At 32.9% G+C, this 72089-nt stretch overlaps 2 protein-coding genes across 2 annotated transcripts in view; one reads left to right on the forward strand and one right to left on the reverse strand.

Moving 5' to 3' along the window:
• Window positions 1–18637: 18637 nt before the first annotated feature.
• On the reverse strand, window positions 18638–20318 carry LOC108482607 (uncharacterized). The gene is made up of 2 exons (XM_017785734.2): window positions 19861–20318; window positions 18638–18831 (listed from the first exon to the last, which is right to left on the reverse strand). The coding sequence occupies exons 1-2, from the start codon at window positions 20184–20186 to the stop codon at window positions 18774–18776; spliced, it is 384 nt and encodes a 127-aa protein (XP_017641223.1). The 5' UTR covers window positions 20187–20318; the 3' UTR covers window positions 18638–18773.
• Window positions 20319–70270: 49952 nt separating this feature from the next.
• Window positions 70271–72089, forward strand: part of LOC108482375 (mRNA cap guanine-N7 methyltransferase 1-like) — a 3896-nt gene continuing 2077 nt past the window's right edge. The window contains exons 1-5 of the mRNA XM_017785506.2: window positions 70271–70413; window positions 70959–71098; window positions 71186–71254; window positions 71352–71423; window positions 71921–72022. Of these exons, the coding sequence (XP_017640995.1) occupies window positions 70338–70413; window positions 70959–71098; window positions 71186–71254; window positions 71352–71423; window positions 71921–72022 (459 nt within the window). The 5' untranslated portion in view covers window positions 70271–70337. The remainder of the gene's footprint in view (window positions 70414–70958; window positions 71099–71185; window positions 71255–71351; window positions 71424–71920; window positions 72023–72089) is intronic.

Genomic DNA, 72089 nt, shown 5'->3' on the forward strand with positions numbered 1-72089 from the left:
TCCTTATGCAATTTAGCCCTTTAAACTAAATTCAAGCTACTTCACTTAATTATACACTAAATAACCATTCAACTATAATTCATAAATATTTCTAATAAATATTCATGAATAAATTTCACGGAAACAGTACTCAAGACTCAATTTCCGATACCGTAACTTTCGGTTCATTACAGAGAAGGCTAAGTACGGATTCTAAGCCTCATGAACCTTTTTGGGGAATTTTGACAACCTTCGGCTAGATTAGATTTAGTGGCTCATGCTTTTTGGGGAAAAACAAGAGATAATGGAAAGGGAATTTTTATTGAAAGAAAATATGGAAAGAACAAAAAAAACTAAATTTATGGGGAAGTGACTGTTTACAGCAAAAGATGACTCCAATTTGTGTCACTTCATCCCCTATTTATAGTACTAAGAAACCTAGCCTATTTCTAATTAAATTCTAAAAAATAAATACAAATAAAATAAGATAATTAAAGATAAATAAAAATAAATCCTGTAATACCCCTACCCGTATTCATTGCTTAATAGGTACGAGGCATCTACCGGAGTTTCACTTAATTAATTTTTTTTTCAATTCAACATATTTTCATGATAGATTCATGCATTTATATAAGATAACGTCATCACATATCTATAACCAGGTTTGTTAACCATACTAATGGCTAACTTTACATTCATTTCACGTTAACATTTACTTTGTTAGCTTATACATGCCATTGATTTCCAAAATAAAGTTTCTTTATATACCGAAATCCTGAGGTTGACAGTGTGATGTGTCTCCGACTAAATCCGACCTACGAGCTCTTAACACTGCAAAACAGGGAAAAAGGAAACGGGGTAAGCACTTTGTGCTTAGTAAGCTCATGTAACAAGAATTATACTTACCTAATATTTTCAATACAATATAATAAACATTCATATATCCATTCAATGCATTATTACCCTAACATGCACAAACTCAACATTCAAGTTAGTACAATAATTTCCATGTATCAATAATATATATATATATACCATGATTGATGTACTCATCAATACCATGATTTTCATTCCCTTATTATTTTCATATTTATCCGTTGAATTTATCGAATTTCGATGGATTTTCGAGGTACACTTTTAGTGTACAATTCGGTCCGTCAATTCATATTCATGTGCGCACATTTCCATTTCGAGAGCACACTCCTGAACCTCAACCTTGCAATGGATTACCATCGAGCTAAATCCTCGCAATATAAACTCATAGAGTATTGTCGGGTTTACCACCAAAGCTAAATCCTCGCAACGACAATTACTCTAATGAGCTTGGATTTGAATTACCAGTCCAGCTAAATTCAGACCCTAATTCGGATTACCCGTCTGGCTAAATCTATTTTACACATATTCTTCGGAGGGCTATATCAGATAGGATCACCCGTCCGGCTAGATCCTTTTACCGTCAATTTCTTTTCGAGATCCATCAATTTTCCTTTCATTCAAACGAGATTTCTTCCCATTTTATCAAATATATCAATGTTTCATTAATTCTCATACAATGAACATTCAAATCATATTTACATCAATAACATACAATCTCAAGCAATTTAAGAATATAATTCAAGTTACGAACTTACCTTGATACTTGTTTGTAAATAGTAAAATCTATTAATCCGAACTTTTTCCTTTCCTCGATCTAGCTTCGTATTTGAATCTTCGGATTTGGTGCAAAATTATGAAATACCAGCTTAGAGAACCCTCCTATGGCGTTTTAGCTACTGGAATTGAAGAGAAATGAAGAGAAATCTAGATATTTCCTATTTAGTCCTAGTTTTATTTAGTTAATTTTGCAATATTCCAATTTTACCCTTAATTTATCAATTTTTCTCACGATTTCATACCCTTACCGTCCAGCCCAAATAACTTTTGGGTCTAATTGCCTTTTATATCCTTTCTCATTAGACTAATAAGCTATTTAATCACTCTAGCAACTTTTACACCTATTACAATTCAGTCCTTTTCATTTAATTGACTACTCAAACATTAAAATTTCCTAACGAAATTTTAATACCACATTAATAACATTTCATAAATATTTATAAAATTATTTTTGACTCGGTTTTACGAGATAGAGGTCCCGATACCTTATTTTACCCAATTTCTTCAATAATTTCTTTTTCTAACTAATCACTAAATTGATAAAATTTTCCTATCAATATTTTCATACGATTTTCCTATCATATAAATTTTCAAGCAAAAATATTGAAATAAATTTCTCTTTAAATCGGATTTGTGGTTACGAAACTACTGTTCCGATGACATTGAATTTACGCCATTACAACTCTCCCCCCTTTTAAGGATTTTCGTCCTCGAAAATCTTACCAGTAAAGAGGTTTGGGTATTGTTTCCTCATTGCCTCCTCCGGTTCCCATGTTGCTTCCTCAATCCCGTGCTTTTGCCACAATACTTTCACCAAATTTATCTTTTTATTTCTAAGCTCTTTTGTCTCCCGTACAATATCTTGACCGGTTCTTCACCGTAAGTCATATCCGTTGAATCTCTACTTCTTGAGAAATAACATGTGAAGGATCGATCGATATCGTCGTAACATAGATACATGAAAAACATTATGGATTCTATCAAGTTCGGTGGTAATGCCAATCGATAAGCGGCGGTTCAATTCTTTCTATGATTTCATAGGGCCGATAAATCTTGGACTCAATTTACCTTTTGACCGAATCGAAGAACTTTCTTCCAAGGAGACACTTTCGAAATACCTTGTCACCGACTTGAAATTTAATCTCTTTTCGCTTAAGGTCGGCATATGATTTTTGACGATCGGAAGTCGCTTTTAGACTATCTCGAATAACCTTTACTTTTCTTCTGCTTCCGGATCAAATCAACCCCATGTATCTTCCTTTCATCGAGCTCATCCAATATAACGGTGTTCTACATTTTCTACCATACAAAGCTTCATACGAGCCATTTTAATACTAGACTGATAATTGTTATTGTAAGCAAATTCAATCAAAGGTAGATACCTCTCCCAATTACCTTCAAACTCTAGTATACAACATCGAGCATATCTTCCAATACTTGAATTACACGCCGATTAACCATCCATCGAGGATGAAATGCAAGTCTTTGAAATACAACCGAGTACCCAAGGCTTCTTGTAATTTGTCCCGAAACGAGACGTAAATCGGGATCTCTATCTCGATATAATGGAGACAGCACTCCATGTAACCCGACAATCTCGGATATGTACAGTTCAAACTAGTTTATCTAAAGAATAATCCATACGTACGAATAAAGTGAGTGACTTTGTCAATCGGTCTACAATCACCCAAATAGCATCTTTTTCCTCTGAGACAAAGGTAGCCCGATACAAAATCCATAGTGATTCTTTCCCATTTCCATTCGGTATAGTAATTGGTGAAGTAACCCAAGGTACCGATGTTCACTTTAACTTGTTGACATATTAAACACCTTGATACAAACTCGGAGATATCACGTTTCATTCCCGACCACCAGTACATCTTTTTCAGATCATTATACATTTTATTACTCCCCGGATGTACAGACATAGTACTACTGTGGGCCTCACGTAGAATCTTCTGTATGAGCTCTGAATTCTAAGGTACACATACCCTACCTCTGAATAATAAACAATCATCGAACCAATCAAATTCGAATCATTACCGACTCACATGCGTGCCCGTTTAACTCAGAACTTCTCATCATTCTTCCGAGCTTCACATATTTGCTGTAAAATGTCGGTTTAGCTCTCAATTCAGCTAGGATTGAACCATCATCACCAATGATAACCGGTATTCATAGCTCGTAAAGCAAACAGAGATTTCGCTCAAAGCATCACCTACAACATTAGCCTTACCGGATGGTAATCAATAATCAAATCATAGTCCTTTATCGGTTCAAGCCACCTGCTGCTCAAATTCAAATCTTTCGTGTCATCAAATATTTCAAGCTTTTATGATCAAGATAAATATGACATTTCTCACCGTACAAGTAATGCCGCCATATCTTCAGATCAAATACAATAGCAGCTAATTCAAGATCATGTACTGGGTAATTTCTTTCATGTGGTTTAAGTTGTCTTGAAGCATAGGCTATTACTTTACCTTCTTGCATCAAAACACAACCTAAACCATTTAATGAGGCATCATCAGAATAACAAATTCCTTACCCGGTTCAGGCTGCACTAATACAGGTGCTTTCGTTAATAGGTCTTTCAATCGGTTGAAACTTTGTTGACATTCATCAGTCCACTCGAACTTTACATCTTTCTGTAATAATCGAGTCATTGGAGAAGCTATCATAGAGAATCCTGATAAATCTCCGATAATAACCAAATAAACCCAAGAAACTTCTAACTTCGGATACATTCTTCGGTGGACTCAATTGACAATAGTGAGATTTTACTTGGATCTACCACGATGCCTTCGGCAGATACAATGTGTCCAAGAAAACTCACTTCTCGAAGCCAAAATTCACATTTACTGAATTTAGCATACAACTGCTTCTCTCATAGAATTTGCAACACAATTCTCAAATGTTCTGCATGTTCTTCTTCATCCCGAGAATAAACCAAAATATCATCAATGAATACTACTACAAATCTGTCTAAGTACGGTCTAAATATCCGGTTCATCAAATCCATGAATATCGCAGTGCATTAGTTAGCCCAAACGGCATAACTAGAAAATCATAATGCCCGTACACGGTTCTAAAGGCTGTTTTTGGCACATCCGACTCCTTTACCGTGAATCGATAATAACTTGATCAAGATCAATCTTTGAAAACATAGTAGCACCTTTCAATGATCAAATAAATCATCAATCCGGTAACGGTACTTATTCTTTATGGTTACTTTATTAAGTCGCCAGTAGTCGATACACAATCTCAAAGACCCATCTTTCTTTTCACAAATAGAACCGGAGCACCCCAAGGTGAATGACTCGGTCGAACAAAACCCCATCAACAAGCTCTTGCAATTGTGTCTTTAACTCTTTTAATTCTATAGAGCTATCCAGTACGGAGCTATGGAGATCAGAGTAGTTCCCGGAATCAAATCTATAGAAAATTCCACTTCTCTTTCTGGTGGCAATCCTGGTAATTCTTCTGGAAACACATCGGAAAATTCACATACCACTGGAACTACCTGTATCTTTGACTCAGATACCTTGGTGTCGAGTACATAAGCCAAGTAAGCATCATACCCCTTTTTGACATACCTCTGTGCTGCCATTACTGAAATCATATCAGATAACCCTCTCGTCGATCGATTTAACCCGGAGCAACTCACTATTCTGACATTTTAACACAATATATGTTTGTTTACAATTTACTACCGCATCATGCTGGGTTAACCAATCCATACCCAATATCACGTCAAATTCATCAAATGGCAGTAACATCAAATCAGCAGGGAAACAATAACCTCTTACCATCAGTGGACAATTTTTACAAATTTTATCCACTAACACAGACTGGCCCAGGGGGTTCGAGACTTTAACCACAAATTCAGTAGGTTCAACAGATAAATTTTAACAATTGCAAGTTTAACACATATATATGAATGCGTAGAACCGGGATCAATCAATGCAGAATATCAAGATCAAGTAAAGAAAATGTACCAAGAATAACATCGGTGTCAAGCATCTTCTCCGCACGAATGGCATATGTCCTAGCAGTGCTCGTAGCTCGAGCCTACCTATAGTATCTTTTGTAGCTCCTCGACTACCACCGACATTACCGGATGGTCGAGGTGGTCCCTCGAAACTAGATTACTCGGCTTCGATATATGTTCAACTTCTTTTCAACCCTTTCGGACAATCTCGAGGAAATGGTCAAAAGAACCACATCGGTAACAAGCCCCACTCTTAAATCGGCATTCACCAAAATGAGCTTTATTACAAGATCGGCATCTCGGTTTAGGAGTGCCAACACCGCCAACACCGGTCATCGATAGAGTAGAAGGCCTTGGATTAGTGCGTTGAGAACCTCGTTCTTTGCCCGAATACCCAATGGTCAAGTAAACGATCTCGATATTTCTTCAATTTCTTTGAAGCGTAAAACGAGATTTTCCCATCGGTCTTTTACTAAAAATTCGAGCTTCCTCTCACTGCTTTCTTTTCTTTGCTCAATTCTTCGCTTTATAAGCTCTCTCGCCAATGTAGCAAACTCTCGAATTTCAAGAATTCCAATCAAGAACTTAATGTCTTCATTCAACCCTTCTTGAATCATTTGCACATTTCAACTTCGATTGTACCCATTCTCGAGCATATTTACTCAATCGAACAAATTCTCTTTCATATTCGAGATCTTGATCTATTGCCTGTTTTAGCTCAAGAAATTCTTTTCTTTTACGGTCAAGGAACCTCTAGTGATATATTTTTTTCGAACTCGATCGAAAGAATTCCCATGTAATTTCTTCTTTCTAACAACTGAAGCTTTAGTATTCCACAAATGGTAAGTCGTATCTTTTAGCGATGAGACGGCACATTTTACATTCTTCGGTGTACAAGATAATTCTTCCGAACTCGAGTAGTATTTTCTAACCGAATTCAGCCGTTCGAATCATCATCAACTCGCTGCTCAAATTCTTCCCCCATATTTTCAATTTTATCTACTGGAGCTTTCCTTTTCCGACAGATTCAAGACACAGCACTTTGTGGGATCTCGGAACCGTGAAGGAGCAGGAGGGGAGCTTGAACTTGTCGCACTACTGTGGTTAGTTCTTAAGTATTGATTAAACCATTCATTCATCATTTGAAAGAAGGTTGTTTTGCCTCCTCCCCTCGACCTCTGTCTCGGTCCTTCTCTCGCTAGTTTCCTCTCTTTGTATTTGAAGTCAAGCATGACTCCCGGCTTCCTCAGATTGAGCTCGGTCGGATGACATTACTATAAGAAAAACATATTTTAAATGGTCGAGATATCACACTATCAATAATAATTTAAATGGCATGTATAGCTAATCCCAGATTTGCTACATCGGTCCTAGAACCGACTAAACTGTAGCTCTGATACCAATAAATGTAATACCCCTACCGTATTCATTGCCTAATAGGTACGAGGCATTACCGAGTTTACTTAATTAATTTTTTTCAATTCAACATATTTTCATGATAGATTCATGCATTTATATAAGATAACGTCATCACATATCTATAACTGTGTTTGTTAACCATACTAATGGCTAACTTTACATTCATTTCACGTTAACATTTACTTTGTTAGCTTATACATGCCATTGATTTCCAAAATAAAGTTTCTTTATATACCGAAATCCTGAGGTTGACAGTGTGATGTGTCTCCGACTAAATCCGACCTCCGAGCTCTTAACACTGCAAAACAGGGAAAAAGGAAACGGGGTAAGCACTTTATGCTTAGTAAGCTCATGTAACAAGAATTATACTTACCCAATATTTTCAATACAATATAATAAACATTCATATATCCATTCAATGCATTATTACCCTAACATGCACAAACTCAACATTCAAGTTAGTACAATAATTTCCATGTATCAATAATATATATATATACCATGATTGATGTACTCATCAATACCATGATTTTCATTCCTTATTATTTTTCATATTTATCCCGTTGAATTTATCGAATTTTGATGGATTTTCAGAGGTACACTTTTAGTGTACAATTCCGGTCCGTCAATTCATATTCATGTGCACATTTCCATTTCAGAGAGCACACTCGCGAACCTCAACCTTGCAATGGGATTACCATCGAGCTAAATCCTCAATATAAACTCATAGAGTATTGTCGGGATTACCACCCGAGCTAAATCCTCAAACGACAATTACTCTAATGAGCTTGGATCCAATTACCACCCAAAGCTAAATTCAGACCTAATTCGGATTACCCATCCGGCTAAATCCATTTTACACATATTCTTGGAGGGTTATATCAGATAGGATCACCCGTCCGGCTAGATCCTTTTACCGTCAATTCCTTTTCAGGGATCCATCGAATTTTCCTTTCATTCAAACGGGATTTCTTCCCATTTTATCAAATATATCAATGTTTCATTAATTCTCATACAATGAACATTCAAATCATATTTACATCAATAACATACAATCTCAAGCAATTTAAGAATATAATTCAAGTTACACGAACTCACCTTGATACTTGTTTGTAAACAGTAAAAATCTATTAATCCCGAACTTTTTCCTTTCCTCGATCTAGCTTCGTATTTGAATCTTCTGGATTTGGTGCAAAAATTATGAAATACCAGCTTAGAGAACCCTCCTATGGCGTTTTTAGCTGCTGGAATTGAAGAGAAATGAAGAGAAATCTAGATATTTCCTATTTAGTCCTAGTTTTATTTAGTTAATTTTGCAATATTCCAATTTTACCCTTAATTTATCAATTTTTCTGCTAATTTCATACCCTTACCGTCCAGCCCAAATAACTTTTGGGTCTAATTGCCTTTTATATCCTTTCTCATTAGACTAATAAGCTATTTAATCACTCTAGCAACTTTTACACCTATTACAATTCAGTCCTTTTCATTTAATTGACTACTCAAACATTAAAATTTCCTAACGAAATTTTAATACCACATTAATAACATTTCATAAATATTTATAAAATTATTTTTGACTCGGTTTTACGAGATAGAGGTCCCGATACCTTATTTTACCCAATTTCTTCAATAATTTCTTTTTCTAACTAATCACTAAATTGATAAAATTTTCCTATCAATATTTTCATACGATTTTCCTATCATATAAATTTTCAAGCAAAAATATTGAAATAAATTTCTCTTTAAATCGGATTTGTGGTTACGAAACCACTGTTCCGATGACATTGAATTTACGCCATTACAAATCCTAAATTTAAATCTAAATCTAAATAATTATCCTTAACAATTATCCTAATATAATAAAACATTAAATAGAGTCTTGTGCTATAAAATCTCTTCTTTTGCACTTTTGCCCTTATGTCTTCCACATTTGCATTTTTGGCACTACCTTTTTCCCTCTGTTGCATGTTGGCCCATTATATCTTCAAATTTGCACTTTTTGCCTTTAAATTTTCTTTTGCCTCCAATTTAGTCCCTAAAAGATAAAAGACCATAAAATAACTCAAATTAGTAGGATCGTACTCAAAATAACCATGCAATTAGCACTTAAAATATGTCGTTCTAGAGTATTATCAGAAACTGACTAAGTTCTTTTGAACTTACAGAATTGAGCTTACGTATGCAAGACTCGATGGATGAGTAAGGATCTTGATGAGAGACCCAGCTAGACCGAGATAGATCACTGAGCAATAATTAGTTCGGTGTAATAGAAATAGGAGGGGTACCTTTAGAGGCTTTACCTAAAGGTCAAATATAAAGCACTTAAACAGTTCCCTTAAAGTTTTAAACTAAAGATAGTAAGTTGGAATTTAAATTAAGATTTTCTTGTAAGAAGTGTTTATTATTACTTAATAAAGACAATCCTCAAATTTGTTAAGTTTAAAAATTGTGTTTAATCCAAATCGATCCAATTATGACACTCTATACCCGGATTCGATGATTGGGTCGGGTGAGGGTGTTACAATCACAATATACGACAATTACCATTTTCTCAATAACCAGTTCACTAAACAGGCCTCTTAACCAAACTGCTTCCTTTACAGCTTCAGTGATTGCCATGTATTCTGCTTGAATAATCGATAAGGCCACTGTAGCTTAAAGTGTTGCTTTCCAACCAATGGCACAATTTCTAAGATAACTTGTGACAGAACTCTTTTGATCTAAGTCTCATGCATAATCTGAATCAACATATCCAACTAAACCCTTTTCTCTTCTTCTGAATTTTAAGCACATATTTGAAGTATCACACAAATATCTAAAAATCCACTTGATTGCATGTCAGTGTTGTAATAGCCAATTTTGGCCCAGACCCCAAACAAAATAAATCCCAAATAAACAATTAAAAAGTCCAATTTTCTAAGTCCATTTACAACATTTGCGTAGCCCAAAATTTAAAACCCAAAACAAACCCAAATAACCCAATCAATTAAAACCCAACAAGCCTAAACTAAACCCTAGCCCAACTACACAAAACATTTTAGCAACCCTAGCCTCTTCAAGCTTCAGCCGCCGCTCACCTCACGCATGCTGAGCGACCATGCGCGCCGCCTCGTGTAACACCCCTAAGCCGTATCCGCTGCCAGAACAAGGTTTCGAAGCATTACTACCATTTGCAGATCACTAAAAAAAAAATTAAATACTTAGAGATTCAATGCATCATATAAATAAATATATTACCATTCAATCAACAGTTTGGCACTTGTATAAGCATCAAACAGCAACATTGTTAGTATACTTGCACATGTCTCATATAAATTCAACATTGATATATCTATTTTCTCGACATATCACACTTGAGTTTAATAATAGTCTCAACTTACATAATTTCCTTGTATCAGCATATCAAAGATAAACATATATGTACATGTCATGAAACATATCATGTTCTTACCGCTTTCTTCATAAGCATATATCATTCATTTCATTATATCAATATTTCATGCTCCATCATTTCCATATATTTTATGTATATTTATTCCGGTAATAGCTTATAACTTAACATAAATTATATTCCATGTACTTATACTTATTTCTATCTATCTTCATAATTATTTCATACAACTATTTTGTACATATATTTCTATATGACCAGTTCTTGTAAACATTTCACACAACCATTTCATATAACCATTCGTCATCTGATACATATTACCTGAATATCAATTGTTCAATAGATGTCATCGCGTCTCCCATCCATGGTCTTATTTATCTTTGACATGATACCATAGTGTCTTTCAACTATGGTCTTACTCATTTTCTGTCATTTTGCCATGGTATCTTTCAACCGTGGTCTTATTCATTTCATGTCACGCTGCCATGGTATCTTTCAACCATGGTCTTATTCATTTCCCGTCATGTTGCCATGGTATCTTTCAACCATGGTCTTATTCATTTCATATCACGTTGCCATGGTATCTTTCAACCATGGTCTTACACATTTCATATCAGGTTGCCATGGTATCTTTCAACCATGGTCTTACACATTTCATATCAGAGAGCACACTCCTGCGAACCTCATCCTTACATTGGGATTACCAGTCCAGGCTAAATCCCCTGTAATATAAACTCATAAAGTATTGTCGGGATTACCAATCCAGGCTAAATCCCCTGCAACGACAATTACTCTAATGAGCTTGGATCTGAATTACCAGTCCAGGCTAAATTCAGACCCTAATTTGGATTATCCGTCCGGGCTAAATCCATTTACACGTATTCTTCGGGAGGGCTATATCAGGATAGGATCACCAATCCGGGCTAGATCCCTTTTACCGTCAATTTCTTTTCAGAGATCCATCGAATTTTCCTTTCATTCAACCGGGATTTCTTCCCCTTTTTATCAAATATGTTAATGTTTCATCAATTTTTCATACAATGAACATTCAAATCATATTCATATCAAAAACATACATTTCAAGCATTTAAGAATATAATTCAAGTTATACGAACCTTACCTCATTGCTGTTTGTGTTTATAATTTCATTAATCTGATATCTTTTCTTTTCCACGATCAAGTCTCATATTTGAGTCGTCCGGATCTTTATAAATAAATTTGATCATCATTTTCATTCATTTCATATTCTAATGCATTTAATTAATGCTCTAGGAAAAATTACAATTTTGCCCCTAAACTTTTAATTAATGATGATTTCATCCTTAGAGTCAGGAAAATAAAATTCTTGCAATTTAATCCTTATTTCCAGCTATTATTCTCATATGTATTGATAACAGTCCATGAATTCTATAAAATATCAGAATTTTCCATAATTTTAACTCTTTTCAATTTAATCCCTAAAACATGTTTTCCCCCGATCTTGAACTAAATTAATAATTTCATTCAATTTTGTAATTTAAATAATAAAATAATCCATTTCATGCAATTTGGTCATTTCTGACATTTTTACAAAATTGCCCATAAAGTTTTACTTTTATTCAATTTAGTCCCTGAGCCTAAAATATACAAATTAGGCATGCTAGATGAATATTCATACATATTTTTCTTCCTCCTCCTCTCCATTCCACATCCTTAATGTAGATAACACACTTGTAATTAACATTATCCATAATTTTTATTATTTACTTTTATGAATATTCAAGCTGTGTATTTGCGTCATAGTCACTAAATTATTTATATCTGGAGCTATAGAACTCCAAATTAAGATCTGCTAATTTTTCCTGAAACTAGACTCATATATCTTCTTACCGTAAAATTTTCAGAATTTTTGGTTTAGCCAACAAGTATAGTTTATTCTTTAAAGTTACCCCTGTTCTGCTGTCTGACAGTGCTGGCCCTTCTTCACTAAAAATTAATTATCTCCTCGTACAGAATTCGAATGATGTTACCGTTTGTTTCTATTTGAAATAGACTCATTTAAGATTCTAAAAATATAAATTTAAGCCCCTAATTATTTTTATCCAATTTTTTTTATGATTTTACAAAGTCAGAACAGGGGAACCCGAAATCATTCTGATCTTGTCTCACAAAATTCATCATATCTCATGATTTACAATTCTATTACTTACATAATTTCTTCTATAAGAAACTAGACTGAATAAGATTTAATTTCATATTTTATTCATCCTATAATTAGGTTTCTACAATTTGTTATGATTTTTCAAAGTTAGACTACTACTGCTGTCCAAAACTGTTTTAGTACAAGATATTAATTACCATGTTATAACACCCTTATTTTCTTTTTCTACACCATTTCTCATCACTTTCTCTTATTTTCTCTTCACTAACATATCAAGAACATAGGACCTTATGTAAGAAAGCTCTACTACAACATTATTTCCATACTTTGTCAATAATAACAAACTTAAAAACATATTGAAATCTTGATATACTTACCCTGTTCTATTGATACTAATCTTTAACTTGATTTTCTCTCTCCTCCAGCTTCTATTTCTTGAATCCAACTTGATATTCTAACTCCCCATGGTCTCCTTAACATTTTTCTCTCCTAGTAGCTATGGAAATTCTTTTGATTTCTAGGTGAAAATGGTGAATTTTTGGTGGAAGGACCAAATTGTAAAGAAAAGAAAATTTCTTTCTTTTTATTCTATTCTAACGTTGGTTGCATGCATGGAAAAATGATGAAAATTCTTCATCTTTCCTTCCTTTTATACTAAATAATTAATAATAAAATAATAAAATATTTCATTAAAATAATATATATCTAATTAAATAATCATAAAATATCATCAACATATCATTACTTTCTAGATTTCTCTCTATTCCAATTGACCATTTTGCCCTTTATTATCTTTTAAAATTCCATCCTTGAGTCATCATTTAATTTGGTAAAATTACAATTTAGTCCCTCATAGTTCTTCACCTATTCAATTTGGTCTTAATTCATCCATTTTCCTTCGTTTCTAGATCATTCCACTCTTAAAATATTTACACTATTGGTCCTTTAACTTTTTCATATTTACACTTTAACCCCTCAAATTTTGAGTAGTTCTCTTGTGCAACAAAACTTTTCTTACTTTTATAATTTAATCCTTTCTTGAATTAATATATCATAATATACTTCTCAATATTGACAAAACTCAAAATTTCCCTTTTTTGTCACTTTATTTCCTTATTTTACTATATCAAGGATAATATCTTACTGTAAAAATTTTCAGGGTATTACATCTCGCCTCCTCACGAGCCAACCACCGCTCACCCACGCCTCTGACACCTGCAAAACGAAGGTTCACACGCAAGGCAGAGGCAAATAATGGAGAAAACGACAAAAAAATAAGATTTAATCGTTTGTAAACGGCTTTAAAAGCCACAATTTCATCCTTGTATTTTTTTTTACGAACATTGAGCAATCGAAAAAGAAAAAACAAGCAAAAGGTTGATTTTTGTTTCCATATCTCGTTTTCCTTTTGTTCTTTTATTTTCATTTTCATTTTTTATCTTTTTATCTTTTATTGTAAATCTGTTTTAAACAAAAAATGTAAAAAGAGGAGGAAACTTACCTGAACCCCGCAACCGTGGCATTGGAGAGCCCTTCTCCGTCGCTGAAGTAGGGCCAAAAGGGGCTGAAAGTCTCCTCCCTTCGACGTTTTTGGGTTTTAGAGGTAGGGCCTTCAAAGGTGCTCTAAAACAGGGCTAAACGAGCCCATCTTCTCGCATAGTCAACCACCGAGAACGGTGGTGGTGCGGCGGTCACGACGGCGGCAATGATGGGTTTTCTAATCCTAGTAGAGAAGAAATAAGGGAGGGGGTGTTTAAAAGTTTCTTTTTAAAGAGTAGTAAAAATGAATTTTAAAAAAAAAAAATTGACTTAACTAATAAGAAGCAAACGGCGCCGTTTTGGTGATTGGGTTTAGAGGCCAAAACGACGTCATTTTGGGCCTCTGACCCGTGCGACCCGACCTGCCCTAAGGGGATTTGCACGTTTTCAGTAAATGGGCTATTTACGCCTGCGGTCCTCCCGTATTTTTTATTCTTTTAATTTAATCCTTTTTATTTTCCTTTTATTTTTAAATTTGACCGTGTAATTTTACCTCTGTTTCAATTTGGTCCTCAGACCATTTGAAGAGGCAGACGGGTGAAACGCAGCGTATAAAGGCTGGGAATATTTTCCTAATCGGTCCATCAGTTTTCAAGCGCGTTTCAAATCCGTCCTCTACCCTTTTTTTTATTCGAATTTCCCCTTTTAATTTTATTTAGATTTTGATTTAGTCCTTTCTATATACTTGCATTTATTTTATTCGAATTTGGACCCTAAAGTTTCATTTTATTTACAATCTAACCCTTTTTCATGTAAATTTTGACTCTTTAATTTTTATTTTTTCATTTATTTTAAACTATTTTATCTATTTTAAATTTTATATGATAAACTGTTTTAAATTGTTTTGGATGCATTATTCCAAATTATTTCAGTATATTATATATTTATATATATATATATATATATATATATATATATATATATATATATATATTTCTAAACTTGTTTTTATGTATAATTGTTTTATGACTTGTTTTAAATTGTTATCTTATGTTAAACTCTTTTTATTTATTTAAAATGGTTTTATTATTATTTACTTTAAGTTTTTATATATATTATTTATTTTACACTTTTGTGTATGTATATATATATTATCTATTTTAAAATTATTCATATGAATCCTTTTTTAATTTGCTTTGAGTAATATAGATTTTAAAATTCTTTTACATTATTTATTTTAAACTCGCTTTATGTATTATTCATTTTAAATTGTTTTATTATTTACTTTAAAATTTTATATATATTATCAATTTCAAATTATTATATCTATTTTTATATATATACACTAGTTATTTCTTAGATGTATTGTATATTACCTATTTTAAGTTTCTTTTTACATAATACTTATTTTAAACTCATTTATATATATTATTTATCTTAAATTATTTTACATATTATTCATTTTAAACTCTTTCCGTATATTATTTATTTCAAACTTTCGCCTATATTACCTATTTTAAAATTTCTTATACATATATTCTATTTTTAAATTGTTTTGTGCATTGTTGATATTAATTTTTTTCACATTATTTATTTTAAATTCATTTCTTATCATTTTAAATTTTTTTACATTTTATTCATTTTAATTTGCTTTATAATTTTTTAAAATTGTTATATATTATTTAATTTATTTGTCTTTGATTATTAATGATTAGTATTTAAATAATGTATGTTGTGTGATTATTGCCATTGCGTGTATTTTAATTTGTTTATTTCATATTTTTGCATTATTGTTATTCATTCGTATAATGTTGTGTTCATGTATCCTTGCTCTAGGCTCATTACTATATTTCTATTTCATATCATTGCCTCATGAATCAAGCCTCGTTGCATTTATCCAATAAATCGTTTTATTTTAATCCAAACAAATAATACACGTCATTTAAATATCGTACTCGCTATGGTTCAAAAACAAAATTTTCCAAATAAGGCAATGTTTTGCATTTTGGAACATTGAGGAATTGTGCCCTAACTTACGGGATTTCGATTTTCTCGTTGATTCTAAATAGCCAAATATCCTTTTCAAGTTTTAAAACACACGAAATTCTAATTAAAATTAAAGACAAACTTGCGCTCAGGAGTTCATGGGATCGTATCCTAACTTACGGGATGTGATACTCCGATATCTCAAGGCGAGGAAATCTTTAGCAATTGTTTTGATCTAATTCAAATGTTTTTTAAAATCGATGTTAATAAAAAAGGATTGTATCTTAAATATGTTCCCGATTTTTATTTTAAACATTAAGACACTAACTAATCAATTCGGTACCAATTTTGGGGGTGACGGGGGTGCTAATCCTTCCTCGCACGTAACCGACTCCCGAACCTGTTCTTTCAACTTTCGTAGACCAAAAAACACCGTTTTAGTAAACTAAAATATTTTATTAAAACAAAGGTGATCCGATTACACCTAATAAAGATCGGTGGCAACTCCCGTTTTAATCTTCGCTTTCAAACAAAGTCGATTCCCGTTTTCAAAAAAATGGTTTCGACAAGTGTAACATACCCAATTTTTCCATGTATCTACTAACAACACTAACAACATGTGTAATATGGAGGCGGGTGCATACCATTGCATACATTAAACTTCCGGCTACGCTCAAGTAAGGTATTTTTTTACATGTACCTTTCTTAATCTTCGTCTTGATGGAATCTAGAATTGAAAGTTTAAAATGTGTAGCTAAGTGAGTACTTACTAGTTTTGAGTTTTGGGTCTCAAAAAAACTTTTTCGAAATGTTTATCCCTTGAAACAATCTTGAGCTAGAGCAGTTAGATGGTAAATACCTATTTAAATACCTACATATCAGGTCCCTGAATATTTTAGGTCATCACATTTTAATCTAGTGCCACTAAGATGTCAGGTGGCACCGTAAGAGTACTGTAGCAAATACCTATTTTCGTAATTAATCTGTTTTCCATACTATTTTTATAATTAATTATTATTTTTATAGTAATTAGGTAAAATAAAAAACAATTTGTAACCATTGTAATACATGCTGTATCTTGGAGAGGCAAGGGGTTAAAGTGGGTAAATAATTCTAATAGCCCTTGACCTTTTTTCTAACTGGTCCGGTGAGGGTTTTGTGAATGGTTTAAGATTATTGATGAACTGTACGAAAAAAAACCGTTGATGAATGAAAAATAATAAGACCTAAGTTGAGAATTTGAGTCAAGCCGAAATTGCAAATTAGTCCTCATATTAATGAATCTCTTTCCTTTTATGAATTTTACTTACGTTTACATTGACCCAAAGATTTTGTAATGATTACGATGATCTGGCAAAAATGACGTGCATCATTTTCTTTTCTTTTCTTTTTCTTACTTTCAACGATACGATGTTCAAAATAAATGATATTGTAATTAGAGTTATAAAGTTGATATTGTTATTATCAAAGATCAATATTCAAGTTTTGATAATTTAATCTCCTTTCCTAAATAAAAAAAAAAAAAACAGTATTCATGTGCAAACAAAGGCGGCTAAGAAAAAAATTTGCCAATAATAATCAATAAAACATGCTAATAATAATGATGATGATGATGATGTAAATATTGGGATTGAAACTGTAAATCCTTAAAGTTGAAAGTACTAGGTTTCGATTAATGCATATTTATAAGACTCAATTCATACTACAGTGGTTTAGGCTGCTAAGTTGGCACAAAACAAAATTCAAGCTTCAATTCTGATATTCTCATTCCTCTTGCAATTCTACCAAAATTAATCCATTAAAAATAATTATGAAAATTCATATTTGAAAAAGTCAATCACTCGAATTTGAAGACTTGTGCTGACCTCAAGGGCAAAAAAGGAATAAAAAATATTAAACCAGAGCAATTTCAATAATATTATGCTCTAAGTCCTTGTACTTTTTATACATTTAAAATTTAATCCATCTATTTTTTTTTCAGGAATATCATAGGGACCTAGATCAGATTTTAGCCTTGCTAGGTGTTTTGGCTGCTTCTGGCCTTTTCTGTTTTAGTTTAGTTTTGACTTTGTGGTGTCGTGTACAAGGGTCTGCTTATATCTCGGACCGAACCCCATGTTACGTTTTATTTCAATTATGAATATATTTTTACCATTAAAAAATAATATATGAAATAAATTAAATTAAATAAATTGAGAGGAAATTACATTAGTGAGTTTATATTTTGATCACTCAACTATAAAGTGTTAATTAAATTATTCAAAAGTTTTCATTTTAAGTCATTAAATTATTCAAATTTTGATTTATAGATTAGTGATATTCAAAATTATTCCATAATAGAAATTAAATTGTAGCAGAAAAGTAAAATGAAAACTTCTAATTGATGCAGACGGTGTGAACAATGAAAGTCAATAACTTTAAAAGTTTTCAAATTATTTTATAATTTTTTTTAAAATTAAATGATTAAAATATAAAGTTACTAATAATTAAATAATCAAAATCCAAAATTTACAAACTCAAATCAACCCCATCCCACTAATTAATCAACTTCAATATAAACCATAGGTTGTTGATGTTAGGAAGGATATGAATGAGCTTTTCTTTACCAAGGCAAACTGTTTCTATTTAATTGAACAAATGTTACAAGATTTAATATTTCCTACTATTATATACGTAGGCAATGAAAAATTTACCATAAATTACTAGCAAAGGGTCCATGGAATTAAAGATTATTAGAACATGAAAGGTGTAGGGGAAAGCGCTGGTAGGATCACTGGCACCGATTTTCGCCTGCAAATTTTACCCAAACAAGTCTTAATATCTAATTTACCACCCAAAAAACTCATACATGATAAATTGTACTGATTAAGATGTCTATGAAATTTATTTTGAGGAAATAAATAATAATAATCCAACCACGTATTAATTGTAGATATTTTCATGGTCAATTATGCCTGACCACACCTTCTCCTCCAATTTCCTTTTCTTTCTCTATCATCATTTATTAATATACGAAAAAAGATTTAAATCTAGTTTTAGCCCTTCCACTATGCTGAAATTTAGGATTTAGTCCCTCTAATTCTTTTCCCAGCTACTCCCTTTAATTTAATTCGATACAATTTGATGCCCTTTACTTTTATAATGTTATCAATAAGTCCAAATTGTAAACACTTGAGCTACTGTTAGAATGATGCCATAAATTTATTTTTTTATTATTCGGTCTATGCAATTGGGACAACAAGAAAATTCAATTAAATATGTTCAACTAATAATAAATTTACATATTAACAGAATACTTTAAGATTGTTTAAAAATTCACAGGAACACTTTAACAACAACAACTAATGTTATTATTAGTTTGAATCTACTAATATCATTATAAAAAGTAGATGGTCAAAGATTTAAAGTGTGTTTACTAATATCATTATAAAAAGTAGATGGTCAAAGATTTAAAGTGTGTTTAGTTGGATAGAAAATTAGAGAGATGGAAGGAGAGAGTGGAAGGAAAATAAATTTGGGGTACGTTTGGTAAGGAAAATAGAAAGAGTAATCATTTATGGATAAAAATTAATAATTTCAAACTAGAAAGATGAGAAAAAACAAATGAAATACATATGTATATTAATTTAAAATTATAGATTTTTAAGCCTCAATTAAACCTAAAAATACCAATTGCTTACCCAAAACATCCCCCGGCGTTGACATAGCAACTAAATAACTCAATAATTTTATAATTTTTTATTTTCTTTTACCACAAAAATTTAAGGAAAGAAAAGGTTTAAATTACTTCTAAGAAAAAAAAAAAGCAAATGAAATTACCCCGTGTCGTTATAGCTTCGAACATGAGCTTTAGAACGTGAACTACCGGTGGTCTTCCTCTTCCCCACCTTATCTACCGTCGTTTTCGTCGCTTCCGACGGCGTTTTCTTCACCATGACGTTATCCTCCGTTATCACCCGCAACGTAGGCTTCCACTGCGGACTCGTCCCTGTCCTTACCCTAATCTTCTTCTTCCTCAGATCTTCCGTATCTAAAGGCATCAAGGAGTTTGTCTCCTCCTTCTTTGGAGGCGTCTCCACCTCCTCCCTGATGGACACTTGAGGAGTGGTACTCCAACATGAAACCCAGTCCAAGAAAGATCTCATGGCAAACTATATAGATATGTAAGTACCTGAGCGTAAAAAGTTATGGTGGACAGAAAAGAAAAAGTGAAATGAGTGTGGAGAAGGAAAAGGGGGTCTACTTTATAGCGACCAACTGTTCACGAATTTAAAAGAAAAGGATTGGACTCTAATTTTCATTTTTAAGAAAACATAATAACCGCATATTGCTAATCCATTTAATTGCATTATAATTAGTTTTTAAAATTTATGGATAATTCCTGTTTTAAGAATTTTGATGTCATTAAAATAGTATGTCATGAAATTTAATTCTTATATTTTTAATTAGATATATATATATATATATATATATATATATATAATGCATAAGATTACACATGGTTGTACGATGTGTCGTGGGAAATGCCAAGAAGTGTGGGTCTGCCTTCGTTGACGGAGTGAGGGCTTGGATGCCCAGTTTGCACTCTAAATTTATTACGAGAAAAGAACAGTTTTTGTTTTATTCTTTAATTATTATTTTTATTTCGGGTTATTCATGTGTTTTAAAAGATTTCACAATTACAAAAAAAAATTGCTTTAAACTTTTTATTAAATAAAATTTTGATAAAATATTTTTTTATTTCATTGTTGAAAACCTTTTATTAAAAACAATTCTGAACAATATTTCAAAATTTAAAACTTGTAAAATTATTTTAAAATAATATTTCAAATTTCCGTAACTTTTAAAATGAATAAAACTTTTGATAAATTGTTTTTATATTTTAAAAATTTTTAAAAATATATACAAAAATTTTATTTTAAAATAATTTAGTTTTAATATTATCAATAAAGTGTTATTTCAATTTTTAGAAATTTATTTTTCAACCTTTTAGTTTTAAGGAATAAGTAAACATCCATGTAAAATTTTAAACAAAAAAAACTTGAAAACTGTTTAAAAATTCTCTTGCAATTTCTTTAGCTCTAACTAAAATGAGGAAAATATAAAATATATGAGTTTGATTAAAAACAAACAAACCTAGAAGATAGGAAAAGTATTTAATCAAAAACGTAAATAGATTGAAAAAATTTTTGCAGTCAAAATTTAAATTAAATATATTTAAAAAATTAACTCCCTGCAAAATTTAAACTAATCAAAATTTACTAATTTTAAAAAAATATTTAATCATATAATAAATTATTCAAAACCATTAACTCCCTTACAATTTTTCCTTTAACACTATTCAATTCTAAATTTGCTTCAAATTTTATTCATAACGGAAAAAAAATAGGAAATTTATATGATACGAATTAAATTTAAATTTAGTAATTTTTATTTTATGGATAGAATTGATTAAAATTCAAAAAGAATATAAATATATAATTTAATGCATTTAATAGACAATGTTAAATTTATTAATTTCTATTTTATTGAATTATATTATAAGAATTAAACTTAAATTTATTAATTTTTATTAAATGTATTTAATATAATTAAATATTTTAAAATTCCATATGAAAAAATTAAACAATACACGGGTATTCCAATGGCTTACAAAGATGCAAAAAGAAAATTACATTTTCTTGTTCAATAAAAATATGATTTTTATTTTATTTTACAACGTTTCACGAATGTTTAAAAATTATAGGATTACCTTTCTTAAAATTATATAGATGGTCACCGTAAAAGAAGAATTACATTTGTTAAATTTATTATTTCTAAAATTATTAATTTTAAAAAAGTATCTATTTAACTTTTTTGATTTATAAGTGATTATAACATTAGTTTAAAATTTTAGAGAGTTTTTAAAGAATAAATCACTTTTGATTTTTAAAAAAAATTAATGAATAATTAAATACTAGAAAAATAAACAGAAAAATATAATTACACCACTTGTCGCAATTTTAATGTATCTTATTTTCTATGTATATATGATATTTACAATATTTCTTTACTTAATTATAAAAATAATATATAATATATACACGAGGTTCATGAGGACTTTTTTGGTAATAAAAAGATGCACTAAAAACAATGGCTATCTAAAACTACACTGGACCTACAATTTGTAGTCGCATCATAATTGAGGTGGTGCAGGACTTGCGGCATTGGAGAAGGGAAAAAGTGCAGCGCCGGATGAGTACCTAAAATCAATTTTGCCACAGTATTTGCTACCCAAGCACTTTAACCTTCCATTTGCGCCTACAAAATTCCTGTATTCTTTGACCAAAACAGAGAATAGCATCCATTATTCTCGATTTGCTGATGAATCCTATCAAAGAACCGAATCGAGATTCGTTTATGGTTTCTGTGACCATTCAATCCAAAAGTAATGGGATCATCATCACCACGATGATCTTTCTTCAACTCTAAACTTAGAAGACACCATTGAAATCTATTTAAAATGATGAATTGCTATTATATGCTATACTTTTGAATAGTTTTAATAAAAGTCAAAAAAATCATCTGAAAAAAAAAATCAAGGTTGTCATGGGCAGGAGTAGTTGGCATAATTGAATATATATTTAAAATTTTGATATATATTTAAAGTCATCTCTAGTTAGCGCCGTTGATTACTGAGCTTAAACGAGTGCAAAAGATATTAAAAGTGAGGGATTCTAATAGAATTCGTATTCGAGAGGTAGAGTTGAGGCAAGAGATTCAAGAGGTACGAGGAATTGTTGTGGTTTCAAAAGTCCCATTCAACTTGGTTGGGATAGGTGTTGCATATACATTAGGGAAATTAATAGTAATGTAAAATATTGATTTAAATCACAAGATCGAACTAGAACTATATATATATATATAATCTAGAAAATAGAAATTGAAAATAAAAACTAGATCGAAATTGTGTACTCGTAGGTAGGCAGAAATTTGACTGGTAGTTGAGGCCTGCTTTCACAATATCTTTAAAATAGATTCGGCCGCTCCTTTGGTGCTAGAGAAATGTTGGTCAACTATCTCTCAAGATACAACAATGAGATGAGCACAGCAGTAGCACGGTTGCAGTGATCAACAAACTGTAGCCTAGCTTTCTTCTATCACTGAAAACAAGTTCGAAATATACAAGCAAAAGATCTCAAAATTTTTGCAGGAAATAAAGAAAAATTCAATTTCCTTTTTCCTGTAGATTATTTCGGTTTTAAATGAAAATCAAAATGAAAGAACTTTTGGAAAATTTGGCTAATGGAGCCATTAAAATTCAAATTAATGTTTGAATTAAAGGAGCCATTGACCTTTCGCATCGCCCACGTCGTGAGGGTGCGGGCAGAGCATTAGCTTAGTATTCCATAACCATCAAGTTGTTCAAATAAATAAACATATTCCACACTTGATATCTAACCAATGTGGGATTAAGCTTTCCATTTTCCTCAACATAATTCACAAGTGGCTACTTTGAGCATCAATTTTTCATTCACTACTCAATCATTTTGAGCATATGATATATTGTTGTAAAGGTCTCATGGGGTAGAATATAAAACCATAATTTTATGATTCAAATCTCCATCTTTACTAATCAAGAATACGCCTCAAAGCTTCCGAAAATCTATTTTTTCTAACAATCCCCCATATGAACGAAATTGATAGTTTTAACAAAAAACATTGACCTGATGTGGTGATAGAATACGATCGATAGCTGCATAGTATAGGTAGGCATCAACCCTCGAACATTCCACGTGATGTCCTTGAACTGTTATGTCATTTGTATAAAACATGACATACCTTACACAACTACCTCCATCGCAAGGTTTTAGTTCTCATGGGTATGTTTATATGACCGTGAACATCCCCTGATTCTGCAAGAGTGTGAGAGAATTATGCCCCAATAGTCTCCTCGAAGCGGTCCCACTTCACTCTCTCATAGGTGACTTATGTTGCTCAGCTCACCAAAACACACAACGACCATTAAAAGCATTGCTTAACCTATCCTGCTTTTAATAACTGTTTATATCATAGGAACGGACTTGGGATAAGAACCCCCACAGTGACCTCATAAGGTCTATACAAGTAGGTTGTCCCTTTGAACCTAGATCTTGGGATCTCCAATCAACTAGGTTGGGTTTTCCTTCACATAGCGCTTTTAACTTTCATAGGCTTTAGTCTCATTCCTTTCGATGTTTTATCAACCTAATCTCGATTTAAGCCTTTAGTTAGCGGATTCGCAATATTATCTTTTAATTTTACAAAATCAATAGAGATAACTCCATTTGAGATCAGTTGTGTAATGTTATTATGTCGACGATGCGTATGTCTCGACTTACCATTACACATTACATTCTGTGCTCTACCAATTATTATTTGGTTATCACAATATATGCATATTGTGGGCATAGGCTATGGCCAATTAAGAATATCCTCTAAGAAGTTTCGAAGTCATTCAGCCTCTTCTCTAGATTTGTCTAAAGCTACAAACTCAGATTCCATTGTGGATCTAGTTATAATGGTTTGTCTTGAGGATTTCTATAACATAACTCATCCAAATGAAAAAAACATATCCACTTGTGCCTTTGGTATCTTGAATATTAGATATCCAACTGGAATCGGAGAATCCTTCTAAAACAGTAGGATTTATGGAATAATGCAGTTCGTAGTCCCGAGTATATCTAAGATATCTCAATACCCTCATAATTACTTTTCAGTAGTTTTCCTCTGAATTGCTTGTGAATCTACTTAAATTGCTCACAGTGAAAACAATATCTAGTTTAGTATAGCTCATAAGGTACATTAGACTGCCTATGACCTTTGCATATTCCACTTGGTCAACACTTTCACCTTTGTTTTTGGACAAATGTTGGTTCATATATATTGGAGTTCTGGCTATAGCAGAATCATCATTGCTAAATTTCCCAAGAACCTTGTCCACACTGTGTGATTGAGTCAATATGAGACCTTGAGATGACCTCTTGATTTGGATCCCAAAAGTCACATTAGCTAGTCTCATATCTTTCATGTCAAATCTTGAATTTAACATGTCTTTGGTACGTTTTACCATTTCATTGTTACTTCTAACAATGAGTATGTCATCAATATATAAGCACGTGATTATATATCCAATATCGGTAGTTTTGACATACACACATTTTACATTAATTAATCTTAAAGTTATTGTCATCATGACATTATCAAACTTTTCATGCCATTGTTTTGGTTCTTGCTTAAGTCCATACAAAGACTTCACCAATTTACAAACTTTCATTTCTTGTCCTGGAACTACATGACCCTTAGGTTGTTCCATGTAAATCTTTTCATCAATATCTCCATTTAGAAAAGCTGTTTTAACATCCATTTGATGTACTTCTAGATTTCGCAAAGCGGCAATTGCAAGTATCATCCTTATAGAAGTTATCCTGGATACTGGCAAAAAAGTATCAAAGTAGTTAATGCCTTCCTTTTGTTTATAACCATTAGTACCAGTAGCTACAACTTAGATACATTATAAAAGTTAATCCCATAGTCTTTTTAAATTTGATGTACTTCTAGATTTCGCAAAGTGGCAATTGCAAGTATCATCCTTATAGAAGTTTCCTATTTACTGCTAATATTGCTACATAGACTTTAATAGCTACAACTCTAATACCTGTGCAATTATTCTCTGAACCATCAGCACTTCAGTCTTTTCAATTTGGATGAGCTGGTTTTAGCAAGGGTTGTAACGCCCCCACACCCGAGACCGTCGCCGGAGTCGAGTATGAGGTGTTACTAAGCTTAGTTTAACATTTTTAGAACTTTGAATTATTTGTTTCTACATTCACAGCTTTTAAGCTACTTGCGTCACAGTCACAAGAAAAATCATATCTCGAGTTACGAAACTCGAAATTAAGATCCGTAAATTTTCGCTGAATCTAGACTCATAAAACTATCTACTAATTTTTTTCTAGAATTTTTGGTTGGGCCAATTAGTACAGTTTATTAGTTAAAGTTACCCCTGTTTCAAGACTCGACTGGTCTGACCTCTGTTTACTACGAACCACATTTCTCTCTGTACAAAATTCATATGACTATGAGGTTTGTTTATACTAAAACTAGACTCAATAAGGATTCTGAGGATATAAAATACACCACCTAATTATATCTTTAAAATTTATGGTGAATTTCTAAAGTAGGAACAGGGGATTCAGAAACTGCTATGACTCTGTTTCACTAAAATTAAAATATCTTCTAACATATACTTCCTTTACTTGTTTCATTTGTTTCATGTGAAACTAGACATAATAAGCTTCAATTTGATATGTATTTCACCACCAAATTCAATTTCTATGATTTTTAGTAAATTTTCAAACTCGCGTTAGTATTGCTGCGGTATTCTGTTTATGGTAAATTTCATCCTTTTTATGAGTTTTATGCACTAAGTATCTTAATAGTTTTCCTTAACATCAAACATAATCTAAACTAACCATTTTCATAATTTATCATTATCAAGCATTTCCTCAACCATTTCACAACCATACCATAAGATCATTTACACAAAATGGGTATATTGCTATACATGCCATACTTAAATTTACAAGCCATTTACCAAAAATCTTCCGGATAGTGTGGTCGAGCCTTCGACCTATCCCGACTCTGAGTGGCTTGTCCAAAACTACAATGAGTAAGAAGGAGGAGTAAGCATAAATGCTTAGTAAGTTCATATGAAAATAATAAGTAACATAACAAACAGTTATACCACCAACATTAGCATACATCACTAAAACACATATCACATTTTAATCATTCTTCATCATCTTATTACCTTATCGTGGTTGTATCAATACTCAACCCGAGGGTTAAATACATACCTGTCCAAAATATCCATTTCATATCACTTACCAATACGTCTCTTTACATCTCGAAATTTTCCTCCATTTGAGTAGAACTTTACCCGTTGAACACATCGAATATAATTCGGATACATGGATAACTTGCACATAAGTGCCATATATGCAATCAAGCAATCATGTAACCCGCCCATAAGCGAACTCGGACTCAACTCAACGAGCTCGGGCGTCAGATCCATAAGTGAACTCGGACTCAACTCAACGAGTTCGGATGCCTAGTTACATCTCACGAACTCGGACTCAACTCAACGAGTTCGGACATTCGCATCCATAAGTGAACTCGGACTCAACTCAACGAGTTCGGATGCTCAACCATCCTAGTGACATGTCACTTGTATCCTAATCTATTCCTAAGGTTCAAACGGGCTTTTCCTCGAACACTTATCCTTTCCGTCTTCCGTAGAATGCCAAATCAATACTCTCAGAACAATTATATTTAACAAGTAGTTCACATAATTTACATATTATTTGAAATTAACCACAAAGCATACATTTCATAATAAAATTCAGCATAACACATAATTAATATCAATAACTTAAAAATAACAATTATGCTACATTATTTACACATGAACTTACCTTGGTACCAAAATACAAAGATTTTGCAATTTAGTCCACAATCTTTTCTTTTCCTCGATTGAGGTCGATTCCACGTCTTTCTTGATCTAAAATAACACATTTAGCTTATTTAATACTCACATTATCAAATTAATCCTTAACTCAAATTTTGGCAAAATTATAATTTTACCCCTAAACTTTTGCATATTTACATTTTTGCCCCTAGGCTCGGGATTAAACTTTATTCCTTATTCTTATGTTTTACAACATGCTGATCACTTTTCTCTTCTATGGCAACATCAAATTCTCACTCTAACATGTACTTGTGACTATTAGGTATTTTTACCGATTAAGCCTTTTTACTCGTATTTGCTTAAAATCGAGTAGTACAAGTTGTCTAACATAATTTAAAACTTCATATTCTATCATAAAACATCAAAATACACAAATTTCACCTATGGGTATTTTTCCAAATATAAACCCTAGGTTAAATTATTGCTAACATAAGCTTTATCGAGTTACCGAGATCTCAAAAACGTAAAAATCATTAAAAACGGGGCTTGGAATCACTTACTATGGAGCTTGGAAGCTTGAAACAAACCCTAGCTATGGAGAACCCTTGAAATTTCGGCCTAATGAAGAAGATGGACAAAATTGGCTTTTAATTTTGTTTTTAATTCATTTTAATAACTAAATGACCAAAATACCCTTACTACTAAACTTTCCAAAATTCCTTCCATGTCCTAATTTTGTCCATGAACTTAAAATTGGTAAAATTGCTATTTAAGACCTCCTCATTAATATTCCAAAACAATTTCATACTAAAAACTTCTAGAATGCAAGTTTTGCAACTTATTCGATTTAGTCCCTACTTTCAATTTAAGCACTTTAGGCATAGAATTTCATCACGAAATTTTCACACAATCATGCAATCATATCATAAACATCAAAATCATTGTAAAATAATTATTTCTATCTCGGATTTGTGGTCACGAAACCACTATTCCGATTAAGCCCTAATTTAGGATATTACAACTTAACTCTGCTAGAATCGAACCATCATTTGACACTTTCAACTGAGTGTTCATAACTCTTAAAGCAAACAACAACTTTCTGCTCAAAGCATCAGCAACCACATTCGTTTTTCCCGGATGATAATCAATAACAAGCTCGTAATCTTTCAACAACTCCAACCATCTTCGTTGTCTCAAATTCAAGTCTTTTTGTGACATCAAGTACTTAAGACTTTTGTGGTCGGTATATACCCGACATTTTTCACCATACAAATAATGTCGCCAAATTTTCAAAGCAAACACCACCGCAGCCAATTCCAAATCGTGAGTAGGATAATTCCTCTCATGAGGTTTTAACGCCTCAAGCATATGCCACCACTTTTCCTTCTTGCATGAGCACACACCCCAAACCATTTAGAGAAGCATCACTATACACCACAAATTCTTTACCGATTCGGGCTGTACTAACACCGGTGCCTCTGTTAATAACTTTTTCAATTCTTCAAAACTCATTGACATTCTTCCGTCCATTCAAATTTAACATCCTTTCGAGTAATCTAGTTATAGGAGCAGCAATTATAGAAAATCCATTTACAAACCGCCGATAATACCCAGCTAGCCCCAAGAAACTTCTAACTTCAGTTACGTTTTTCGGTGGTTTCCAATCAACAATGGCTGAAATTTTACTAGGATCAACCCGTATACCATCACCGAAACAATATGACCTAAAAATCCAACTTCCGAGCCAAAATTCACTTTTACTAAACTTAGCATACAAATGCTTATCTCTCAAAGTTTGCAAAACTATCCTCAAATGCTCAAGATGTTCGTCTCATCTTTTGAATAAATTAAAATATCATCTATAAATACCACAACAAATTTGTCCAAGTATGGCGAAATATGCGATTCATTAAATCCATAAACACAGCAGAGCATTTGTCAATCCGAATGGCATAACTAAAATTCATAATGACCATACCTTGTTCTAAAAGCGCTTTTAGGTACATCCGACTCCTTTACCCAGCTTGGTAATACCCAGATCTCAAGTCAATCTTTGAAAACCATGTCGCTCCTTTTAGCCGATCAAACAAATCATCAATTCTCGACAACGGATACTTGTTTTGATTGTCACCTTGTTTAACCGCCGATAATCAACACATAATCTCATAGAACCATCCTTCTTTTCACAAATAACACGGAGCACCCCAAGGTGAAAAACTCGGTCTCACAAAGCCTTTATCACCAACTCTTGCAATCTGCGACTTTAATTCTTTCAACTCTGTGGTGCCATTCTATATGGAGCAATCGAGATCGGAGTCGTTCCGGTATCAAATCAATACCAAATTCTACTTCCCGACCGGAGGCAAACCCGCAATTCTTCCGAAATACGTCCGCAAATTCACACACAACCCAAGACCGATTCAACTTTCTTTTCAACTTCTTTTGTATTAATTACATACGCCAAGTAAGCTTCATAACCCTTTCTCGATATCTTTGAGCCGACATTGAAGAAATCACACTAGGCAATGCCTCGATTTATCCGATTCAACCCGCAGAGTTTCACCATTTCCACACTTTAATTCTATAACCTTTTCTTTGCAATTTACTATAGCATCATGCAATGTCAACCAATCCATACCCAAAATAACATCAAATTCATCAAACGGCAACAACATCAAGTCGGTAGGAAAGTAATGATCCCGAATCATTAAAGGACATTTCTTACATACTTTATCAACAATCACACATTTGCCTAATGGATTCGACACTCTAATCATAAATTCGTATTCTCAACAGTATATTCATACTAGACACCAATTTCATGCACACATATGAATGAGTAGAACCGGATCAATCAAAGCAATAACATTAACATTATAGAGAGAAATGTACCGTAATCACATCAAAGTAGGAAGCATCTTCACGCTTTAATAGCATAAGTTCTAGCGAGCCCTTCCTTCAGTCTAACCGTGCATCCTCGGCTACATTCTTATCGCTTGTTTCACTTCCAACTTTTCTCGGATACCTTTCCTCGAGTCTGCACCACTAGCTTTTACATTCTCAAATTTTTCTTTCTCGGCTCTCTCTGGCGTCTCTAATAAAATGATCCGAGAACCACATCGAAAACATTCATTTGCTTGGCACGGACCAAAATGATTTCTACCACACCACGGCACTCGGGTTTAACAAATCTCGTATTTCCCACACTAGCCGCAGAAGTAGTCTGAGATTTAGGACCCACATTTCGCTTCTTAAAATTTCCATATGATTGCCCAGCTGAAACTTGGGAACGAGGATTCATATTTCTTGACTTTCCGGTTTCTTTGTGAGGTGCATTACTCATTGGTCTTTTCTTCTAATTTCGTGTTTCGATTCTACCTTTTCTTTTCCTTCAAGAATTCTTCACCTTGCAAGCTCGATCGACAAGTACCACCATTTCTTTTAGTTCAAGGATCCCAAAAATACCTTAATGTCTTCGTTAAGCCCGCCTTCAAATCGTCGGCACATCTTGGCTTCAGAGGAACATATTCCCGCATACTTACTTAATCGAACAAACTCTCTTTCATATTCGAGATCGTCATATTACCTTGCTTCACTCAAGAAACTCTTTACATTTCGATCAATAAATCTTTCACTAATATATTTCTTCCAAACTCTTCTTGAAAGAATTCCCGTGTTACCCTCTTTCGGTACCACCAAATCAAAGTCTTCCACCAATTATAGGCTGAATCTCTCAACAAAGATGTAGCACATTTCAAACATTCTTCGTGTACAAGATAATTCATCAAATACCGGATAGAATTTTCAAGCCGAACTCGCTTTCTCTGCATCATCATCAATATTTGCTCTAAATTCTTCAGCCCCTTGTTTACTTAATTCTATCAACGAGGGTTCTATGAAATTTTATCATATCCACTCCTTGAGGTATTGGAGGCATAGGTTGAGGAATTGGGGAGGTGGGGAGGTCGACATTTGGGTTCGTCGAACGAACTCGATGTACCATGCACTCATCATTTGGAGAAAGGCTTCGATCCCTTTCCCTCCTCCCCGACCAACAAGAGGGGTGGGTTTCATCGGCTGCTCCATCAGCCGGAGGCGCGATTACTCAGACTTCATCCGCCACACACTGGATCGGGATCCATTTACTATATAAAAAATTTCATTTAAAAAGGTCAGAAGTCGTCACACTATCACAATTCATACATATGGCATGTATAGTAAAATCCGTACATACAACACGTAGTCCGAGAACCGACTAAACCTGCTCTGATACCACTAAATGTAACGCCCCCACACCCGAGACCGTCGCCGGAGTCGAGTATGAGGTGTTACTAAGCTTAGTTTAACATTTTTAGAACTTTGAATTATTTGTTTCTACATTCACAGCTTTTAAGCTACTTGCGTCACAGTCACAAGAAAAATCATATCTCGAGTTACAAAACTCAAAATTAAGATCCGTAAATTTTCACTGAATCTAGACTCATAAAACTATCTACTAATTTTTTTCTAGAATTTTTGGTTGGACCAATTAGTACAGTTTATTAGTTAAAGTTACCCCTGTTTCAAGACTCGACTGGTCTGACCTCTGTTTACTACGAACCACATTTCTCTCTGTACAAAATTCATATGACTATGAGGTTTGTTTATACTAAAACTAGACTCAATAAGGATTCTGAGGATATAAAATACACCACCTAATTATATCTTTACAATTTATGGTGAATTTCTAAAGTAGGAACAGGGGATTCAGAAACTGCTATGACTCTGTTTCACTAAAATTAAAATATCTTCTAACATATACTTCCTTTACTTGTTTCATTTGTTTCATGTGAAACTAGACATAATAAGCTTCAATTTGATATGTATTTCACCACCAAATTCAATTTCTATGATTTTATTAAATTTTCAAACTCGCGTTAGTATTGCTGCGGTATTCTGTTTATGGTAAATTTCATCCTTTTTATGAGTTTTATGCACTAAGTATCTTAATAGTTTTCCTTAACATCAAACATAATCTAAACTAACCATTTTCATAATTTATCATTATCAAGCATTTCCTCAACCACTTCACAACCATACCATAAGATCATTTACACAAAATGGGTATATTGCTATACATGCCATACTTAAATTTACAAGCCATTTACCAAAAATCTTCCGGATAGTGTGATCGAGCCTTCGACCTATCCCGACTCTGAAATGGCTTGTCCAAAACTACAATGAGTAAGAAGGAGGAGTAAGCATAAATGCTTAGTAAGTTCATATGAAAATAATAAGTAACATAACAAACAGTTATACCACCAACATTAGCATACATCACTAAAACACATATCACATTTTTAATCATTCTTCATCATCTTATTACCTTATCGTGGTTGTATCAATACTCAACCCGAGGGTTAAATACATACCTGTCTAAAATATCCATTTCATATCACTTACCAATACGTCTCTTTACATCTCAAATTTTCCTCCATTTGAGTAGAACTTTACCCGTTGAACACATCGAATATAATTCGGATACATGGATAACTTGCACATAAGTGCCATATATGCAATCAAGCAATCATGTAACCCGCCCATAAGTTTAACTCGGACTCAACTCAACGAGCTCGGGCGTTCAGATCCATAAGTGAACTCGGACTCAACTCAACGAGTTCGGATGCCTAGTTACATCTCACGAACTCGGACTCAACTCAACGAGTTCGGACATTCGCATCCATAAGTGAACTCGGACTCAACTCAACGAGTTCGGATGCTCAACCATCCTAGTGACATGTCACTTGTATCCTAATCTATTCCTAAGGTTCAAACGGGCTTTTTCCTCGAACACTTATCCTTGCCGTCTTCCGTAGAATGCCAAATCAATACTCGGTAACAATTATATTTAACAAGTAGTTCACATAATTTACATATTATTTGAAATTAACCACAAAGCATACATTTCATAATAAAATTCAGCATAACACATAATTAATATCAATAACTTAAAATAACAATTATGCTACATTATTTACACATGAACTTACCTTGGTACCAAAATACAAAGATTTTGCAATTTAGTCCACAATCTTTTCTTTTCCTCGATTGAGGTCGATTCCACGTCTTTCTTGATCTAAAATAACACATTTAGCTTATTTAATACTCACATTATCAAATTAATCCTTAACTCAAATTTTGGCAAAATTATAATTTTACCCCTAAACTTTTGCATATTTACATTTTTGCCCCTAGGCTCGGGATTAAACTTTATTCCTTATTCTTATGTTTTACAACATGCTGATCACTTTTCTCTTCTATGGCAACATCAAATTCTCACTCTAACATGTACTTGTGACTATTAGGTATTTTTACCGATTAAGCCTTTTTACTCGTATTTGCTTAAAATCGAGTAGTACAAGTTGTCTAACATAATTTAAAACTTCATATTCTATCATAAAACATCAAAATACACAAATTTCACCTATGGGTATTTTTCCAAATATAAACCCTAGGTTAAATTATTGCTAACATAAGCTTTATCGAGTTACCGAGATCTCAAAAACGTAAAAATCATTAAAAACGGGGCTTGGAATCACTTACTATGGAGCTTGGAAGCTTGAAACAAACCCTAGCTATGGAGAACCCTTGAAATTTCGGCCTAATGAAGAAGATGGACAAAAATTGGCTTTTAATTTTGTTTTTAATTCATTTTAATAACTAAATGACCAAAATACCCTTACTACTAAACTTTCCAAAAATTCCTTCCATGTCCTAATTTTGTCCATGAACTTAAAATTGGTAAAATTTCTATTTAAGACCTCCTCATTAATATTCCAAAACAATTTCATACTAAAAACTTCTAGAATGCAAGTTTTGCAACTTATTCGATTTAGTCCCTACTTTCAATTTAAGCACTTTAGGCATAGAATTTCATCACGAAATTTTCACACAATCATGCAATCATATCATAAACATCAAAATCATTGTAAAATAATTATTTCTATCTCGGATTTGTGGTCACGAAACCACTATTCCGATTAAGCCCTAATTTAGGATATTACAAGGGTCGTGCTTGAAGATGATTTGGGCATGGCTCTCATCCTTAATGTCAAATCTGTGATCGAGTAAGACATGTTACTCATTGATGTTTCTATCGATATGATGATGATGCAGACTTTGAAGGCCCATCTTCACGTTTTTTTCAGGCTCCTTCTCAGTATGCAGTGGCTCAATATTATTATGTTGAGCCTAGTTCAGGTTGTGTGGTGCAGGCTTATTCTCCTCAGCCTGTGTCATCTACATCATGTAGTCCTTCTAGTCTTGGGGTGTCATATGCAGAGTATAGTGGTCTTAATTCTCATGCAAATCTAGCCACCATGGTTGCTACTCCTTGAACAGTGGTTGATCAAGCATGGTACCCTGACAATGGTGCTACTACACATATGACTAATGATGCATCTAAATTGATACAGGCTCAGCCATATGATGAATTAGGTAGAGTTGTAATTGGTGATGGTAGGTCTATTTTTATCTCTTAAATTGGTTCTTTTATCTTGAATTCTTTGGCAGTTAATGATGTTTTTCATGTGCCTCAAATACATAAAAATTTATTTTCTATCTCAATGTTTAATAAGGATAATAATGTTTACTTTGAGTTTCATCCCAATTGTTGTTATATGAAGGACATGCACACTCATCAGATCTTGCTGCAAGGTACTGAATGTGGTTTATATCAGTTACAACCAGTTTCTTCCTATTTAGGCTTGGTGGCTTTTCATGTAACTGGAACTAAATCATGTACTCTTGACATGACTAATTTGGATTGTGGCATATGAGGCTTGGACATCCCTCAGCTGATGTTGTAGTTCAATGTTTGAGGTTCTGTAATTTGTCTATTCCTAGAGACTCACCTAGGTCACTATGTAGTGCTTGTGAGTTGGGCAAATCTCATAAGCTGTCATTCTCTTTGTCTCAAACAATGTATACTAAACCTCTTGAATTAATTGTTGCTAATCTTTGGGGTCTTACAACATGCTTTTCAAATGGAAAATAATATTACATTTCCTTTGTTGATGCTTTTGCTCGTCATACATGGATTTATTTCTTAACTAAGAAGTTTGATGCTTTGTTTGCATTCCTTATGTTTAAAAAACAAGTTGAGTTGCAGCTGGGATGCAAAATTAAGCAAGTTCAAACAGACGGTAAAGGTGAGTTTAGGAGCTTTATTCCACACCTTCAAAGCTTTGGCATTCATCATAGAATTTCTTGTCCACACACTTCTGAACAGAATGGACTGGTAGAACGTAGACATCGCCAAATTGTTGAGACTGGGTTGGTGTTTTTAGCTCAGGCCTCACTTCCTTTGTCATACTGGAGTGATGTCTTTGCCACAGTAGTGCATCTCATGAATTGTTTGCCTTCAAAAGTACTAGGAGGACTTACTCCTATCATGAGGTTGTTTGGTAAACAACCAAATCTACAATCTCTTAAAGTGTTTAGATGTAGATGTTATATTTTCTTGAGTCCTTATAACAATTATAAACTGGAATTTAGGTCAACTCATTGTGTATTCTTTGGGTATGCTTACAACTACAAAGGGTATAAATGTGTGGATCATCGTGGAAGAGTCTACATCTCACGACTTATGAAGCTTGTTGAGGATGAGTTTCCCTTTCAAAAGTTAGTATCTAAATATGTTCAAGTTGTTGAATCACCTTGGACACTAGCCCCTCTTCTTGTGCTTGTTCAGTCACTAAGTGTTATAATTAACAACTCATCTGCTGTTGAGGTTGGTAGCTCCTCTCCCTCTAGTGAGAAGTCTATGGAACCTGATGATACAAATTAGACCTTTGACATTGGAGTCCAGTCCTTGCCCAAGCAAGTTACAAATGTTGAATCTGAGCATGTTGTAGGACCTGTTGATGTTGCAAAATTTTTGCTTAGTAACGTATATCCCATGGTCACAAGAAGTAAGGTGGGAGTGTTCAAGCCTAAGATCTATGTTACTGAATTAAGTATGATTAAACCTAAGAGTACTCATAAAGCCATGATGATCATTTCATGGCAAAAAGCTGTTGATAAGGAGTATCGGGCTTTAATCAAGAATGGTACATAGGAGTGGGAACATGCTCTAAAGTATCAAAATTTAGTAGGATGTAAATGGTTGTCTAAAAAAAAGAGGAATCCGGATGAGAGTGTTGCTAGGAATAAAACTCGATTGGTGGCATAAGGTTTTTCTCAAACTGTTGGTTCAAATTACCATGAAACCTTTAGTTCTGTTGTTAAAGCCAACATTATTTGCATAGTGCTTGTTGTAGTAATATCTCATCAGTGGAAAATTTGCCAAATAGATATGAACAATGCCTTCTCAAATGGCAAACTATTTGAAGAAGTGTATATGAGGCAGCCTCCTAGGTTTGAGGTTTGTGATTCTGAAGGTAATATTTTAGTGTGTAACCTAAAAAAATCACTATATGGACTTAAGCAAGCCCTTTGTATTTGGTTTGATACACTTAAGAACTTCTTAACTGATGCATTTGGGATTTCAAAGTTGTAAGGCTAATTCCTCTTTATTTTTGAAGAAAACCTCAGCTAGATGTGTGTTTTTGCTTGTGTATGTTGATGATATACTTGTCACAGGAGCACAAGAAACAGATATAACCACTGTCTTGAGGTCTTGGGGATCTTCATTATTTCCTTGGTCTTGAGGTCAGTAGAGGAGTGAGTGGCATACACGTATCACAACAGAAATATGCTTGTGAGTTGTTGGAGCGAGAAAACACGATCAAGGCTAAGCCAATGGATACTCCAATGGTTTGTGTGCCTACATTGTCTTCGCTTACTGGAACCAAGCTATCAGACGGAACTTTGTATCGAAGATTGTGGGCAGATTGCATTATCTGTACTTAACTAGATTCGACATTTCCTTTGCTGTCAACAAGGTCAGTCAGTATATGCACTCTCCTTATTATGAGCAATTGTGTGCAGTAAAAATGATACTAAGATATGTCAAAAGCACTACTGATTTTGGGCTAAAGTTTCAACCATCTGCAGTTACCTTAACAGGCTTCTCTGATGTAGATTGGGCAAGTTCATTAGAGGATAGGAAATCAACATTTGGTTACTGTGTGTATTTTGGAGCTAATCTTGTTGGTTAGTCCTCCAAAAAGCAGACTGTTGTGTCTCATTATACAACAGAGACAGAATATCGAAGTCTAGCCAATGCCACTTTTGAGCTTGCTTGGTTTCAATCTTTGCTTACAGAAATTGGATTTATGTCTACTGGAGTGCCAACAATTTGGTATGATAATGTGAGTGTTGCCTCACTTACAACAAATCTAGTTTTTCATGCTCGAGCTAAGTATATTGAGATTGACTTGAACTTTGTTCATGATAGAGTGTTACATAGTCAACTACAAGTTAATTTTGTACCAGGGAATGATCAGGTTGTAGACATTCTTACTAAGCCTTTGTCTGCTGGGAGCTTTCAACGCTTTAAAGATCAATTAAGTGTTATAGCTCTTACTGATTTTGAAAAAAAAAAGTAAGGAGGATGTTAGATAACAACTGGCAGTTAGTTGGTTTGTCAAGTTAGTTAGTATGTTAGTAGTTAGCTGAAGTCAATTGGTTGTTAGCTAGGTAGTTATTACTCTGTTGTGATAGTTACTACTCAATTCTGTATAAAAAGGTGCTAATGACTTGTGCTAATCAAAATAAGAAAAATGATTTGTTTCTTTATGTGAGTTTTTGGCATTTGTTGATAACTAAGAACATTAAAATAAATATTTTCCAACAGATTGACAATACATTAAAAAAAACCTTTTATACTTAAATAACATTAAAATAGTTGTAACTTAATAAGCAAATGCCTTAAAAACAGTAGCAAAATTAACAATATCCAAATAATAACAACAAAATAATAGCAATATAATAGCAAAATGATAATAAACAATAGTAAAACAGTAGCAAAACTACAACAAAAATTTTTTTAGCCAGATTCGGGCCTAGCCTGAGTTAAAAAATTCTACATAAGGCCCGGCTCATTTAGAAAACATACTTTATTTTTACCCTCGCACTTTTCAAGCCAGCCTTCAAGGCTAGGCGAGTGGCCCAACCCATGATCAGGTCTAGCTCTAAGCGACAATTCGATGATCGGTACATTAGATCAATACCCATTGATGAGTAAAAGAACATACCTTAGATCTAAGTCGACCTAACGACCAATGTTGGAGATTAGAAAAAAAAAGTTGTTTGGATTTTGGTTCATGGATTCATAATGTTCAAAGTTGTTTCATGAAAAAAACTAAAGTGTAGAGAAAAAAGGAAGGATGCAGGTGGTACGAAAAGACAACCATACAACAACAAGTTTAACAGCCTAGTGACTTAAATGAAAACTTTCGAATAGTTTAGTGACCATTTTTTAACTTTTTGAAGTTTAGTGACCTAAATGTAAATTTAATAATAATTTAGTGACCTTGGGTATAGTTTACCCTAAAATTTTTAGTCTCCGAAACGGTGTTGCTTCATTCATGTCAATTAAAAATTTGCACACGTCTACTCGAACAAAATTCCCTTGCCTCATGTTTGTGCCCCTCCAATAAATTATTGAGATGTGGACTACATAATTATACACTAACTGAGTTTTGTCGTCAACGTTAGTTACTCTCCAGTTTTCTCTCTAGATTAACTTGAACAAATCCTTTCCAAATCCATTAACCTGCTATTGAGATTGCAGGGTAATGAATCAAACAAAGTTGCGTAACTTCAGTGATAGCTTATATTGGAGATTTTCTTTGGCTTGGATAATCCAATTTTCAATTAATTTTTTCATATTTGTTTTAACAAAACAAGTCTTCTTCGAATCAATTAACAAGATCTTCTTTCTTCGTTTTTTAATAGCATCATGGCTGGCTTTTAGCCTCCATTATTTCAAATATATGCACTTCTTTATAGATAACATAGCACAAAATCCAAAGGCAGAAAGAAAGTAGAAATACTTGAGATCCAACTATACTGTTGCTTTATAATTTTCCCAGCATATGTAACAAGAAGATTAGATCAAAGGCAAGAACTACTAAAGTTTAATTGGCTTACTTCTCATAACTCCTAAAAGGTTGTGTTTCAGTTGAAATTTTGGATGGTAAATTTCTTAATTGAAAAGAGATGTTTGGTCGATGAAATTGCTTATAAATTACCAGATATTGAAGCCATCAACTTTAGTTAAAGTAACTTTGAATAGTAGGTGAAGGAGATGGAGATTAATTGCTAGGTTTGGTAAAAGAAAGTCAATTCCTTCCTCAATCCAGAGTTCAGTTAGTGTATAATTCATTGGAGGGGCACGAACATAGGATAGAGAAATTTTAATTTTTTACGTGGAATCCCAATATCTAAGAAAAAAAAAAAACAATCTCCCCCACAAATTTTCTTTTTATATTAACTTTTATTCGTATATCCGTAGAAAACCACATTTCTATTTATTTATTTTTTACTTGGATGAATTATTTATTTTTTAAAAAACTCAAAAGAAGACAACCGATCAAGAACCGCAATTAACCCTTTAAAATTTGATAAGACGAAAGAGTTTTTGATGTACCGGAAATTACTAAAACAAAGCTGTCGAGAAACGAAGTCGCCTTTCAAAAATATCAAAATGTTAAGCTATTTTCAAGGTTATGAGAAATTGCCAATTGTTAGGACTGTTATTTTATTTTATTTTTTTGGAATATTTGTATGGAAATTAATAGATATGTCGTATTTAGCATGCAACTTAAAGCCAGATGTACATTTGTTTTTTCTTTGTAGTTGATGTTGCAGATAAGCTCTCTTTATAGGACTCTGCATGCAGTCACTGTATTCAGCTTCATGTAGACGATTAATGTCGTGTGCAACACTACAATGACTGAAAGTCTCTGGTTTTGAAAGCAGAAAAAGACCCTTGAACAAATATTGCAGATTGGGTACGTGGAATCTGTGAAAATGTTGATGATCGTGATATATATATATAAATATTTGTTGAGGACCGGCCGTGTTAGACTCTCAACATTGATCTTAGTAGTGATTTTGTCACTTGAATTACAAAAGAAAATGTCTTATCAAATGATTGATAAAATGACACATGATTATCATGCCGAGAATTAAAATCCAACCAAATGGAATTCACTGAATCAGACTGGTATAATCCAATCCTTTACAAAAGTTGAAGTTGTGGTTGTAGTTGTAGTAGTTGTGATATTGTCAGTTATTAAAGACCATATAGGATTTATGTTGTATGTTATGGGAAAAGTCAATTTGGGTTAGCTTGAATACGTAATGTAATCTCAGGTGTGTAATTCTGGTTCATTAATGTCTTCTCTAATTACTTAGCTATCTTGAAAATGACAGTTATATGGAATCGGTTACCTTTTATATACCATGGTAAAATTTTGTCTATTGACAAACAAACCTTTTCGACTCAAATAATTCTGTGCTTAATGATAAAATTGATGTCTTTTAATTTTAATCTAAATATACTTTGATTATTAATTCATTTATACACTATAATAAGTTAATTTTATTTATATTTATTCTAATGTATGTTATTATCTTTCTTCAATAATTTTTTATATGAAATCTTAGGATTACACTCTAGCCCATGGTTAGGTGTTTATGGACTAGGTCGAACGGGTCTATGCATGATATTAACATATTTTATGTTGTCCATGCTTGGCCTGACCTACAATATAGGCCTAAAATTTTACTCAAATCTATCCATATTTATAAATAACTAATTTGATCTCATTTTAGGTCGACCTATATTATTTTTTAATATTTTAAAATATATATTTATATTATTTTAAAATTAACATTTAATAATTTTATGCATTTTTTATTTATTAAAATTTTATATATAGTCACCTTAACAATTTTTTTTTTTTGAAAAATATTGCTCCGATTGGGCTTTTATTTAGAACCCAATACAAAAACAAAACACATAAGTCCAAGTAAAAATAAAAACATAAACAAGGCCCTACAATTTAGTGGCCAAATATTGAAATAAACAGAAAAAGAACGATCTAGAAAAGAAAATCCTCATTGTTTGCCCAATCAGAAAATCTGTAGTCGTCCTTTCGTTTCATCTACCATTGCTTGTGCAAAAGACATTTCAGATTCCAAGGAAAGCTTTTACTCTATAGCTTTTGATATTCTTTCATTATTCTTTCCTTCTTTCTTTCTCTTTTCCGCCCATTCTCTGCATTCATTCTGCTTCTTTCCTGACTTCATTTCTGCATTTTTGTTGGGTTGCCATGTCCAGGTGACTCATCTCCATCCCCGATCTATTTCCGCTTCTGTAATATCCAGGGAGCAAGGTAGGTATTCTTTCCCATTTTAAGACCTTCTGATGCCAGGTTATGTGCTGTTATGTTCGCTGATCTGTTTATGTGTTGAAACTGACACTTATGAAAACCTGCTTTCTGATTTTTGATATCGAAAATGAAAGGTCCTATTTCCGATCTGTCTCTTTTTGGGTTTTGAACTTTCTTTATTACTGTTAAGGAGTCCCCCTCAATAATCACCTGCTTTAAGCCCAGTTCGTGACCCACTTGGATTGCCTGAAGGCATGCGATGGCTTCAGCCGCAAAACTAGAACAAATGTTGGTATGAACTTTAAATCTAGATCCTATAACTTCGCCATTTGAATTGCTGACTATTATACCTGAACATGATCGATTCTGTCTGTTGTCAACTGCAGCATCGAAATTTATTTTGTAAAAACCCTCTTTCAGAGGCCACCATCTCTCAGATTCAAGGCTCAAGGCAAGGTTTTTTTTCTCTATGTTTTTTATTTCCTGTATATATTTTCGTATGAAGTTTGTTGTTTCTACTCACGATCTCCTGTGGCCTTCGTACATCCATTTGTTCCTAGCCGTCCATATAGCCCATAAAGCGCAGATGAAAGTTCTACTTGCTTCCATTGTGCTGTTCAGCAGGGTCCAGGTAAACTATTCTGTAAAATCTGAAAGAAAAATATTTTGTGGCCATGCAAAACCTAATGTTTCCCATGTTTCCTTTGTGATAGCATAGTCACGAAAAACATGCTCCCGGGTCTCCAGCCCTTGCTTGTACCTCTGACAGGAAGCCTCAGTTATTAAACGCTTAGCTCTTAGGTTTATTAGAGTAGGAAGATAGTTGAGGGTGGCTCTCCAAGCTGTAATATTGATTTTTGAAGGGAGGTCACTTCTCCATAGTTTTTTGTAGCATCTATTAATCTCATTGTACCTGTAATTTTCATGTCGTTGTAAGAGAAGCTTAGATCCGCTACGAACTATGTATTCTCCTGAAGCCTCACCCCCCCAGCTAAAAAAGTCTTCGTGAGAGGAAGAAGCCAGTGGGATCTGCATAATTTTTTGAGCAACCGCTACAGAGAACCTAACTATTCAATTGTCTTTTATAGTTGGGTGTTCAAAAAAGAAAAATTAAATAGTTGAGTGATCATTTTATAATATAGTTGGATGACCAAAAAAGAAAGGCATAATGATTTATTTAACCCTCCAACTTTACAAAAGATATATTCTAGCCTTTCATTTAAATTTTCACCTTTTTTAGCCTTTAAACTTGCATTGTTTGTCAAATCTCTTAAAATAGAAGGAAAAGTTAACGTTAGTTGATATAGTATTCATGTGGAAGTCCATGTGTATGCCACATTAGTAATTATTTAAATTTTAAAATTTAAAAATATTTTTTATTGTTATACATTTTAATAAGTTTTGAATTTTTATATGTTGTTTTTTTTAATTTTTATATTTAAAAAATTAATTAATTGCTAACTTGACATCTATATGGAAATACATGTATATATCATGTCAACAAAGTTAACAGATGTGAACTTTTCTATCCATTTTAGGTGATTTGATAAATGTCTAAATTTAAGGGAAAAAAGAAGTAAAAATTAAATGGAGGGCTAAAATGATTTTTTTATAAAGTTAGAAGGTTAAATAAGTTACTATGTCATCAAAAGAAATTTACTAATAATTTGATAACAATTTTAAAACTTTTCATAATTTTTATCTTTTGCCGTTAAAAAATTAATGAGATCTTGAGTCATTTTCCATCACTTGTTATTAGTTGATGACATCACAGTGAAGTAATTATTTGAAAAATAAAAAAAGTAAAAAGTAAAAAGTTATAAAAATTATTATAAATAAAAATCTAATATATATTAAAATTTTTAAAATACAGAAAAACTAAATAAAAATTATAAAAATTATAGAAATTTATAAGAAATTTAAAATTTAAAATATATATATAAACAATGTAACATTCCTAACACTTATGAGATGAGAATAGTGTTATTTTAGATTTGCACGTGTTAGAATTTTCGAATATATAAAATAGGAAGTAGTATTAGTAGAGAAGGTAATTGGATACTGTAGAGAATTAAAAATAATCAAGAATTGAGATAAATTAATTCGAGGTATTAACTAAATCATAATAATGTGAAATGTTGGAGCAAAAGTGTGAGAATTTTTAAAAGTGTAAATGACTAAATATAATTAAGAGAGAAAGAGAAAGGATTGGAAAGGTAATTATACCAAGAGAGTATCACAGAACAAGAATGGAATTGTAGAGATTGATTAGGGGTAAAATGGTCTTTTCTTAAATAGCTAGTTGTGAGAAAAATCTCATCAATTGTTGGAAAGTTATGAACCTTTTAATGATATTGAAAATTGGGAATAAATTATGGTCATTAAATTTGAAATGATGATGGATAGATTTTTTATAATATTTTAATATTTTATTTATTAAGTTAATTTGATATTTTTTATAAAAGAATGTAGAGTTTCATCATTTCTTTCTCCATTTTCACGCCACCTTCATGTATGTACGAAGAAAACTTTTGCTTTCTTTCCAAATAATTTCTCTTGAACATTTCAAAATTCTTACATGGATTTTTAGTGAAGTCAATAGAGAAATATCATAGAAAGCTTAGTTTCTTGCAAAGTCAATCATATTGGAAGAGAGAGAAAAGGGAAGTTAGAGTTTTGAGTAAGAGTTTAAGATAAGAATGATAAGGTTTCATTATTAACTTCATGAGTAAAGTAAAATAATCATGTTTATTTCAAGTAAAAGTGCATGGAAACATTATTTGATTATTATTTTTATATTAAATCTTGTATATTTTTCTTATGAAATGAAGAAAAAGAGAAGAGATGTGAATCTCAAGTTGGTGATAAGGGAAAAGAAGTAGCTAAAGAGTGAAGGAAGAAGAAGGAAACTCATCCAAGCACTTGGTTGTAAGTACTACAAGAATTTTATTTTACCTAATTTAACCTAAGTGCAAGTTATATTAAAATGGTTATATGATTAACTTATATGTGAATATGTCAATGTTTTATATGAAATTTATTAATGAGTACTGAAAATATGAATTGAATTCTAATTACAAAGTGAATAGATTAAGTGTGTAGAAATAGTACTAAGAATGGACTAAATTATAAAGTGAACAAAATTAGTTATGTGAACAAAAATATTAATAAAAGGGCTTGACCGAAGTGTTATGTAATAGTGAGTAAATGTAACGTGATATTATAGTGAAGTTATAAAGAATAATGAATAAGGATTAAATTGTAAAATGTGTAAAGTTTGAACTGTCTTTACTGGTTGAGTGAATGTAATGAATTTAATGTATTGAATGCTCATGTAGACAAGATTTGAACTAATAGGATTTAAATGGCATGTCATTAGGAAATTTTTATGTGTGTTAGTGATAGTGGCACTTCAGTCCAATCTAATGATATCGCACTTCTTTGTTAGTAACAATGGCATTTCGGTACATTTTGTTGACTCTACACTTCGATGTAAGATAGTGTATGCATGTTTGTGCTAGTGGTTCAGTGTTTATTCCGCATATCCTATGTGTTCTTTTGAGTTTACAATTGGGCTAAAATTAAAAAAAGAAAAGTAAGTAGACTTATTAGTAAAATTGGTAAGTGGCTTATAAGACTTTACTTTGAGATTTCTTTTTATTTTCTATTTAGTTTCATTGTATATTATTATAAATAATGTATTTATATGTTAACAGTGGTTAATTTCAATGGTAAGTTTAATTTTTGACATACTTACTAAGCTTCCACAAGTTTAATACGTAGGTAAAGGCTCAAATTGAAGCTCTAGAGTGAAGTTGTAACGTCAACTCATCTTGTCACATCTCAAAGCTTGGAATAGAGTTTGATTTTGATATTTTGGTATTAGATTATGGCATGTACATAGGATAAATCAAAGTATATCTATAAGTTTCTAGTGAAAATACTTTTTGAATCTTGAATTTTTTTAAGCTCTAAGAATTTAGTTAAGCTTTGATAAGATATATGTTGTATTACATGATGTTTTGATGGAGTTTAATGTTTTATAATGTTTAAAAGTGTTATGGAATGACTTATGATAGTTTAAAATTGATTTTAGATGTTTCAAACATGCTTTGGGCAATCTACCTTCGATGTTGCAATGTTGAATAGCCAAGGTCGCAACATTGGGCAAATCTGGCCTCAGTGTTGAGACACCAATAGTCAATGTTGTGACACTAGAAGTATACTACTCTTACTGTCGTGACAGCACTAGTCCAATGTTGTGATATTGACCTTATTTACTCTGATTTGCTTTAAAAGGGTTCTAAAGATGTTCAAGTTGCGTACACTACAACAAAAATGGTTTTTAGCTGGCTTTTTTTTTGCCTTATAAGTGCCGCTAAAAGTGCCGCTAAAATTGCCACTAAAGACAATGCCACTAACATTTTGTGGCATTTATGTAAAAAACTCCGCTAAAGAACATGACTTTTAGCGGCATTTTTGAGAAAGCATCGCTAAAGAATGTGACCTTTAGCGGCGCTTTTCTCAAAAACGCCACTAATTTTAGCATATTTCTAATATCCTATTTTCATTCATTTACAATCCTTCCTGTAACATCAAATCCAACCAATAACAGCAAATCTAAATGATACTTCAAAAATCTAACGAAATATATATTATCTAAATTAATAAATGAAATAAGAAAATATTCTTATAGTAATGTTAAAAGTTATATTGTTAAAACATTCTTACAATAAGAAAATAAACGTCTAAGATGGTGGATTCTGTGACTGTTGAAACATATTCATCATATTCCGAAGCTGTTGCTGGAGTTCGTTGTATTTTTTGTTTTGCTCTGCTTCCCTCGCTGCTGCCTCCTATTTAAGTTATAGCTGGAGTTCTTCATATTTTCTTTGAACCTCTGCTTCTCTCGATGCTGCCTCCGCTTTAAGTTGAGCATTTTGATCAACTGTGCTCGCTTGCATTTCAGCCATCTGGTCTCTTAACCTCTGAACTTTAGCTTGAGCTTCACTCCCCGAAGGCATGTATTGCTACGAGCTGGATCCAAAATATTGGGTTGGGTTAATACTAAATCCTTGAAATTGAACCCGACCATACCTTTCAGGACCCAAAACTTCAGTAATAATTCTATTATCAATATCCTCAAGATTAACAGAACTATCACTCGAAGCAATTGCTTCATACTCTGCCTTTTTATCCTTTAGTTTCTCCTAATAAATCAATCAAAGAGTTAGAAACAAAATATATAATAAAAACAGATGCAACATAACTTAACATTATTTAAAACTACTAACAACGAATTAAACCATTATAATTAAACATTATAAATATTTAAAATAAATAAAATTTTATTAAGTAAATATATCATAATTTCTCCAGCTTTAGAAGTCATTGGAGATCCATCTTTCTTCCTATAATATCAAAAAGCTGAAAGCGTCCAATTTTTTTACCAGACGAGAGTTCCTACAATATAGTAGTAAAAATATTATTTAATAGAAAGTAATTAATATATGACACAATTAATAAATTCAAAATACCTCGACCTCAGCTACACAAGCAAAACTTTTCGACCCTACTGTGTGCGTGAATTTTTATTTTTGCCTGCTGCTTGTTCCAACTCGCTCACGGTCCTACATTATGAAATTATTATTATGTATATAGTAAATACTATAAACTGAAATAATTATAAGAGTTTGCAAGTATATAATACCTCTCCTTTCTTTGAATTCCAGAATCTAACCGCATCTTCCCATTGGTACCTCAGCATTCCTGGTGGGACATTTCGCAATTTCTCTTCGAGGCTTATATCTTTCTTAAAATATTCTTTTTTTTAAAGTGCTTTTATGATCTCTCCATTTTTTCCCAATGATTTCTTGATAAAAGTATCCGAGACCCCTAAAGCAAATCTCTCTTAAAAAAACACAAGTTTAGAAAGTAAATATAAATGAAACTTAAACCAAAGTATTATAAATTACATTCATGTTTTGTTACCTTAATATTATCGAGAGCTTGATTTTTGTTACTATCAGGCATTTGATGCCATGATTCGTAGTTGATAGGCAACATATTGGCATTTCGTGCTATAATGCCCAAATATCCTACTAAAAGTCGAGCTTCCGATCCAACAGGCTAACCAAGATTGTTTCTAGATACTTTAACACGCTCGACATGATTTAACTCGTATAAATCTTTAAATAGCGTACGTCCTCGACCTCTGCGCGTCCCACAACTTTTAGTTGAAAAATGGTATATTATAAATAAGAATTTGAAAAAGAAATCAATAATAAAAGTCAACACGCATGTAAATTAAATTTAACATTACTTTGATTTTCTCCAGGCTCGTTAGGTGTTTCCGGAACATTCATAGATCCAATAACAGTCTGTTGTTCACTATTTGTTTCTTCCAAATTTGGAGTATTATGAACAATACTTAGATCTCGTAAACTTCTTCTAGGCACTTTTTCTGCAATACACATAAAATAGTTGAAATTTTAGTAACTAATTACAACAATAATAGTACATATAAAATAGTTAAAATATTTAACAAGACTAAGATTTAAATTATAATATTATATATAATTAAAAAATCGTAAAATCTTACTACATCATAATTCGTAAATATTTTCATCTACATCCTGGCGAACCCATTGAAATTGTGTACTAGTACTAGAGATATTTTCATTTAAGTTTTGTTCTGGAAAAAACAAAGTTTTTGATCTTTCGACGATGTCATCTCTACTTTCATTGCCCATGTCAAACAAGTCTCTAGGGGTGTTTCGGAGTACAACGTACCAACCCTCATCAGTTGGATCTTTTGAATAAAAAGCTTGTTTCATTTAAGAAGAAAATATATACGACTCGTCTATCAATTGATGTCCAGTGTGAATCAAGCGAGAGAAATTCACCATTGTAAAACCAAATTGATCTTTTTTAATTCCGCGAGCAGTATTAACATCAGTCCAATCACATCAAAATAAGACAACTTTCCATTTTCCATAGTAATCCAACTCAATAATGTCTGTAAGAAGTCCATAATACTCCACATTTCCCTCAACAGGATTACTGTCCCTAGCATTAGCATAACTTGTAATTGAAGAATTAACAACAATTCCACAATTTTGAGTTCTCTTCAATCTTTCACGATATTTTGTATGAAATCAGAATCCATTGATGATGAAGGCACTATATCTTTTTACCACTCTATTCGGACCTTGGGAAAGCCATTTAACTTTGTCATTGACGTCCTTCCCACTCCAAACCTATTGAATCGAAAGTAAATTGAGTAATTATAAATGTTATGAGAAAACATTATTATTTGATACAAAATATCACGATTATGTGTAACTTATTATCTTCAGTTGCATACCATTTGGCTTAACCATTCATGAAAAGAATCTGTGAATAACTTATTAATCTCTCGATGTTGTAATCTTCGGGAGTGTGAACGAGATCTCAAGATTTGTTTCTACTCACTATGTTAAAAAGAGGTTTAATTAGTTAGAGGATAAACAAATTAAAAAGATGAATATTTATCAAATTCTATAACTTACTTGCGTAATGGTTCAATTGAATCATGGTAAAAAAGAACATATCGATGTGCTTGTATCCAAGATCTATCATCTAATTTTGTAATTTCAACTTTACTGATTGGTTCTCCATAACTTTGAAATAAATAAGTTTCGGCCAAGTTATGATCAGTGATCCTAGCATTTCTACTTGGTCTATTCAGTCTTGTTTCAACATCTTCTAAATATCTAGAACAGAAAGTCATACACTCCTCTTCCAAGTAACCTTCAGCAATTGATCCTTCTGGATAACGCTTATTACGACAATAAGACTTCAATTTGCATAGGAACCTAAACACGATATATAACATTATCAAAAGTTGTAACTAAAGGTATAGAGGTGAATGAATAAATACCTTACAAATAAATTAGCACATTTCTATAGGATACATCCATCAAATAGAAAACAGGTCCACCAATTATTGCTTCACGAGGAAGATGGATTAGCAAGTGCACCATAATAGTGAAGAAGGAAGGTGGAAAGATCTTCTCCAAATTGCATAAAGTCAAAGTGGCTCGATCTTGTACTTTATCTAGTTCTTCAACATTTAAAACTTTGTCATAAATAGCTTTCATTATATTGGATAGTTCAATTATACAGGACGTCACCTTTTTTGACATACAGCACTATAAAGCAATTGGCAGTAAATCTTGCATCAAGATGTGATAATCATGTGATTTTAAGGAATATAGTCTTTGATCTTTAAGACTCACACATCGAGATATATTTGATGCATACGCATCTGGGACCTTTATATCCTTCAACACCATGTAGAAAACTTCTTTTTCTTTCTTCGACATTGCAAAAAAAGAAGGCGGCAACCGATATTTCCCATTCGAAAGTACTTGGGGATGAAGATCACGTCGAATTCCCATGTTAACTAAATCAAGTCGACTCTGAAGATTACCTTTCAATTTTCTATCGACATTCAAAATTGTCCCAATTATGTTCTAGCAAACATTCTTCTCAATATGCATGACATCAAGATTGTGTCGTAAAATGTGATGCTCCCAATAAGGCAACTCAAAAAAAATACTTCTTTTTTTCCACAAGTCTGCCTCATTAGGATGATCCTCTTCATCAAATTCATCATCAAATTCATCATCAGATTCATCCCTCGATCTTCTCTTTGTTTGCGTGTTGTGTGGTTGATTTATCTTCCCATAACTGAAATTGATATCTTTTAACATAAATAAGATTTCAAATCCAATGATCTGCTCAAGAGCTTCTCTGAACTCTTTAATACCATCAAATAAAGTCCTCTAAAATCTAAATCTATAATTTCCATCTAACCACCGACGATGCCCCATATAAGAGAACTTCTTCCATTATATAACCACTTCGAACATGTTTGTGCAGCACAACAAGGACAAGCATAACATCCTTTAGTACTCCAACCAGATAAATTGGCATAAGCCTGGAAATCATTAATAGTCCACAACAAAGCTGCACGTAAATAAAAGTTCTCCTTTCTCAATACATCATATGTCTTAAAACCCGCCAAATACTGTTTTAACTCTTCAATAAATGGCTGCAAATAAATATCAATATCATTTTTAGGACCTTTCTCTCCAGGGATAATCATAGATAAGATAGAAGAAGATTGTTTCATGCAAAGCCATGAAGGCAAATTGTAAGGAACAAGCACTACAGGCCAAGTACTGTACGAAGTGCTCATGATTTTATAAGGATTAAATCCATCAGATGCTAGCCCAAGCCTCACACTCCAAGGATCACTTGCAAAGCTTGGAAATTTACTGTCAAATTATTTCCAAGCTAAAGAATCCGCAGGATGCCTTAATAATCCATCATTTCGTTGATCATGATGCCACGTCATAGACTCGACTGTCTTTGACAACATGAAAAGCATTTGAAGCATTGGTATTAGCGGAAAATATTGCAAAATCTTTATTGGCTTCTTTCTTGACTGTGCCTCATATTCATCCTCATTCACATCTTCTATATTTTTATTCATCCAACGAGATTTACCGCAAACGTGACAAGACTGTTGGTTTTTCCAATCACCCCAATACAACATACAGTCATTTGGGCAACTATGAATTTTGTTGTACCCAAGACCTAAATCTTTAATCAGTTTCTTCATATCTTTGCATGAATGAGAGATTTTTGAAAACGAAAACATATCTCTCAAAAACTCTAATAGCATTGTCAAAGAGTTTCCGGTCCACCCTCCCAAACATTTTAAGTGAAAAAGACGAATGTAGAAGGACATTTTTGAAAAATTTTGATCCCTCATAAAGTTCTTCGTTCATTTCATTAAGTAACGTGTAGAACTTCGCCACTTATTCATTTGCCTCTTTATCAGGTACACTTCTTCCCGTTTCGGTAAAAGTATTTCCACCAAGATTACAATCATCGAATGCAACAAAGTCAGGTGAAAACGATTGCAAACCATGACTGCGCATATTAAATGTATCCCGCAACATACCTTCCATGTCATCTTCTCTAACAGACTGATGGTAAGCACTATAAGGATAAGCTAAATTAATCGTTGAAGAGGTTCTATTAGGTGTACACTCTCCATGGAAAATCCAATTTTTATACCCCCAAATAAAGCCATCAACAATTAGATGTTCGTAGACAACTTCACGAAAATTCCAATTGATGTTGCCACACTTCTTACATGGGCAAAGAATCATATTCTCTTGGCTTGCATTTTGAAATGCAATAGAAAAGTTTGTACTCCATTTCGATAGTCGTTGCTTACCCTTGACAATTTCATCCAACTCCTATCCATTTCGTAGTTCTTTAAGTCTAAACTTGACAATAAATTACACGAGTAAATTGTTTATTTATAAGGATAATTAAGTTATGTAAATTATGATATGATATGATTTCTATTTATGTATTATGTAAGTTATGTAAGTTATGTGAGTTATGTAAGTTATGTGAGGTATGTGAGGTATGTAAATTATGTAAGTTATGAAATTTAAACTTTAGACTATATACTTTTAAGGAAATTATTAGATTAAATTAAATTTATTTAAATTATGTAAGTTACGTAAGTTATGAAATTTAGATATATATTTGTGTTTTGGTTATAATATGTTTTGAATTTATATATATTTTTATGAATTAAATTTACTTTTTACAAAAATAATAACACTTCTTTTATTATAATATTTATTTTACAAAAATAATAACACTTCTTTTATTTTAATATTTATTTTAATTTTAATTTTTTAATACTTAAACTATCATTTCATTATATATTTTAATCCATTCGATTAGGAAAAAAATTAGCACATGAAGCTATTAAAATGAATCACATCACTTTCTTTCTTTTTTATATTATGTAAATTATATTGATTAAAAAATTAAAATATAACATATAAATAATTCAAATAAATGTATATTTTTTAAAAATTTCAAAATATATAAATGTAAATTTTGAAAAGTCAAAATAGTATATAAAAACTTCAAATATTTATAAAAATAGAAAAATAGTTAAATTTTAAAAAATTACAAGAAAAACCTCAAATTAAAAAATATATATTCTAGAAATATGTAATAAATTTTATTTTATTTGCGAAACACCACAACTATATCAAGCATTCTAAGAATTCAAAATAATAGACCCATAATAAAAATTGAAAAAAATTCTAGAAAAACTGAAATATTTTTAAAAATTGCAAAAAATATAATTTCTATAGAAGAATTTGAATTTAAAAAAAGGTATATTAAAATTCAAAATAAAATTTGTGCAACGATGATCAACGCCGGCCAAAGTCGATGGTATTTTAAAAAAAATCTTAACGTTTTAAAATTAATAATAAAAGTACAGGATTTTTACACATGCCTGACGTAAGTTTTATTATAATCAGTCACTACAATAATATTTTAAGATGAACTAAATGAAAACTAACCTATAAGTCAATCAAAACTTTATATATTATGATTATGTACATTCAGAAACCTAATTTTGCTATTGATAAGATTGAAATATTTGGAATAATTATAGGAGGAGATGAAACTCAATTTTATAATATAAAATGAAATTAAATGAAATAACTATAATTTAAAATGTCCCTACAATAAGAGACAATATTGGATAAATAGTTTTGTTAAAAAAACATTATATAAACAGTGTTTTATAATATAATATTAATTTTAGACACAAATATAATATTAATTTTAGTTACAAATATTATAACATAGTATTTTGTAAGGTAAAATAAGCATTTTGCATGCAACTTGACTAAGAAATTAGTAGCAACTAGCAAAATAAAACTCCACACAGATTTAACTACTATCATTTGGTCCAAACAGATTTAACTCCAAACAGTAAATATATATAAATCGTAATCAATATAATATAGAAAAAATAAAAACCTGAGATCGTGTGTTTCAGCAATCAGCTTCCTTACAAGTTCTTTCAATAGATAGTGCATCTAAAGATCAAAGCACATGGCATTCAACAGTCAAAATTCAGTAGTCATATAGGAATTTCACTTTGAGCAAACTTAGAAAAGAATCAATAGACTTGTTGGCACAAAAATGAAATTTTTTTTCTATATGTTATTTCTGAATTTATGAACTATGAATTTTAACTATACATACAATGGAGAGACATCAAATAAAGATTTAGCAAATTAAATATACATACCTCTTAGAAATTGTAAATTGGATGGTAGAGTCGATTCCAGCAAATTAAATTACACCTGCAATTAATGAACAGCCATGAAATTAAAAATAATCCAAGAATAAACAAGAATTAAATAAGAATTAAAACATGATCATTAATGAATTTTCCAAACCAAAAGCTATAAATTATTTAATTTAAGGATAAAAACTAAATTTATATATAAATTCATGTCAATTAATTTTGTACAATAAGTTGGATTATAAATTTAATTTTGATTCAACTATATATATATATATATATTTAAATTAATAAATATATTTATTTATTTTCATATTGAATTTATATAATTTTTATGTACATATTATATCGATAATGTTGTTAGTTACTTATAATCAAATATAAATTTCATATATAAAATTAAAACCAGAAAACCAAAACAAAAGGAAGTTGTGCTTACGATTTGCAGTTAAGTTTTTCAGTACTAAGTTACCAACATGGCATGGTTTCAATCTCTAGCCATCCAACTGCTCATCAAGAAACAAGAAGTTAAATATACTAGTAATTCTCTAGAAAACAACCAAGTATCCATGGAGGACCTCAACAAGATTCAGCCATCTTTAAGTGAATGAAATCAAACACAATGGCAGAGAAGTGATACCTCACAATAAATAGAACAACTATTTCAACCACAATAAATAGAATCAAACACAAGATTCAACCATCGATGCAGCAACAAAGAAACTCAGTTTAAGAAACTTGAACGACCCCATTTTAGGAATTGCCATCCAAAATGCATTTGAAGATAAAAAAAAATTGGCTTAACAAAATAATAATTCAAAAATTAAATATATAAGATCAGTCCAAATCTATTATCCATACAAGCAAAACAAATTCAGATATCAAAACTAAAATAAAAATCCTAATTTTAGTTTAGTTTGAATAATTTATGTTTCTAATTTTGTGAACTGAAAACCAATTCAATCTAAATGTGTGTGCTTCTGTGTACATATACACATAAAAACTAAAAATCCATAGCACAAAAATGATAATTTGATCATTAAACAGGAGGTTCTTGGTAATACTAAAAACCAAAAACAAAAAACCCTATAGTTCCTGTGGCCGTGTGTTGTGACTACTGACATTAATGGAGGGTTTGAATTTTTCCCCTTTACCAAAAAGTAAACAAATCAAAGGCTTAGCAACAGAAAGCCTTAACAACAGAAATCTGCGTTCCCTGGGTTTCCATTAAAATAAACAACAGAAAGCGTCGACAGAGGAGTGACATTTACCAATTGGCTGCGACAGCGAAGACCGACGGCGACGTAGCAGAGGGGTTAGTCGAGGGCGATACAGCAGTGGTAGGGTCAGCGTCTTCAGCAGCAGATCGGTTGGGATTTAGATTTAGGGAAAATTTAGGGATTTGGGAGGAATAAAGGGAATTGGGGAAATTTTGCTTAGAGGAAAACTAACAAGTATCGGGGGAGTGCATTGGGATAAAACGGATGAAACCAAAACGACGCAGTTTTGGTATAAACAAAATGAGGTTTGCGGCGTTTTTAAAGAAGCGCCAGTAATACTAATTTTTTGCTGCGTTTCTAACCTAGCGCTGCTAATTCTACAAAAATAACAAAACGACGTCGTTTTCATTTAATTAATTTTTTTGTGGCATTTTTTAAAACGCACCGCTATTTCTGATCTATTGCGGCGTTTATAACCTAGCACAGCTAATTCCACTACCCTTCCACATAAAACGACGTCGTTTTCATTCAATTTCTCATATTTTTAATGGAGTTTTTTAATAAGCGCCGCTAATTCCACTACCCCGCCACTTAAAACGACGTCATTTTCATTCAATTTCTCGTATTTTTAGCAGGTTTTTTGATAAGCGCTGTTAATGCTGATCTATTGCGGTGTTTATGACCTAGCGCTGCTAATTCCACTACCCGACACTTAAAACGATGTCGTTTTGATTCAATTTCTCATATTTTTGCGGTGTTTTTTAATATGCACCGCTAAGTCCACTACCGCGCCACTTAAAATGACGATGTTTTAATTCAATTTCCCATATTTTTAGTGGTATTTTTTACATTGCGTCGCTAATGCAAAACTAAAACGGTGCCATTTCATTTAAAGTTAAATGTTTTTTGCAACGCTTTAGTCAAAAACGCCACTAATGCCTTTGATTTAGACACAAATTTTTATAGTTTAATTATTTCATAAATTCCTTTAATTTAAGTTTTTTTTGTTTCAAACAATATATTTAATTTGTAAAATTTTATAATTGTGTACGAAAATAATTTAAAAAAATAAAACCAAACTTCCTTATTACAAAGAGCTTGTATCCACGAGTTTAATTTTTTGTGTAGCTAATAGAATTTATCAAAATCAATTTTGAAAAAATTCAACTTATCAAATTTTACCCCTAAACCCTATAGACTAAACCCTAAACCTTAAACCCTAAATTCTAAACCATAATCCCTAATTCTATGCACCCTAAATCCATAAGTGATTCTTATTGCTTTTTAAAACCCTAAAATAATTTGATTTTTTTCTCATTTTTATCAAAATTCCTTACCTTAAAACCATAATACTCTAACCCTATAATCTTATACCCTAAACCTTAAAGGCTAAACCTTGAAGCCTAAACCTTAAACCTCAAACATCAAAACTCAAACCTTAAATTTTAAACCCTAAACCCTAAACCTAAAACCTGAAACCTTAAACCTTAAACCCTTACACCCTAAATCATTTATAACCATAAACCCTATATATATTACAAGGTACAAAAGCATTTAAAAAAGAATCTTATTGCTTACCTAAACCCTAAAACCATAAACCCTAAACCTTAAAAATATATATTACAAGGTACAAAAGTTATTAAAGAAGAATATTATTGCTTACTTAAACCCTAAAATAAATTGATTTTTTGTCATTTTTATCAAAATTCGTAACCCTTAAACCCTAATACCCTAACCCTTAAAACCATAAACATTAAAACTGTAATGACCTAAATTCAAGGTTATCAGAATAGTGGTTTCGTAACCACAAATTCGATTTAAAAAAAATTATTTTAATATTTTTGCATGAATATTTATATGATAGGAAAATCGTATTAAAATATCGATAGAAAAATTTTACCGATTTAGTGGTTAGTTAGAAAAAAAAGAATTATTGAAGGAACTGGGTAAAAACAAAGTATCGAGACCTTGATCTCGTAAAACTGAGTAGGAAATATTTTTATAAATATTTATAAAATGCTAGTGATGTGGTATTAAAATTTCGTTAGAAAATTTTAACGTTTGGGTAGGTAATTAAATGAAAAGAACTAAATTGGAAAAGGTGTAAAAGTTGCTAGAATGATTAAATAGCTTAAGTGTCTAATGAGAAAGGATTTAAAAGGCAATTAGACCCAAAATTTATTTGGGCTGGACGGCAAGGGCATGAAATCAGCAGGAAAATTGAAGATTTAAGGGAAAAATTGGAATATTGCATAATTAACTAAATAAAGATAGGACTAAATAGGAAATATCTAGATTTCTCTTCATTTTTCTTCATTCTCATCAGCCAAAACGCCATAGGAGGGGTTATTTAAGCTGGTATTCTATAATTTTTGCACCAAGTGAGTTAATCCTTCCCTTTTTCTTATAATTTCTGTGTTTATAAGACTTTTACAACTAGGTCCTACTATTAAATTCATTAGTTTTTGATTTCATGGACGAAATTGAAAGTCACCATGGTTGAGTGCTGTAAGTTTAGGATGAAATAGAATGAAATTGAAGCTTTAATTTGTTTATAAGATGATTTTATTAGGTAATTTCAATAGAAATTGATTTTTAGGATCTAATTGTGAAAGTGTTTGGAATTAAAGTCTAGTGCTGAAATTTTGATTCCCAAAGGTTATAAGGTAGTTTAAAGTGATAGAATAAAGTGTTAATTGAGAAAAATCAGCTCAATTAAGAGTCTAATTGAGTAGGGACGGAATTATTATTTATTAAAAGCTTAGGGGAAAAATGGTAATAAACAGATTGCACTAAAACAGTTTTGAACAGCAGCAGTAGATTAATTTTGAAAAATCACCATAAATTGTATAAAACAAATTAGAAGATGAAAAAAATATGGAATTAAATCTTATTGAGTCTAGTTTCTTATAGAAGAAACGGTGTAAGCAATGGATTTTTAAATCATGAGATATAATAAATTTTGTGAGACAAGGTTAGAATGAATTCAGTTTCCCCTATTCTAAATTTTAAAAATCATAAAAAAATTTAAGAAAAATAATTATGGGCTTAAATTTATATTTCTAGAATCCTGAATGAGTCTATTTTCAAGAAAAACAAACGAGAACATCATTCGAATCCTGTATGAAGAGATAATTAATTTTTAGTGAAGAGAGGTCAGAACTATTGGACAGCAGAACATGGGTGAATTTAAAGAATAAAATGTACTTATTGGCTAAACCAAAAATTCTGAAAATTTTATGGTAAGAAGATATGTGAGTCTAGTTTCAAGTAAAATTAGCGGATCCTAATTTGGAGTTCTGTATCTCAAGATAAGAATAATTTAGTGACTATGACTCAAGTAGACATATTTGAATGAACTATAAATAATAGTTGAATTATAAAGAATGTTGCATATGAACATTAAATGTATTAAATTGATAATTAAATCTATTTATTTAGATCCAGAAAATTCAAATATGAAGCTAGATCTAGAAAAAGAAAAAGTTTAGGATCAGTAGATTTGTGTATACGAACAAGTATCGAGGTAAGTTCGTGTAACTTGAATTATATTCTTAAATGCTTGAAATGTATGTTATTTATGTGAATATGATTTGAATGTTCATTATATGAAAATTGATGAAACATTGATATATTTGATAAAAAGTGGAAGAAATTTCGGTTGAATGAAAGGAAAATTCGATGGATCTCTGAAAAGGAATTGACAGTAAAAAAGATCTAGCCCGGACGGGTGATCTTATCTTGATATAGCTCTCCCGAAGAATATGTGTAAAATGGATTTAGCCCGGACGGGTAATCCGAATCAGGGTCTGAATTTAGCCTGGACTGGTAATTCAGATCCAAGCTCATTAGAGTAATTGTCGTTGTAGGAGATTTAGCCTGGACTAGTAATCCCGCTGTAAGGATGAGGTTAACGGGAGTGTGCCTTCTAAAATGAAAATGTGTGCACATGAATATGAATTGACGGACCCGGAAATGTACATTAAAAGTGTACCTTTGAAAATCCATCGAAATTTCGAGAAATTCAATGGGATAAATATGGAAAAATAATAAGGGAATGGAAATCATGGTATTGATGAGTACCATGTTAGGGTAATAATGCATTGAATGGATATATGAATGTTTATTGCATTGTATTGAAAATATTAGGTAAGTATAATTGTTTTTATATGAGCTTACTAAGCACAAAGTGCTTACCCTATTTCCTTTTTCCTTGTTTTGTAGTGTTAAGAGCTTGGAGGTTGGATTTGGTCGGAGACACATCACACTATCAACTTCAAGATTTCGGTATATCAAGAAACTTTATTTTGGAAATCAATGGCATGTATAAGCTAATAAAGTAAATGTTAATGTGATATGAATGTAAGGTCAGCCATTGGTATGGCTAACAAATCTTGGTTTTGGTATGTGATGAGGTTATCTTATAAAAATACATGAATCTATCTTGAAAATATGTTGAATTGGATTGGTTAATGTCGATTGGTCTCGGTTTAATATTGCATGGAAGGTTAGATATCTATAAAGGGGATATATTGAGTAAAAAAAAATTAATTCGTAAACTCCGGTAATGCCTTGTACCCTATTCCGGCAATGAGTACGGGTAGGGGGTATTACATTTTTTGGTATTAGAGCTACGGTTTAGCCGATTCTAGGACCGATGTAGCAAATATGGGATTAGCTATACATGCCATTTAAATTATTATTGATAGTGTGATATCTCCTGACCATTTAAAATTTGTTTTTCTTATAGTAATGTCATCCGACTGAGCTCAATCTGAGGAAGCTAGGAGTCATGCTCCTGCTTCAGTACAAAGAGAAGAAACTAGAAGTAGAAGGCCCGAGACAGAGGGTCGAGGGGAGGAGGCAAAAATAGCCTTTTTTCAAATGATGAATGAATGGTTTAATCAATACTTAAGAACTAACCCTGTAGTGCAGCAAGTTCAAGCTCCCCCTCCTGCTCCTCCACTGGTTCCCAGGATCCCACAGGTACAGGTACTGAATCTGTCAAAAAAGGGAAAACTCCAGTAGATAAAATTGGAAAATATGGGGCCGAAAAATTTCGAGCTGCAGTTGATGATCATTCCGAACAGGCTGAATTCTGGTTAGAGAATACTACTTAGGTTTTGAAGGAACTATCTTGCACACCAGAAGAATGTTTGAAATATGACGTCTCACTGCTAAAAGACACAGCTTATCATTGATGGAATACTAAAGCTTCAGTTGTTCCGAAAGAAGAAATTACATGGGAGTTCTTTCAGAATGAATTTAAAAAGAAATATATCAGCCAGAGGTTCCTTAACCAGAAAAGAAAAGAATTTCTTGAGCTAAAACAGGGCAATAGATCGGTATCTAATTATGAAAGAGAATTTGTTCGATTGAGTAAATATACTTGAGAATGGGTACAGTCAGAAGCTAAAATGTGCAAATGATTCGAAAAAGGGTTGAATGAAGACATTAAGCTATTGATCGGAATTCTTGAAATTCGAGAGTTTGCTACATTGGCAGAGAGAGCTTATAAAGCAGAAGAATTAAGCAAAGAGAAGAAACAGGCTGAGAGGGAAGCTCGAATTTTTAGTAAAAGACCGATGGGAAAATCTCAATTTTCTACTCCAAAGAAATTGAAGAAGTACTAGGATCGTTCTACCTCAGCCACTGGGTATTCTGGCAGAGAGCGAGGTTTTCAACGCACTAATCCAAGACCTTCCACTCCATCAATGACCAGTGTTGGCAGTGTTGGTACCCCTAAGCTGAGATGCCAGTACTGTAATAAAGCTCATTTTGGAGAATGCCGGCTGAAAAGTGGGGCCTGTTATCGATGCGGTTCATTTGATCATTTTGGGTAAACTACACCCATAATCACTCTAAAATAAGGTTTGTCCTATTTTTGTTACTCTAATTTTTTTCTCAATTTAGTCTTTGTTACTCTAATTTTTTTCTCAATTTAGCCACTCTAATTAATATAATCGTTCAAATTAGTCATTGTTGTTAAAATTTTTATTAATCCACTAACGGATTACAGATGTGGCACATTAACCCATTGAGTGACTAGCATGTGGCCTTTTTTTTTTTTTTAGTTTTGACTAAAGCTAGGGATCCCTTAATAATTAGCTCAAAACATTTTTTTGCTCTCATATCCCCATGATTTACTTTGTTCTCATTACGTTGGGAGTCATTGTCTCTCCCACTCGATTCCGAACCAAAAATCGTTCATCAAACCACTATTATTTCCACCTACTACACCACCAGACCCACCGCATCAAGAAAAAGAAACAAAAGCAAGAGAAGAGAAAGAACAAAAAAAAAATGTTTTGAGCTAATTATTGAGAGGTTTCTAGCTTTAATAAAAAAAGTTTTAAAAAATGCCACATGTTAATCATTTAATGAGTTAATATGTCATGTCAGCAATCCGTTAGTGGATTAACGAATTTTTAACACAATTATCTTAATTAGAGTGACCAAAATAGAACAAATTCTATTTTAGAGTGATCATGGATGTAGTTTACCCTAACTTTTTTTTGTGAGCAATATTTATACTTTATGTCACTTACTTTGACCATTTTCCTCAAACATTTATTGGTTTTTTTTAATTATAAATTTACAACATATTTTTTTCAAATTGGACCACTTAGTAATGGACAAGATGTGGAGCAAACAACTACTTAAAACAAAATCTTTCACTCTCATTAAATTTTACATTAATTCTCTACTTATTTGTCTTTACAATTTTTATATTTATAGTAATTCTTCATAATAAATTGTATCTCGGTGATGATATTTAATTTACAATTCACATATTTATTGTATTTTTAAATAATTTTTCATTAATGTGTAACGATCCAATTTTCAGTGGTGTCAAAAAATGCAATTTTGGGACTCTATTTTTTTAAATCGAGATCATAAATATTAAATAAAAATATTTACGGAGTTACGGTATAGATGAATTGAAATTTGGTTAAGCGATTTTGCCGAAATTATGAGTAATTATGGCTTAGGTGCTAAATTGTAAAAGTTTAATCTCTATAGATTTTTAATTAATTTAGGGCTTGAGGACTTAAATAGAAATTATTCAAAGGATTAAAATGACTAATAGACCAATTTTAAATGGATGATGGTGGGATGTGATGTTAATTACCATTAGATTAAAATAATTAAGGATTAGTGATTAATTGGTTATGATTAAGTTAATTAATTAAATTTAATTAAAAATAAACTAACTATATACTTAAGATAGTGGAAAAAGACTATAAAGCATCATCTTCTTCATCTTTTTACCACTGTTCACCCTAAAAGCCATGGGAGAAAGCTTTTGAAAGCTTTACACATTCAACCACCATGTTTAGGTAAGTCCCTGAAGAAATCTCAGGTATAAACAGATTCAGAGAGGTATGTAAAGAGAAAATGAATATTATTATTTCTGCTTAAAAATCCCTTGACCAATACAATTGATACATTTATAGAGGTCAACAACTGACTATCTTTTCCTTAACAGCTTAACCACTAGACGTACCAGACTAACAACTTGTAACTAACTATTCTCACATGCATCCATCTTCTCAATTGGGAAAACTCGAAGAAACTGTCGAAATCGAGTAAAAAGAGTCAAAGAAAGCGGCTTAGTAAGAATGTCAGCAACCTCATCACACGCAGGTACTTCGCCAACAACAAGAGTCCCTGCAGCAATCTTTTCACGAACAAAGAACAAGTCAAGCTCCACATGCTTGAACTTGGAGTGAAGAACAGGATTGGCAGCAACTGCAATTGCACTAGAACTATCACACCAGATGGTAGGAGTATCAACAGAAGAGACCTGTAACTCCTGGAGCAAGGAGAGCAACCAAGTGACATCACTAGTAGCAGCGGCAAGACTCCTGTATTCCGCTTCAGCCGTAGAACGAGAGACGACTTGCTGCTTCTTGGAACACCAAGAGACAGGCGAATGACCAAAATACACACAGTAGCCAGAGGTGGATCGACGATCATCAAAATCCAATCCCCAGTTAGCATCAGCATACCCCACAAGAGACAACCGGACAGAAGGACGAAACACAATACCATAACCAAGAGTACCACATAAATATCTCAATATTCGTTTCAAAGCTATCAGATGAACCGTAGTAGGGCTGTGCATGAATTGACAAATACGATTAACAGCATAAGCAATATCAGGACGAGTAAGAACTACGTACTGCAAGGCGTCCGCAAGACTCCGGTACTCAGTAGCATCACTCAACGGATCGCCATCACTCTTTGATAACCGTGAAGAACTGACCATGGGAGTAAGAACCGGTTTCACATTGGAAAGTGAACTACGAGCAAGAAGGTCACGAATATATTTTGTTTGACATAAGTGCAGACTCCCAGAAGAGGAGCGAGTAACCTCAACCCCAAGGAAATAATGCAAATCACCCATATCTTTAAGAGCAAACTTAGCATTTAACTGGTCAACAAAACTTGCGATAATAGACGAGTCACTTCCAGTGATAATTATATCATCAACATACACCAGGACATAGAGCACAAACTCAGACGTAATCCGAATGAAAAGAGAGGCATCAGACTTAGAAACGACAAACCCAATTGACACCAAGAACCGCTTGAGTTTATCAAACCAGGCGCGAGGAGCCTGACGAAGCCCGTACAAAGCCTTCTTTAATCGACAGACAAACGGTTGCCCAGTAGAATCATACTAAGCAAACCCGGGAGGCTGTTGCATGAACACCTCAGTATCCAGATCCCCGTTTAAGAAGGCATTATTCACATCGACTTGACGAAGAGACCATCGTCTCGAAACTGCAATAGACAAAATGACACGAATAGTAGTCGGTTTAACAACAGGGCTAAATGTTTCCATAAAATCACAACCTGGTGCCTGTGAACATCCCTTGGCAACCAAACGAGCCTTTCGACGACTAACAGACCCATCAGGATTCCGCTTAATCTTGAATAACCATTTACACCCGATCACCTTCCGGTCAGGAGGAGAAGACACGAGATCCCATGTCGAATTAGCCAGAAGAGCTTCAAATTCATCTTGAACAGCAATCTTCCAATCGGGATGAGCTAGAGCCTCACCGATAGAACAAGGCTCAAAATCAGCAGCTTCAGCTGTTAAAACCTTGGGTTTGAAAATTCCTGCCTTCGATCGGGTAACCATAGCATGTGTATTACCGGACGGATCACCCGGTACCTGGGGCGTCATTAAAGGTAGGGAAGACAATGGACTCGCAGAAGGACTATCCCGTGAGTCGCTCAAATCAGCAGCGCCAGACGGACCAGATATTGAGGGAGAATCAGAACCAGACTGTGCACCCACAGGATGAGCACCCACAGAAGCAGACGCAGAGTCAGACACAAGATTTGACAAGGAAGCAGCAGGAGTAAGAGATGAATAGCCACGTGAATTCAGAGGGTTGGACGGGAATAGTCGAACAATTGGAACATACGTAGCAGTCTGCCCAGATTGATCCTCAGTGGTTGGTGACGAGGACAAAGACAAAAACCGATTCTCATCAAAAACAACATGACGTGAAACAACAACCTTTCCATCAGGAGTGAGACAAAAATAACCCTTATGTTGAGAGCTGTAACCCAAAAACGTACAAGGTTGAGAACGAAAATCCAGTTTATGCTGTAAGAACGGACGTAGATATGGAAAGCAACAGCAACCAAAAACTCGGAGGTGATTGTATTGAGAAGCACACCCATACAGCTTTTGAAACGGGGACTGACCTTGAAGAACAGGAGTAGGCAGTCTATTAATAAGGTGAACAACCGCTAAAGGCATAACCCCATATTTGAGGAAGATTAGCTTGAGCAAGTAACGTTAAGCCGGTTTCCACAATATGACGATGTTTACGTTCAAGAACCCCATTCTCGCTTTCGAAGTGTGAGGGCATGAAAGCGATGTAAAATCCCTTGATCAGCAAGAACGGAAGCAAATGCACGAAATTCGCCGCCCAATCACTTTGAAACTTCTTAATCGTTTCCCAAACCGAGTAGCTATCATTTGTTGAAATCAAGAAAAGCAGTCTAGTGCTTGAGACTTACGTTTGAGTAAGTACACCCAAGTAAAACGACTACACATGTCCACAAAAGAAATGTAATCTGATTCCTTCACGAACAATGATGTTGGACCCACAAGTCGGTTACTAATTCAAACAATTCCTTATACTCGAGATTAGAATTAGAAAATGGCGGTTTATGAGATTTACCCTTCTGACATGCAACACAAACATTAGAAAGAGTCTTTGTACTAGAAACAATTCCACATTTATTTAAAACCTAATTAACAACCCGGGCAGACGGATGACCAAGTCGATTATGCCAGAGAGTAAAGTTGTCAGAAATCATCAGAGAGGCTGGACCATCAACATTATGAACCGCTGCTACCATGAAAGACGAGATAGGTGATGCGACCGAAAAATGATAGAGCCCATCACGAACTTGGCCCCGCAACAAAATTTCCTGCGTCTTGATGTCCTTAATGACACAATAAGTGGGGTGAAATTCAAAAAACACACTATTGTCCTTAGCAAACTGTGAAACAGACAACAAATTCTTGCGAATACTCGGAACACATAACACATTAGTCAATCGTAAGAGCTTGGAATTTGTAGAAATGACCGTATTTCCAACAGATAAAATTTTAGTAGGTACCCCATTGCCCATTAAAAGTTCCGATGTACCTGAATAGGGAGTAGAGGCATTCAAATCAGCAGTATTTTGGCAAACATGATGAGACGCACCGGAGTCAGGGTATCAGGATGAAGACCCAACTTGAGTAGGCACATACGGGGCAACACTCCCAAAACTCGAGTCGTATTGAGACGAGTCAGAAAAATCTGAGGCGCAAAAATCGGGAATACGAGGCAAGCCTATGTTCTGAGAATCATCAACATCAAAGACCCGAGCACGTGGTTTCGTAGGCCAAGGGACCTCCGATGCAGCAGTCGGACCATGCACAAAATTCGCAACAGGAGATCCAGGAGACTGTTGTGACACAGGTTGAGAACCACGCATGAAACCAGGCTGCTGATCGGGTGGCCTAGGCATATGGCCTGCTAAAATTGGCCTAGGAGCAGTAGCACAAAACTGGGCCTCGTGGCCCCCAGCAGGCCTGCTTGGGCGAGTATAAGGCCCAGACGCATGGAATCGGGGCACATAAGAGCCCCCATGCAGACCAAGTTGTAAATCGGCCCAATTGGGCTGGGAATAACCAGCAGTAGAAGGCTGCCAGACCCACTGTCCTCCTGCAACATTGTGCATCAGTGAATATCCTCGTGCACGAGCGGGACCATCACCGGCCAAAGCTCCAGCATCAAAGCCCCCGTAATCTCTGTCAAACCGATAATAGCACCTCTGTGCAACATGGCCCAGGCGATTACAGATCTGACACTGGACTCTCGATCGGAAGCCTCGACCACCGCGAGATCCAGTCGACGAGCGGCCCCCACGCACACCTCGCGAGTTACAATCCACAGTCGTAGGAGCTTCAACAACATTTGCCACCATCGGAAGATCACGCGCAGCCCTCGTTTGCCGACTTTCAAAAGCCATCAAGACATCCACCAATTTCTGGAACGTCAACGGCTCCGACGAGACCGAAACGAACATGAAAACAGAGTCAAACTCAGGAGGAAGTCCGCCAAGAAGGACCTCTACTTTTTCCGCCTCAGACACAGCCGAGCCCGACGCCTCAAGGAGTGCACAAACAGTTCTGATCTTCGACACATACTCTTTGACCGTGGATCCACCTTTTCGAACAACATGAAGATCGTGCCGGATCTGAGATACTTTCTCAACGGAAGTCGCTGCAAAGAAGTGACTCGCAGCACTCCAAATATCACAGGCAGTTTTAGTTGAAATGAAATAAGAAAGGAGAGAGGAATTAACCGTAGAGAGGAGCCACGATGCAAGCAATTTATCCTGTTGTGTAAACAGAATCGCGTCGGGATTCGGGGCAATGGTGCCATCAGGAAGGGTCACCACCTTTAGCGGAGCAGTCACAGAGCCATCCAAAAAACCTTGGAGGTCATAACCCTCAACGATGAGGCGAACCTGAAACTGCCACTGAACAAAGTTTGTTTCATCCAATTTCACTGTGTCATGGCGAGAAAAACTATGAACCAGTCGAGAATTGGAGAAGAAAGCAGAGGAAGCACCACCAGGTGGAGAATCAACGGACGGATCCATGCGCACGGAGCAACGAACAACCACCAGGAACTAGGCGACTGATACCATGAAGAAATCTCAGGTATAAACAGATTCAGAGAGGTATGTAAAGAGAAAATGAATATTATTATTTCTGCTTAAAAATCCCTTGAGCAATACAATTGATACATTTATAGAGGTCAACAACTGACTATCTTTTCCTTAACAGCTTAACCACTAGACGTACCAGACTAACAACTTGTAACTAACTATTCTCATAGTCCCCAACCATTTTTCATTAATTTTTATGAATTTGAGATCATGAGAGCTTTGATTTAGCTAGCCCATGTACTAATTTTTAAAACTGTTAAAATTTTTGGAAGTTGTCATTGTTGAGAATTGAATGAAATTTGTGTCAAATTGTTAGAAATTAAGCTTAGTTTAAGAAAAAGATTAGATTGTAAAGCTAATGGTTAGTTTAGTATATTAGGGACCAAATCAAATTAAATGCAAAACTATTGTGAAATGTTGGTAGGAATAAAAAAATAACGGGTCACTAATGAGTTTTGGTGAAATCATATTTTAATCTGAAGCTTTAAATTGAAAGTTATGCTTGTCCTAGTTTTAGGCACTAAATTGAATAATTTGAAAATATTTGAAATTTGGTATTTGATTCTAATTCGGCTAGAAATTGATAATGTGATATGTTTTGTGATTATTTTTAGTTAATGACAACATCGAATCGTCGCGAGGGAAAGGAAAAACTATAACTATCGATGAGTGATGCGCAAAACCTCAATTTGTACTTTTATGATTTGGAATAGATTTAATTGCTTGTATATATATGTTAATTTCTTGATTGATCATTGAGGTATGCATATGGTGATAGTGTGAATTGTTTTGATTGAGTTTGATGTGGGATATTGGAATATAGGACTAAAATAAATAAAATGAAAAATAGCATAAAATATTTGAAGGATGTTATGTGAAATGATAAATGGATAAAAAAACATGTTTTTATGGTAAGTAGTACATGTAATTTGATGATGAATTAGATTATGGATGTGATTATGATCGAATAATGATATATGTGCTAATGTGATAAATGATTGTTATGTGATGGAACAATGTATAGGGTATGAAAATGCATATGTGACTGAATACAATGTATGAATATACGAGTAAGATGATTGCAGGTAAGGAAATGCTTATATATATATAATTGATGCCCGTGTGAATTTAGTAAAAGATTAGGATACGATTGACATGCCAATAGGGTTTTATGTGTGCTTGTATGAGATATGTGATTATACGGAGATCATTATAAATTTTATCAGGATCCAACATTTAAAGTGATTAAATTATTAATAAGTTTCACTTCAAAAAGTTATAAAATAGTTATTAAAATATTTGAAAGTCTTTATTTAAATCACTGTGTTGTGAAAATCACTATTGAATGGCCTTCTTTGTTTGTATTGTCTGCACCAATTCAAAAACATCTTTCATTGAGTATTATATGTCATTACAGATTATTTCTTTCATTTGTTGTAGACCTTGTTGCAAATAGTGATGTTCAAAGTTGTTTAATGAAAGAAATTAAATTGCATAAGAGAAGGGGATGAAGATTTTTAAATTGGTACAAACATTACAAATAGAGATGACCATACAATAGTAATTTTCACAACACAGTAATTGAAATAAAGGTTTTCACAATACCATTGATGATAATACATGCAAAAATAAATTTGTAAAAAAGAAAAAAAAAATTACCTATCTACTGGGTAATGGTATCCTTTTGCTTTCTAAAAAAAAAAAAGAAGAGATGGTATCCTTCGCTAATAATATTTTATAATTTTTAGATTATTTATTTTATTGGAAGATGATTTTTTAAATATTAATCTCATTATTAAAACCCGGCCCGACCGCCCGCTCATATTAATTTTATATTATTTTTATATAATTTTAAAATATATATAAATCATCAAAATACTAAAACATCAAATAAATATTTCTCAACAAATTAAAAATAAATTTTAAAAATATGTATACTTAAATAACACTAAAATAGATGCAACTTAACAAACAAATATTTCTAAAATAATAACAAAATTAACAAATGTCTTTAAAATAATAAAAAAATAACAATAAAATAAGTTTTATTCAATATCCAAATAATAACAACAAAATAGTAGCAACATAATAGTAAAATAGTAGCAAAATAGGAGAAAATAATAATAAAATAATATTTAAAAAAAAAATTGTCATGTAATGAATTTGGACCGGGTCGGGCCAAAAATCCTTACCTGAGGCCCAGCCCATTTTTTAAATAGGCTTTAGTTTTTTGCCTAAGTCCATTTTTCGATCATATATTTTTGTCCAAACCCTTTCACATTTCGGACAGGGCTTCGGGTCGGACCGGGTGACCCGGCCATGCACAACTCTATTCTCACCCAAACGTGTTTATAACCTTTTTTTTTATTATTTCTCTTTATTTTCAGCTTATCAATCATCAATATATTTTTACTTTTAATTGAATGAACCATTAGTGTCACTCGTCAGGCCTCCCAATATAATTGATGTTTTTCACGTTTTTCCTATTTTTCATATTTATTTTTACTTTTTTACTTTTTTACTTTTTCATATATATTTTTAATTTTTATTGAAAAGGAAAACCGATTAAATTTAAAATCCAGTTTGAGGTCTGCCATCTGTTTTACCTTTGATCCAATTCCAAGCCCACTGACAAAAACCGAACCCTCCAACAAAGCAATTTCCCACTTTTTTTTTTTTACTAAAAACACCTTACACCCAAATTTTTTTAAAAACAACTGGTCTAATCAATCATACATTTGATCCTTTTCTTGGAGGACCCTCAAAAGTAATTTATAACTCTTTTTTTTCCCTTTAATTTCATAATTTTGGCTATGAAGCGTGGATTCCCTGAATCTCTCTCTTCCTCTTTAGGTCCACCTCAATCCCGATTCAAACATAACCCTGAAGGTAAAATTCTTGTTAGGATTTGTTTCTTTTCATGGGTTACATTTGTGATTAGGTATGTTATGAACTTTGGGTTTTTCATATTTTATTCAATTGTAGTTTCCATATGGTTAAAAAATTGATGAAATATTCTTCTTTTAGTTTATTTTATGGCTATTTGATTAAAGTGCAGATTTTTGTGACATGAGTTTTGAAGTTTATGTAAGATTTCAGAAAACGAAAAAAAAAATTTGGTGAATTTTGATTGTTACGTGAAAATGAAAGTTATTAAGAATGTGGTATTAAATGGTTTACATCTATGCTGCCAAATATGTGTTGAATAAAAAGCTTCAGGTTTCCGGTATCTGGAAGTTTCTTAGGATCCGGTTTAATTGTGTACAGTATTTTCTGTTTTTGGTTAATGAGTTGGGTTTTGAAGTTCGTATGGTTTAATTTGAGAGGGAAGAAAAATATTCCAATGTTTTTAATTGCTAGCTTTACAGCTTATAATGCAGAATTCAGTAGAAAAAAAAATTATTATAGAAGCTGAAATTGTATTGTGGTATTAGGTGATGCACAATTTCCGGAGGATGAGAGCACAAAGATTTTTGCTAGGAAAGTAGCTGATCATTATAGTGCAAGAACTAATCAGACTTTGGAAGAACGAGAAGCAAGTCCAATCATTCACTTAAAGAAGTTGAATAATTGGGTACGTTGTTGAACCACATGAACTGCATTCTGCTCTTAGGATATATTTTTGAGTCATTTGTCATTCACTTTCTTCTTGATTGGACAGATTAAAAGTGTCTTGATTCAGCTTTATGCTCGTAAAGGGGATGCCGTTCTTGATCTTGCCTGTGGCAAGGTATTTTAGGACCCTTATTTGTACTTAGCTTACTTGTTTTTTGCCAAATTCAACTTATTTTGATCCTTGTGATATGGTTTGCTTTTATGTGTTTTAGGGTGGTGATCTCATCAAGTGGGATAAAGCAAAAGTTGAATATTATGTTGGTGTTGATATAGCTGAAGGCTCGGTAAAGTGCTAAAATGCTTGGGGTTTCCCCCTATTTGTTTACTCATTTATCCAATTTAGTAGCTCAGTTAAGCCGTGGTCAACCTATCTGGTATCTGGGCCTCCTTCAGTACTAATCATAATTGTTCTGAGCCACTAATTTCTTAAGCAGCAGCATTTTAACCGCAATGCTATTAGTGCATTTGTTTATAGATACATGTGAACTATTTGTTGCATGATTTGTTGTACTTATGATATCATGTTATAATTTTTAAATTACAGCTCTCTGAAAGATGAGTCTTGTGCAATAGTGAATGGTAGTGTAGATGTTTTCTAGCTTAAAATCATGGATAAATTGTGTGCTTCTAAGGCACTAACAGCCTGCAGCCTAGATGTCTTTCTATACCTGAAAAGGAAATTAGAGACTAGAAAACAGCAGCAGGAAAACTAAATATTTCTCTGGTACTTATTTATGTCACTAGTTGCAATATTGATTTTGCATTCTCTATATATGCACAGATAGAAGATTGTCGTACACGTTATAATGGTGATGCAGACCAGCATCAACGTCACAAAAAGTTCACTTTTCCTGCCCGTCTATTATGTGGGGATTGTTTTGAGGTAATGACGTTGTTGGTAGCAACTTCGAAAATTATTAACTGGCCAGCATATATATAGTTTCTGCTTC

This window comes from Gossypium arboreum, chromosome 1, assembly GCF_025698485.1.
Source record: "Gossypium arboreum isolate Shixiya-1 chromosome 1, ASM2569848v2, whole genome shotgun sequence".
In the NCBI taxonomy this organism is placed as follows: Eukaryota; Viridiplantae; Streptophyta; class Magnoliopsida; order Malvales; family Malvaceae; genus Gossypium; species Gossypium arboreum.

Bases quoted from the DNA above. Each gene is read 5' to 3' on its own strand.
- LOC108482607 (XM_017785734.2), bottom strand. From the start codon at position 20,186: ATGAGATCTTTCTTGGACTGGGTTTCATGTTGGAGTACCACTCCTCAA. The intron at 18,832-19,860 runs GTAATTTCATTT...TAAAATTTGCAG, and splicing joins CGAAGCTATAACGACACGGG to GCGAAAATCGGTGCCAGTGA.